This window comes from Pituophis catenifer, unplaced genomic scaffold, assembly GCF_029215685.1.
Source record: "Pituophis catenifer annectens isolate HBS135680 unplaced genomic scaffold, rPitCat1.0.hap2 SCAF_4, whole genome shotgun sequence".
Lineage (NCBI taxonomy): Eukaryota > Metazoa > Chordata > Lepidosauria > Squamata > Colubridae > Pituophis > Pituophis catenifer.
The window spans coordinates 44,423,926-44,496,014 of NW_027256884.1; the positions used below are offsets into that span (position 1 = coordinate 44,423,926).

At 36.7% G+C, this 72,089-nt stretch overlaps 1 protein-coding gene across 6 annotated transcripts; it reads right to left on the reverse strand.

Annotated features, from left to right (window-relative positions):
* Positions 1–30,474: 30,474 nt before the first annotated feature.
* On the reverse strand, positions 30,475–54,677 carry PNPLA4 (patatin like phospholipase domain containing 4). Of its 6 annotated transcripts, none has more exons than XM_070943155.1 (9): positions 54,598–54,677; positions 51,482–51,670; positions 49,990–50,113; positions 41,246–41,430; positions 36,257–36,351; positions 35,938–36,073; positions 35,283–35,348; positions 32,750–32,902; positions 30,475–31,489 (listed from the first exon to the last, which is right to left on the reverse strand). In XM_070943155.1, the coding sequence occupies exons 2-9, from the start codon at positions 51,632–51,634 to the stop codon at positions 31,358–31,360; spliced, it is 1,044 nt and encodes a 347-aa protein (XP_070799256.1). In that variant the 5' UTR covers positions 51,635–51,670; positions 54,598–54,677; the 3' UTR covers positions 30,475–31,357. The 6 variants fall into 6 exon arrangements, with proteins under 6 accessions (XP_070799256.1, XP_070799257.1, XP_070799254.1 ...); XM_070943156.1 differs by having other exon boundaries at positions 54,608–54,665; XM_070943153.1 differs by lacking the exon at positions 54,598–54,677 and adding an exon at positions 53,137–53,477.
* Positions 54,678–72,089: the final 17,412 nt, after the last annotated feature.

Consider the following 72,089-nt stretch of genomic DNA (forward strand, 5'->3'; position numbering starts at 1 on the left):
AACATCTTCCAAAATTTGCTTAATTCTTTCATGTTAAAAAAAGTTTATTTTGTTATTTTTTATAAGTCAAGCATTAGCATTTACATAATTGAAACCATGGAGCTTTGTCAGACAATTTTTTTTATTATTATTATTAAAATATAAACACAGATATAAAGACAATACAATACAATACAATACAAAGACAAACAAAAAACCCACCACCTACAAACCCACCTAACATTTTACATTTACGCTTTTGTCATCAACAGAATATATGTCATTGAGCTTATATAGTTTAATAAAGAGTAATTATTAAATGTCTAATTCCAATGTTATAACTTTTCACTACAAATTTACATTTCTTATGGGTTCATCTCCTTGTTAAAGTCTTTACCCTAATTTCTGTCCTCTACATTTTTGCTGATTTTCCTTTCCAGCCATTGATACCATTGGTGCCATACAAGATAGTATTCGCTTTCTTCCTTTTCCTGGAGTTCCAGCGTCAATCTGTCCATTTCAGCACACTCTGTTATCTTTGCAACGATTTTGTCTTTGGATGGGAGTTGGTCTGATTTCCAGTTTTTCGCAAACAGTAGTCTTGCTGCTGTCAAGATATGTATGATGAGATATTTCGTTTCCTTAAGATGTTGTGCCGTTATCATGCCAAATAGAAAAAATTCTGGACTGTTTTCTATTTGAATGTTCGTTATTTCTTCGATAATATTTTTTATATCTTGACAATAGTGTTGGGCTTTCCTACATTTCCACCAAGTGTGATAATATGTCCCCTTTTTTGATTTACATTTCCAACACAACGCCGAAGTGTTTGGGTGTATTTTGGCAAGTCGGGCTGGTGGTAAGTGCCATCTATAAAACATCTTAATGAGGTTCTCCTTGTAAGATACGGCTCTTGTCATTTTTATGTTCTGCTTCCATAATTTCTCCCAGTCTGCCAATTGAATATTATGTCCTATGTCCCTGGCCCACATTGTCATATTATGTTTAACTGTTTCTTCTATTAATTTGTCTCTCAAAAGGTAGTTATATGTTTTAGTAATCATTTTCTGGTCTGCTCCTAATAAAATTCTGTCCAGTTCATTCAGATCTTTTGCAATTCCATATTTAATTTTATCCGCCTTGTATCTTGAGTATATTTGAGTATAGTGCCACCAATCAATATTTATATCGCCATTTTGGAGTTGATGTCTTGGAGTAAGTTCTCCTTCATGATTCAGTAAATCTTGGTATCTCATAATCTTTCCGATTTCAAGGGTATTTGGAAATATCAATGCCTCCATCGGAGACCACCATTTTGGTATTTTAGTATAATAAGTTTTCTTAATTCCCTGCCAAATCTTGAAGAGTGAGGCCCGAATTATGTGTCTTTGGAAGTCCATGTGTTGTTTGTCTGGTCCATCCCATAGGAACGTGTGCCATCCTCGTATGAGATCAAAGCCTTCTAGATATAACATTCTTTTGTCATCTAATCTCATCCATTCTTTGATCCAGGTCAATCTGGCTGCTTTATAATATAGCTCCCAGTCTGATACTGCGAGGCCTCCTCTGTCTCGTGTGTCTTGTAGCGCTTTAATCTTAATTCTGGCCTTCTTTCCCTGCCATATATAGGTCATTGTAATTTTGTTGAGATTTTTGAAGAAGTCCCTTCCTGGATGTAATGGTACTACCTGGTATAGATATAGTACCCTCGGTAATATATTCATTTTAATTGAACTGATTCTGCCCATCAATGACAATTGTAGCCTGTTCCAGATTTCCAGGTCTTTTTTAATTTCTTTTAGTAATTTTGTGTAATTGTCTTCTTTGATCGTGGTTGCTTTCGCCGTCAGCCAAATACCTAAATATTTTATCTTCTTTACTAATTGGATTCCTAATTCTTCTTCTAATTCCGATCTCTGAGTCTGGGTCATATTTTTTGTCATTATTTTTGTTTTTTGTTTGTTTATTTTGAGGCCCGCGACTTCCCCGTATTGTTCTATCATCGACATCAGTCTGGGTCCAGATCATCTTGGGTTTTCCAAGTTGAAAATTACGTTCTCTGCAAAGGCGAGCAATTTGTACTCCTCTCCCCGGATCTTGAGTCCTTTGATTTCTTCCTCGTTCCTTATTTCGTTTAATAATACCTCCAATGCTATTATAAATATTAGCGGTGACATGGGACATCCTTGTTGTACTCCTTTCTGAATATCAAAAATTTGTGTCATGTCACCGTTTATTGAGATTTTTGCTGTTTGTTGGGAATAAATTTTTTTAATCAGGTTATGAAATTTCTCTCCACAGTTCATTAGTTCAAGTTGTTTTGTGAAAAAAGACCAATTCAAATTGTCGAAGGCCTTCTGGGCATCAAGGGAGATTATGGCCATTTCTCTGTCTATCTTCTGATCATAATATTCCAGAATATCTATAATCATTCTCAAATTATTCTTTATTTGTCTTTTAGGTATGAAACCATTTTGGTCTGGATGTATATAGTTATGTATTATTGCTTTGAGTCTCTGAGCTAGTATTGACATGAATAGCTTATAGTCCACGTTGAGTAATGAAATTGGTCTGTAATTTTTAATTTGCGTCGGATCTGAGTCTTCTTTGTGTATTAATGTAATAATAGTTTCTGTCCAAGATTTTGGAATTTCTGCTATCAGTAGTGCTTCGTTAAAAACTTGTAACAGTATTTGGTCTATCGATTGTTGACAAAGTTTATAGAATTCAGTAGGAATTCCATCCAGTCCTGGAGTCTTATTGTTCTTTTGTTTTTTGCAGGCTTCCATTAGTTCCAGCATTGTTATGGGCCGGTTTAACATCTCTCTGTGATCTTCTGTGAAGTGCATAAGATTGGTTTTTTGGAGGTATTTTTTCATTTGGTCTTCCGGGACCTCTTCCTGGCGATAAAGTTTTTGAAAAAAAAATTTGGCTATGTTTTTCTTCTCCAGATGTGTGTGGTAAAGAGTTCCTGATTCATCTTGGAGTTGGTGTATAATTCTTTTTTCTGTTTGCTTTTTTAGCTTATATGCTAACCAGCGTCCAGTTTTGTTAGCATGTTCAAAATTATTTTGTTTTACCATTCTTATTTTCTGTGCCAATTCAGTTTTTGTGGTTAGATTCAGTTTATGTTTGGCCAAATTTAGCTTTTGTAGCACACTCGTGTTGTTGGGCTGTTGTTGTAATTTAAGTTCCTCTGTCTTAATTTCTTCCAATAATTCATTTCTGATTCTTTGTTTCTCCTTTTTCTTTCTTGCCATATATGCAATAGTTAGGCCTCTAATATAGGCTTTCGTGGTATCCCATAGGTTTTGTAACAATGTTGTGTCTTTTGTATTTATTTGTAGAAATATCTTGATTTCCTTTTCTATCATTTGCTGATATTCTTTTTCCTTTATTATACTTGTGTTCATTTTCCATCTCTTCTGTTTTCGGAAACCTTTCCAGACTATTTTGATAGGATTGTGATCAGCCCATATACTAGACATAATTTCTACTTCGTGTGTTTCTTTACTTAGTTGAGGTGTCATCCAAGCCATATCCAGCCTGGACCACGATTGATGTGGGCCCGAGAAATATGTATATTGTTTTGTTTTGGTATTTAGTTCTCACCAGGTGTCGTGTAGGCTCATTTCTTGTACTAAATCTTTGAATGTTTGTGGCAATGTCTTCCTTTTAATTTATTCTTCCTAGTGCTGTGGTAATCTTCTCGTAAGTTTACTATCGCGTTAAAGTCGCCGACAATGCATACATTTTCGTAGTCCAACTCCTTTAGTTTGTCATGTAATTTTTTGTAAAAATCTAATTGGTTTCCATTTGGAGCGTAAATAGCTACTAACAATATTGTTTTTATTTCCAATTTTAGTTCTACCATTAAGACTCGGCCTTCTTTATCAGTGTAAATCAGTTTAGATCTTATATGATCTCTAATATATGTTACCACTCCCCTTTTTTTGCAATCTCCTAAAGATGTATATATTACTCCTAATTTTTTATTTTCAAGTAGTTTTTTCTGTTGTTTTCTTATGTGTACTTCTTGTAATGTAATTATGTCTGCTTCTAATTTTTGCAACCTTGTAAACATTTGATGTCTTTTGTTTGGTGAGTTTAAACCATTTATATTTATGGAAATGAGCTTTATTTCTTCTTCCATTTCCGCTAGTGTTTATTTGTCTGTTATTTTGAGCTTTGTTGTGTTTCTTGTAACTCTTTGTGAGATCCCCGCTGTTTCCTCCTTCTCCAACCTTCCCTTCTTTTGTTCTTTGTCTTCCTTGTTTGTCATTTGTGTCTCTTGGTTACTTGGGTTATGTTCTTCTCTACTATCTCTGCTTTCCTGTTCTCCTTCATTTCCTAGATATTGGTCCATAAAGTCTTGAGCTTTTTCTATTGTATCTATTCTGATTTTCCTTCCTTCCCATGAAATAAGTAGGCCTTCCGGTATGAGCCATCTAAATTTTATCTTGAGTTTATTCAGTTGTCTACTTAAGAAATTGTAGTCTCTTCTCCTGTCTCTGGCTCTTCTCGGTACTTGTTTCAATGTTAGAACTTCCCTCCCTTTGTACATAACTGTCTCCTCTCTCATTCTTCTATATATTTCTTCTCTCATTGTTTTTTTTGTAAACCTAATATGGACTTCTTTGGGGAGTTTGTTTCTCCTTGCATAATTTGTAAAGGCTCTGTAAATTTCATCAATTCCATTTCTAATTAACATACAAACATGCAAATGATTTTTTAAATGTTATCTAATTCTGGGTTTTATTTAATTGACCAAACTAAGTAACAATTTTAATTAGCAATTTTATGATGTTTGTGTGTCTATATTTTTCTTGACTGTACACCGCCTTGAGTCCTACGGGAGAAAGGCGGTATAGAAATATAATAAATAAATAAATAAATAAATAATTTCATCCTTATCTTTGTGTGTTGCCTTTGCCAGTATTTCGATCATAATCTCGCCCAGGTCTTCATCTCTCTGTTCTTCTATATTTTGGAATCTAAGGAAGAAGGATGCCTTTTCCATTTCAAGAAACGTGAGTGCATCTTCGGTATCCCGGCTCCTCATCGTTTGTTGGTTCTCCATCCTCTCCAGCCTCAAGGCTGTAGCTTCCGTTTTTTCCTCCACTTTATGTATTCTCTGTTCATTTTCTATGATATTTTGCTGGATTTTCACTATCTTCTCATCTATATTTCTGATGTCATCTTTAATTTCTCCTACATCCAGTTGCAATTGTTTTCATGGTTTTTTCTAGTTTCATCGTGATTTAGCGTCATCTTATCTTCCATCCTTTTCATTCCCTCTTGTATCATTGCAAGGGCAGCCTGTATATTCTGCATGCCTATGATAGTATTGGTCTTTTCTTCTCCTGTCTTTTGCTGTACTGGGGAGGCTACTAGTAGTGTTTGAGTTTGGGGTACCTTTTTGGTTGTTTTAATAGTAGTTGATATACTTGAAGTAGCCATGTCTATTGTACATGTTAGTCTTGTCCACAATTTCATATAATTATGTATTGCCTATTTTATGTTAATGGCTTAAATGAAACGTTATTGTTGGAATTAATATTAGTGGAAATACTTCTAATCAGCAATCAGCAATATAATAATATATATAGAAAGAAGAGAAAAGCAGGGGGAGGGAAGGTAGAAATGGGGAAAACAGCAGGGAAAGGGCACGTTTCTAGCAATTCATAAATTACCTTATTCTTAAATTAATTGCAAGTTAAAAGATCTATTTCACTAGCAGTATTTGTAGTAATTCTAAAATCAATTCTATATCAATTTATATTGCTAATTATCTTAATTGTTATAACTGTATTAAATTGTTTAAATTAATTAGCTTTCAATCAATATTTATCACACATGTAGTACTCTATAGTTGTTTGAGTGATCAACTTGTTATTATTATAATCAACTTATTCTTATATAGTCACCAACAGAAAAAAGAAGAAAGAAAAACTACTAAATTATTAAATATTCTTTTCAATTCTATTGCGTTCTAATATATTATGATAAGATTAAGCCAGACCATTAATAGCTATATTGTCCGTTTGTTCACCAGTTGTTTCAGTGGTTCAATAGTTAAATAGTTCGATATTTAATGGTTAGATCGTTATATATCCCAGTTTTTTAGAAGAGTGCCAGTGGAAATGGTGAAAATATTGGTAGCTTCTAAAAGTCCGCTCAAAATACGTTATATCAAAGTTTGTTTCGTCTCTGTCAATGCAATGTCCACACTCTCCTTCAGTCTATTTCACACTCGATTTTCCAATTCAGTCCAATCTGCCTGGCCGAAACCAATAGAGTCCAATGCAATCAGTTTTTAGAAACTGTCCAGAATCCTCCTTCCGATCTCCAGCACACCGCTCTCCTCACACTCCCTTTATTTCCTTCAATCCTCCTTCTGATCTCCGGCACACCGCTCTCCTCAGTCTATTTCACACTCGGTTTTCCAATTTAATCCAATCTGCCCGGCTGAAGCCAATAGAGTCCAATGCAATCAGTTTTTAGAAGTCCGTCCAGAATCCTCCTTCCGATCTCCGACACACTGCTCTCCTCACTCTCTCTTTATTTCCTTCCGATCTCCGGCACACCAGTCTCCTCACTCTCTCTTTATTTCCTTCAATCTCGCAAGATCTGTTCTTATTCTTATTCTCAGTTTAGTCCTCTCGATCCAGTCCACCCCAATAAAATCCGGTTATATCGGAGTTAAATCCTCCGCAATTCTTGTCGCTCTCTCTTTTCTCTCGGCTGTTCAAAGTTTTTGCGCTGTCATCTCTGTTCAAAATGGCTCCAATCCGCGCAATCTTTTCTGCTGCCGCTTGTCTAATGTCTTTTCCCGGTATCTCTGCCACCAGCGTCTGCTTCTTCATCAAATGCTTTTTGGGGTTTTTTAGGTTAAAGTCCTCTGTTGATGTCTTCTTTTCTTTTTTCAATCTTCGCTTCCCACTCACGGAGTTGTCAGCGCCTCCGGCCAGTCTCGAAAGGCTGGTTTTTCCTCACTCTGGATTAAGGGTTTGTCTTGTACCTTCGAGGGAGTTGCGGTCTCCTCCGAGGTCCTAAGACGTTCCCCTTTAAACTATCAATCCCTCCGAGATCGATAGCGCCTATTTTGGCTCCAGATGTGGGATTGTTAGAGACTCAGGAACGGAGAGCCGTCCCTTTTGTCCCTAACGCGCTGAGGTCGCCGCCGGAAGTCCTGTCAGACAATTTTCATTCAGTTATTTCACTAAGTGGCATACTATATTCAAGTTAGGTTATGACTATTATTTGTGCACAAGTTCATACCTGTAATTCTTACTTTTGCATTTCTATACTCAACCCTACACGTTTAAGTTTATAAATATTCCAATCAACTTCAACAGTTATAGCAAACATAGTTTTCTCAGTCTTGTATAATTTATTCCATCTTGTGCCAGCAGACTAGCATCCATGTAATGCAGATCCATTAGATGAATTAGTTAACTCAAGGCTTCCTTATTTCCATAACTATATTGTAAATAGAGCTACATCAGGATTCAAGATAACAATCATTACATGAATAATATGAAGACAAGAGTTTTGATTTCTCACAACAAAATATCAAAATATTCTACTGCAAACAAGTTGTGAGACTATACAACAGACGTGAGCCTAGCTGAAAGATATTCTCTCCTAACAGCATCTATTATCCAGTTGATTGTATGTTGTATGACAGATTCATTAATTCTTGGTGTCTTCCAAACAATAATAAAATCCAGATGCAGGTGTGATAAGTCCCCTACTTATCATATAATATCACAACCAGAAGTTTGCAAATGCAAGCAAATTTGTTAAAGCTTAATATCCATATCAATTATTTCCTACCCATGAATTTATTTACTTATTAAATTTTTATGCCACCCATATCACTGTTAAAGTAACCCTGGGTAGTTTACAATATAATAAAGAGGTTTAAAAAAAGAAGCTTTAAACAATTAAAATCAAGAAAATTAAATAGGAAGATAAAAATCAAAAGGATGGGTGACATGGGCATGGCGATCTTCTCTCTCCCTCATCAGCCACTCTCAACACAGCCCAACCCTTTTGGGAATAGAGAAATGGCATCTAAAGTAGTGAATCAGAAATGGTGTATCAGTGCCATTTGCTTGAAGGTGTGATTTGTACTCTCACTGGAAAATATTTTTGGTTTGTTGGGCTTCTCAGATCCTGGAATGCCTTCAAAGCAGCATTTCCCCATGATTGGCATAGAAACCCAATTGCAAAAAACTACCAAATATATCAACATTAGGGTTTCTGAAGGCAAAAAGACCTATCATCAATACAAGTACAGAAATGTGAAGTCGTGCTAGCAATTTGTTGTGTTGCCTTTCTGTGAAGAAAGGGAAAGGATATGTTTTTAGGCATGAACATAATAGGGTGCAGAATAAAGCACTAATTTACTAGCAAACAATGATTGGGTGACAGTTATCTGTGCTCAAACTATTGTCCAAAAAGAGCAAGTACTAATTAAATGGCACTTCACAAGTTCTGCAAACTAAATTTGCAAATATGCCTGAGGTCATAGTATTCTCATGTACTAAAAATAATTTAGATATATATTTAAACTGGGAGTGTTGGGGTGGCAACTGGGATGAATATCTGGTCATCCTGTCTTTGCTCACATCAAAACTTTTTCAGAAACTAAATTGTAAAACTGAACACCATGAAACACAATTCTTTCCTGGCAATTATGTACCTCTTAACTGTAATTTATATCAGATTTTGTCTCACTTTTCTTTTTAAATCTACTTTTCCATTTGTTGTGCAGTCTTATTCCACATAACAATGTAACGTCCCTTCAAGGGCATTGCTGAATAAAATGCTATCCCTCCAATGTCCACAAAATAATGACTTTACACAGTAAGAGAAAGAGCTGGAAAGGATGCTTGTAGCACTGCTTCACTTAACATGGTTTCCAAAAATAGTGAAGAAATAATATTAAAAAAAGCAGAGTATTTTGCTGTCCTGAAATTGAAATACTACTAAGCCTCCAAAATTGAAATTGATTTTTTTATTGAACCATTAAATGATGGAGTAATTTTATTCCCCATTTTTGTGCTGCCATGATATTTTTTTTAAATATTGTAGTGGTGAAATATAACCAGAAGATATGATGAAGTCCAATAACCAAAAATATAATAGGGGTAACAAAATCAGAAAATATCCAAATAGTGATTAAAGGAGTGGCATTTGAAGAAAACTAAAATTTACCCATAAACTGTTAAATACAGGTATAGAACCTTTAAAGTATTAGTAAATCTAACCTTATAGAACTATATTCTCAATTTTGATACAAAATGCTATTCCAATAGATAATATATTTAGATTCTTAATATTCTATTATTCTAAGGTACTTTAGAGTAATTTTACATAACATTATGATTGCCTTTTTCTTCAAAATCAAATATAACATTGAAAATGAAATTAAGAAATTAAGCAAGAGCATACAACAAGATTTTTGTTTTATAATAAAGGTTTCAATCTTTGAATTAAATTATTTGATATTAAAATCTTCATATTATTACTTTGTGTTTGTGGTGTGTGTGTGTGTATGGATTTATGTGTTTTTAAAACTGTTGATAAGGGGAAAATAATTCAACAATACAATAAATCTCCATCAAAAAATTGAAATACTAAAAAGTATTTTTTTAAAATATGCAAAAAAGAGAGAATAATATTTTCATAAAACAGAAGTCAACAAATAATTAATAAAAAACCCAATGTCATGGTTCTTATGAGTAAGCCATTATAGTTGGTTGTTAGTCATGTACGGACTGCACATTTCATTTATATATACTCTGTATTGCAAAGAAAAGGCACATTATTACTATTATTAGGGTCTCATGATCTGAGAGATTTTAAAAATAGAATTAAATGTCCTAATCAGTTGTCTTTTTCTTATTTTCTTACATATAGGAAGCAAAGTTATTATTTTGACATCCTATGTGTAATTAACTGCCAAATCACAGACATATTTCTGGAATTGAAGGTTTGAAGAATGAAAATTTGTTTCAATAGTTTTCAGTGTAGGAAAAAGTAAGACTATTTTGATCTGCTTCAAATTAGTTTAGTAATGAAGAAAGATAATAAGTTAGCATTGCCACCTTTTTGTCTTTTCTCTAATCATTGCATGACCAGGGTAACCATTCCTTTAACTCAGCAGGATTTCTGCATCTAACTCAGTGGTGGGTTGCTACCGGTTCTCCCCGGTTCGCAAGGACCGGTAGCGGTAATTTGGGCTGGTTTGGAGAACCGTTAGTAATTGCTGGCTGGCCATGCCCCCAAACTGGTACGCTCGCTCGCCCCAGCCGCCTGATGCTCGCTCGCCCTGCCCCCCCTCCACCCAGTCACTCCTCACTTATACTGTGTGGGTCCTCGCTTGCAGCTTGCCTGCCTGAAGAACTGCGCCTGCCAAGTAAGCCAGCAAGTCACGGCCTGCCTAGCTGACTCTGCCTCCCCGCCCCCACCTTCCCAGACTGCCTCCCCTACTCCCTTCCCCACAGCCTGTAGCCCTGCCATGCTTCCCTGCCTTCCACGCGGCCTTCCCAGTGTCCCCGAGACCAGCTTCCCCAGCTGTGGGGAAGAGAGCTAGCAGCTTACTTCCTTCCCCGAAGCCCTTCCATGCTTGCCTGCCTTCTATGCTGCCTTCCCGGCGTCCCCATGGCCAGCTTGCCACCCATCCCCACTCCGCTTCCCTTTTACCTTTAACGCACCCCGCTTCTCTCCTCAAACCTTGGGAGGTGTCCTCCTCCATGCCGCAAAGCCCTTGAAGCAGCTGCAGGAGGGGAAAAAGAAAAAAAACCTTGGCCTCTGAAGCCTCTCAAAGGCTTCGAAAGTGTGTGTGTATTTGTCAGCACTGAAGTGAGCCACGTGAAGGGAGCCCGCTGGGTAACCATGCCGGCTGAGATCGGCCCCTTGCCTTCCACTGCCACTGCCACCTCTGCCTCTTCCTTCTCTCTGCCAACAGAAGTTGGAGAGGAAAAGGCAGTTGCTTCACCGAGCATTTCTCCGCATTTCATCCCAAGTCAGTCGCCCTCACTGGAAACGCGGAAAAATGCTCAGCAAAGCAACTGCCTTTTCCTCTCCAACTTCTGTTGGCAGAGAGAAGGAAGAGGCAGAGGTGGCAGCGGAAACAGAAGGCAAGGGGCCGATTGCGTGGCTCACTTCAGTGCTGCCAAACATACACACACCTTCTAAGCCTTCAAGAGGCTTCAGAGGCCAAGGCTTTTCTTTTCTTTTCCCCCTCCTGCAGCCACATCGAGGGCTTTGTGGCACAGAGGACGCCACCTCCCAAGGTTTGGGGAGGGAAGTGGGACATGTTAAAGAAAGGTAAAAGGGAAGTGGGGTGGGGTGGGATTTGTTCCTCCCCTCACAATTCTCTTCCAAGCGCAGATGGTTCCTCCTTTAATACCTGGTCCTGCACTTGACCTGGCCTGACAGCACCCCCCCCAGCGCCCCCCTGCCTGTCCTTCCTTCTCCTGACAGGCTGTGGAGACCAAAGGTCCAGTGGGGGGGAAGGGACTTTGTTGCTCAGGGCGAGAAGCGACGTGTGAGAGAGAGCCAGCTTTGCTGGCTGAGGAACTCTGGGAGTTGAAGTCCAGAAGACTAAAAGTTGCCAAGGTTGGTGACCCCTGCCCTAGACCACTTTAGGAACAAAGTGGTGGGTTTTGCTGGCATTTCAGGAGGGAGGGAGGGGAGGGAGGGAGGGAGGGGAGGGAGGGAGGGAGAGAGGGAGAGAAATAGAAAAAGAGACAAAGAGAGAAAGAGAGAGAAAGAGAAAAAGAAAGGAAAGAAGGAAGGAAGAGAGAGAGAAAAGAGAGAGAAAGAAAAAAAGACAAAGAAAGAGGAAGGGTGAGAGAGAAAGAGAGAAAGAAAGAAAGAAGAAAGAGGAAGGAAGAGGAAGGAAGGACCACAAACCCTGACACTAGTTGTGGCTTCAGAAGACACTTTGAAACAGGACAGCAATCTAGGGCTGGAAGGGACCTTAGAGGCCATCTAGTCCAACCCCCTGCTCCAGCAGGAAACATTACTGGATTATTTTGGTGCCTCTATCAGAGAGGAAAATTGTCAGAAAGGAGAAGGAGTTTACTAGGACAAGGCTGCCATGCAGAGAAAGGCAGAGATAGTCCTTGATTTATGACCAGAATTGAGCCCAAAATTTTGGTTGCTAAGCAAGAGCGTTGTTAAGTTAGTTTCACCACATTTTACTCAATCCATGATCTCTCCTGGCTCTAACAGTCATGTGCAGGCTAGGGAAGTAAATCTGAAGGCGTGTGTAATGTTCTAATGTACAGAAATTATAGTTAAATGGGTGGCAGAAAGTGGACTCTGGGTGTGTTTTTCCAAATGTAGTAAGTGAGGTTGAATATGTATAGTTTTAGAAGAGGTGTGTGTGTGTGTGTGTGTATGTGTACACACACATACAGTATATATAGTAAATAATGTATCTTTTTGTGTGCCTATACACTATACTATGTATGTACACATATGGCATATGTACATAGGATTAAATAGTATATTTTAGATGTTCAGTAGTAGTAAATAAATAGTCAGGGAAATTGTATCTCATTGAGGCCTTTGAGGTGAGGAGAGGCCAGGCACCCTAACCATAACCCTTGATATGAGTGACGTCAAGCTGGCCACGCCTACCCAGTCACATGACCACCCAGCTACACCCACCCAATCACATGACCACCAAGCCATGCCCAGTCACGTGACCACCAAGCCATGCCACACCGTCATGTGACCACCAAGCCACGCCCACCAAATAAGCCACGCCCACAGAACCGGTAGTAAAAAAATTTAGAACCCACCCCTGGTCTAACTTGCTATTGTGTTTGCATTTCCCAAATTGATTTGTGAAACAGCTATATGCTTTAAGGAAAACTGTACTGTACTGCTAATCAGATAAAATGGAAATATTGGGGGTGGGGAATATTTGCAAAAACAGTAATTTAAATGAAACTAAAATACATACAAAATGGAAATAATAAGGGAAGGTGAATATAGCAATGAGCATATGCAGATTACATTGGAAAATTGAGAAAATGAATAAAGTCGAATGTAACTATTTCATATATTTCTGTATTTCAGATATTTTCACTCTGGGAAAAATGATCTGCAGAAATTAGGAAGGGGGAGAGAACTTTGACCAAAAACACAGTTACAGTATGTTTCTAATGGATGAACAAGAAATTAGAAATTGTCAAACTAATAAAAGCTGATTGCTATCTTTTCTTCCCTAATCTGCAATTCAGATTCTGATATTATCTGTCCTGATCAAACTATGTTAGATAATTTAAGATTATATATGTCACAAGTAAATGCCTTATTCTCCAATATGTAAATAGTATATGAACGGGATATCAGGGGTTAATTTATTCTTCACTTCTTAATGTATTCATATTTCACCACTCCCATATCTAGCTCCACCCATTGTATATATAAGGAGCTGCACGCACTCATTCCTTGCTTCTATCTGTGAATATTCAGTGAATATAGAATGCCTCATGTAAATAAAGAGAGATATATTTGAACTCTTAATTCTTAAATGATTTATTGAGTCTGATCCTGAAAATATTGCAACAAGCTGGTAGCAGAGGATGGTTGAATTGACTCAATAAAAACTTAAATATGTCTAAGAGAGATAGGCCCAACACCAGGGCATACAGCAAAGAAATGGAAATGGATCAAGAAATAATCGATGAATCCGCAAATGCGATTTCGAGAGAATCTGAAGAATACACCACTGAAGACGAAGAAATAATAAATGAAAATGATGACCAAGAGGAAAACAAAATAGAAAACAACGAACTCAGGTCAGAGATATTAAAACTGTTAAAAAGCCAGAAGAACGATGAAAGCCTCATCGCGAACCTCCAAGATATGCTGAAAAACAGCGGAGCAGCGAGAGAGAAGCACATCGCTACTGAAAAGCCAAAAGATTCAAAAATAGTGAGTGATACGATTACAGACAAAAACGCTGTGAAGAAGAAGAACGGTGATCCCGCGCAAAATTTTGAATGGCAGCCATCTTGGTTTCAACAGACCTCCAGGGTGAGCGAAGCAGAGCCAATCAGAAAACTTGATTCAAAATTTCTGGCGCGAAAGACATTACTAGATAACGAAAATGAAAAAGAAAAGTCAAACACCTCAGAAGGATCAGAATCGGAAAGTGAAGGTGATTCAACAGACACACAAATAAAGTCAGCAATGAAAACGCTTTTTGCTGCATTTGGACCGAAACTAAAGATTACCAAAAAATCAACTAGAAAGCAAGCGAACAAGCCAACGCCTCAAAATCTACCCGCTCCCATCCTGACGACGAGAGCACCGATGCCTGAACCCAGAGAGCCCTGCAGATACCGCCCCACACCGCAGATCGATGCAAGCACCAACGCTCTCAAAAGAAGAAAAAGAACAACCGCCATTGTCAGGACTCCCAAGATCGAGCCGGAGACCGATTCATCTGAGGAGGAGCAGAGCGAGCGAGCCGCAACGACGAGAACCTCTCACGACGACTCCAGGAATGAAATGAGCAACGCGCATGCGCAAGACCACGCAGACAGCCCAGGAAGACATGAGTTGCTGAAAGGATCGTGCAGACTCGTTGCGAGCATTCCCACGCCGTTTTGTAATTTCCAGCATTTACGAGACCACGGACTACCCCCGGTTGTAAGTAATGGACCCAATAATGTCGGAAACTTGCCCAGTGACTTCCCAAAGCTGAGAATAGATGGCATTAATTTACAAGAATGGTATCAGCAGCTCCAGGTTGTCTTTATGAAAGAAAACTTACTGTTTTTTATCACTAATCCCCCAAAAAGACCTTGGACTCTAAAGCTAGACTGCTTACACCATAGAGCATTTTTCTTATTAATTTCTAGTGTATCTCCTGCAATGTATCACAGCATTAAGCAAAATCTGACTGTCTCAGAAATTATTCAATGCATGTTCAATTTGTTTCACAGTGATAGTGTAGCTACTACCACAAGAATGTCTAAAGATTTCTTTTCTTCTAGGATAAAACCAGGGGTTTCCATAAGTGAACATTTAATATCTTTAAACAAAATTAGAGCTGAACTGCATTTAAGGGGGGAGGTGATCTCAGACCAAACGATGAAAAGTGTTATCATCAACTCACTTGACCCATCATGGGATAATTATATGTCACATTTAGACACAATCAATCTAGGATACTTATCCATAGAAAGTCTATCCAATAAGTTAATAGCTGAAGACAATTCAAGGAGGAGTCGCTCTAACAATCACATAGAACACAAACCATATAGAAAGGTAGCTTTTCAAGAAAGATATCATGAAACATTTAGATGCCACAACTGTGGATCCAAGGAACACAATAGGAGAGATTGCCCTAAAATTTCAAAAGAAAGACATAGGTCAGAACACAGAAATAAATACAACTATAGACAGTCTTCCATTGATAGACATAGATATAGAAGCCCACCAAATTATAAAGAGCATAGAGGGGGCAGAGATAATTCAAAGGATAGAAAATCTGGTTCACTGAATGGACTAAACAAACAAGACAACACTAACATACAACAAACTGAGAACAATAATTGGCTTATTGATTCTGGAGCAACTAATCATACCACTAATAATAAAAGTATATTATCTTCATTTGTAGAAGATAAATTTGTAATAAAGGTAGCTAACCAAGAAAAAGTCCAAGTAATAGGTAGAGGGAATGTAACCTTACCTGGCCTAGGAAAAATAGAGGGGGTATTACTAATACCTGAAATACCTCATAACATACTAAGTGCCATAAAACTAAGCAGAGATTCTGATATTAATATTGTGTTTTCAAAAGGAAAAGCGACTTTGGAGAAAAATAAAATAGATATAGGTACAGTAATGATTAAAGGAGGCCTACCTTATTTAATAACTAAGGAGAAATGGTTACACAACATTGATTCAAATATGGAAGATTGTATTGAACTAGATAATGGAAACATTAGTAACAGTGACAATGATGAATGTAAAGTAGCTCATAATCACAAGGATACTCATAATGAGAAAAAACCAAAAATAGGTAAGCCAATTCATGATGAGTGTGCTCATGTTTTACATAGGAAGTTAGGACATGCCAGTTTTCCTGTAGTACAAAAGATGACTGAACACGCAGAAGGTGTTAAAATAAAAAATTGTGAAAACTATTTGGAATGCTCAGTATGTAAGTCTACAAAACTAAAAACTAGTCCCAGGCCTAGAAAATCAACAAGGTCAACCAACAAAATTTTTGATTTAGTACACATGGACCTGGTTAGTCCACTAACTCCATCAATCACTTATAAAAAACGTTACTTCTTAACCATAGTGGACGATTATAGTCGTTATGGATTTGTTTACACATTAAAACATAAAGATGAAACTTTTCAGAAATTTAAAGAATTTTACAAACGCGTAGAAACACAACACAATATCAAAATAAAACAAATCATGACAGATAGGGGATGTGAATTCATGTCTAAGGAATTCTCCCAATGGCTGAAGGACAAAGGAATGTTACATTACACATCTAGCCCATTTTCTGCATTCCAGAATGGAGTTGTAGAGAGAAAGAACTCAACATTACAAACCATGATTAGATGCACATTGGAAGATGCTGGCTTAAGCAAACAATTCTGGTCAGAAGCCCTACAATATTCCAATTACACACAAAATAGAACTTGGTCCAGCATTGTAAATAAGACACCATATGAAGTGATGTATAATAGGAAACCAAAATTAGCACACATGCACATATTTGGAGTCACTGCAGACGTACACATACCTAAACAATTAAGAAGAAAAGGAGAAAATGTGTCTAGAAGACTTAGATTTATGGGATATGAGACAGGTACAAAAGGATACAGATTCATTGATAATAATAACAAATTTATAGTTTCCAGAACAGCTGTGTTCCATGAACAGGCCAACTGGTCTAAAATACATCTTAATGAAATATTCCCAAGCAACAACACAGGTACAAAACCCTAAGAGAAAAGAACTATAGAAAAGCAAAATGACAACAAACATAGAAACAAAACCAAAACATGGACAAACAGTCAACACAAAATAAAGACAGATACATTAACAAAAAAGGAAGCAAGATATTTGCATGATAATAATAGTAAACCTGAAAAAACAATTAGAAATACCAGAAATCAAATGCCAAATAAGTACAAGGATTATATAATGCATATGAATGGAGAATCAACGACACCTAATACATATGAGGAAGTGTTAAAACTTCCTCCTAAAGAAAAAGAAAAATGGGAATCAGCAATGACAAAAGAGATGGAAAGTTTACAAGGATTAGATGTATTTACACCTGCAATTGCACCAAAGGACAAAACTATCATTGGCACTAGGTGGATATATAAAATTAAAAATTTAGAGGGAGGCAATACTCTATACAAGGCTAGATTAGTTGCACAAGGTTATGCACAGAAATATCCCGAGGATTATACTGACACATACTCCCCCACAGTAAGAACTGAGAGTGTCAAAACAGCTCTAGTTGTAGCATCAGCACTCAATCTCGATGTATTCCAATATGACATACAGACTGCGTATTTACACGCAAAATTAGATAAGGAAATATATGTAAGAGCACCCCACAGTCAATACACAAACAAGAATGAGACTTGGTTATTAAACAAAAGTTTATACGGGTTAAAACAATCTGGTATGATTGTTTAGTAAAAGTACTTAAAACTATGGATTTCAGTGCTACTACTGCTGATAATTGTTTCTTTGTTAAAAAGGGTGATGATTCCATAGAATTTGTATTGATCTATGTGGATGACATTTTGTACATAGGTAAACATAAAGAAAGAAGAGAAACATTTGTAACAAAGCTAAATGAACATTTTTCACTGAAATCTTTGGGCAAAGTAAATAAGTATCTTGGTGTTCAAATTAGTAAAACTAGAAGAGGATTCAAGCTTTCTCAGAGAGATAAGATCATAGAGCTCTTGAACAAATGTAATCTAAGCGATGCTAAACCCTGTGACACTCCTATGCAGACTGATTTTTTAAGGAATGCAGATGAATCATCCCCTGAGTTCAAAGATAACACATTCTATAGATCAATCATAGGTTCCCTTCTTTACATTTCCAATTGGACCAGACCTGATATCGCTTTACCCCTCAATTTATTGTCCAGACATGTCAGCAAACCAACAATGTACCATTGGGAAGCTGTCAAAAGGATATTAAGATATTTAAAGAATACCTTAGATTTTTGTTTGATATTAGAGCCTAATAATGTCAAGGAGCCAAACCTCACATGTTACGCAGATGCGGATTGGGCTGGAGACACTTCATGCAGAAAAAGTACATCTGGTTATATATTCCTCCTTAACGGTTGTCCAGTTTACTGGTACACTGGCAAACAAGATTTAGCGGCCACTTCAACAACAGAAGCAGAATATGTTTGTCTATCTAAAGCAGCAAATAACCTTGTATGGTTTAATGACTTAATTTCTGACATTTGGAAAAAACCCACCTTGCCTTTTATCATGCATGAAGATAATAAAGCGGCTATCGAAATATCTAGATCTGACGCCATTGGACAAAGGTCCAGACATATAGATATAAAATTTAAACATGTGAGACAGTTATCTCAGGATGGATTTATTAAAGCGGTGCATCAGAACAATTAGCTGACATATTAACAAAACCTTTGCCATCTAAACAACATAAATACCTGACTTCTAAGTTATATGTTTTGTATTGTTCTGAATCTGAATGTAATTGGTGTAGCATATCGAATCGGCATTTAGAGGGGGATTTGTCACAAGTAAATGCCTTATTCTCCAATATGTAAATAGTATATGAACGGGATATCAGGGGTTAATTTATTCTTCACTTCTTAATGTATTCATATTTCACCACTCCCATATCTAGCTCCACCCATTGTATATATAAGGAGCTGCACGCACTCATTCCTTGCTTCTATCTGTGAATATTCAGTGAATATAGAATGCCTCATGTAAATAAAGAGAGATATATTTGAACTCTTAATTCTTAAATGATTTATTGAGTCTGATCCTGAAAATATTGCAACAATATATCTTGGAAATTGATTTCCAATTCTTTTGATTTCTGTGTAGAATATTGGTGGAAAGCACACAGAGGAAAAAGATTTCATTTCTCAAATAGTTTCATATTTTATATTAGTTAGGGTTCCAACAAGCAATATAATTTTTGAAAATCACAAATACAACAATCACATTTCTCCAAGCTTTATTGGTGTATGTAATAGACTATAGTAGAATAAGTGTTTTATGTTAGATGAGTAGATACTCTTCTCAGTGTCACAGACTTTGTAGTTGTTTTTTTAACCACCCTGCAATCCCTTGTTTCGGATGTGGCGGGGGCAACTGATAGGAGCTGAGTATTTATTGGCTGGATGCCCTCCCTGATGCCCATGTGGAGTTGGCAGCAGACAATTACTCATTGCGCTCAGAGAGAGAAATATCTGCTACTACCTAGGATTGAACTCACAGCTTCCTGATTGTGAGGTGAGAGATCCATCTCTAGGCTACCACACTTCTCTCAGTAACATAGACTAAATGGCTCAAAAACATAGTAATTAGATTGGCAGATTTTTCAGAACAAAATGTATTCTTTGCATATGAACAAGACAATCAAGTAAAGCCAAATCATGTCTTTCTAATCCACCTATAATCCAGGTGACCTTTCACAATATTGATATGAATATATATCTAAAACATTGATATACTGTAAGTTTCATAATTTGAAGGAAATGTATGATTTGGAATAGAATAAGAGTGGTGAGAGCAATTTATACCATGAAATCTAACTTTCTGCTCAGTGCAGTAATCTAAATTAAAGCACCCCTGCCTTGTTTGAACACATCCAGAAGTGAACCTATAATATGTTCTGGACAACCCATTGTTTCTCATCCAAATCACTGCATTTACTCTCTATCTGAATCACAGTGGTGCAGTGGTTAGAGTGCAGTACAGCAGGCTACTTCTGCTGACTGCTGGATACCTGCAATTTGGCAGTTAAAATCTCACCAGGCTCAAGGTTGACTCAGCCTTCCATCCTTCTGAGGTGGGTAAAATGAGAACACAAAATTGTTGGGGACAATATGCTGACTCTGTAAACCGCTTAGAGAGGGCTGTAAAGCACTGTAAAGTGGTATGTAACTCTAAGTGCGATTGCTATTGCTATTGCTATCAAAGAAAATATTGAAACTGAGCCACAAGTAATTTCAATAGTCTTTCAAACCTATTTCTGAACCATCAATAGTTCTTAACTCTTTAGTCAGTTCCTAAACTGAGCATCTTTTGGGCTTGGCTTCATTTAACTGACAATGGCTTAAGTATATCTGGCAGGGAAAAAAAATAATTTGCAAATTTTCAAAGCTCTCATTAAACGTCTGAGGTAGCTCGGGAGTTCATGGCTTCCATGACGGCCATGGACCTGACCCAAGTAATTCATGGCCCTACTCACATAGGTGGACACACTCTGGACTTAGTTTTTGTCTCTGGTCAGTGGTTGAGTGGCCTTGATACAGGGGATATAGGCACTGAACCCTTGTCATGGTCTGACCACTTGTTCCTTCAACTTGACTTTCTGACTGCTGCATCCCATTGCAGGGAGGCGGAGCTGACCAGGTGGTTCCGCCCCAGGCGCCTGATGGATCCTGATAGGTTCCAGATGGAGCTTGGGCCATTTCCTGAGACTCTGGCTCATGACTCGGCTGAAGACCTGGTGGCCGCCTGGGATAGTGCGGCCGCCGGGGCTTTGGATCAAGTCATGCCTTTGCGGCCTCTGACCCGGCACCGAACTCACTTAGCTCCTTGGTTCTCCGAGGAGCTGAGGGAGATGAAGCGCTGGAAAAGATGCCTAGAGAGCGGTTGGAGGGCCAGCCGATCCAAATCTGACTTGACACTGGTAAGGTCTCATATCAAGACCTACCTAGTGGCGATAAAAGTGGCGAAATCTAGCTATTTTGCCGCTCTTATCGCATCATCAGATAACCGCCCAGCCGCCCTGTTTAGGGTGACCCGCTCCCTTCTCCATCTGGGATTGCGGGATGATCCCTTGCAGGGCCGAGCTGTGGATTTTGTACAGTATCTGGATGATAAAATAATTCAGACTTGGCCGCTGACTGGGTTAGCTCAGACGAGATGACTGAGGCAGACCTTGAAAGTGTTATCGGGGAGGAGTTCGATCCTGTGGCTCCCGGGGAGGTGGACAGGATCTTGGGATGGCTGAATGCGACCACATGTTTATTGGACCCGTGTCCCTCCTGGTTGGTGCTGACTGCTCCGGGAGGTTATACGAGGCTGGCTCCAGGGGATTATTAACGCTTCTTTGAGTGAGGGTGTCTTGCCAGCCGCCTTAAAAGAGGTGGTTGTGAGGCCCCTCCTCAAGAAGCCCTCCCTGGACCCGGCTGTTTTGGCTAACTATCGTCCAGTTTCCAACCTTTGCTTTATTGCGAAGGTTGTTGAGAGTGTGGTGGCGCGACAGCTTCCCCAGTACCTGGATGAAGCTGTCTATTTAGATCCGCTCCAGTCCGGTTTCAGACCTGTGTACAGCATGGAAACGGCATTGGTCACGTTGGTGGATGATCTCTGGAGGGCTCAGGGTAGGGGTTATTCCTATATCCTGGTCCTGTTAGATCTCTCAGCGGCTTTTGATACCATCGACCATGGGAGTGGGGGGCACCGTCTTGCAGTGGTTCTCCTCCTATCTCTCCAACCAGTCGCAATCTGTGTTGACAGGGGGGCAGCGTTCGACCCCAAGGCGCCTTGTTTGTGCGGTGCCACAAGGGTCGGTCCTCTCACCCCTTCTGTTCAACATTTATGTGAAGCCACTGGGTGAGATCATCCATGGTTTTGGGGTGGAGTTCCATCAGTACGCTGATGATACTCAGCTGTACATCTCCACCCCAGACCATCCCAACGATGCCTTGGAAGTGATGTCCCAGTGCCTGGAGGCCGTGTGGGTCTGGATGGAGAGAAACAGGCTTCGACTCAACCGTTCCAAGACCGAGTGGCTGTGGCTGCCGGCGTCCCGGTATAGCCAGCTGGCGCCATCGCTGGTTATTGGGGGTGAATCACTGGCCCCCACGGAAAGGGCCCGCAACTTGGGCATCCTCCTGGATGCATGGCTGTCTTTAGAAGAGCATATGACGGCCGTGGCCAGGGGGACTTTCTATCAGGTTCGCCTGATACGCCAGTTGTGCCCTTTTCTGGATCGGGACTCCCTATGCACAGTCACTCAAGCACTCGTCACTTCTCATCTGGACTATTGTAACACTCTCTACATGGGGCTCCCCTTGGGGTGCACCCAGAGGCTCCAACTGGTGCAGAATGCGGCCACGCGGGGGATTATGGGAGCGACGGGGCACTCCCATGTGACTCCTCTCCTGCGCGAGCTGCATTGGCTTCCGGTGGACTTCCGGGTGCACTTCAAGGTGTTGGTGATCACCTTTAAAGCGCTCCATGGCTTAGGGCCGGGGTACTTACGGGACCGTCTTCTGCCACCAATTGCCTCCCACCGGCCAGTTCGCTCCCACAGAGAGGGCCTCCTCAGGGTGCCATCGGCCAGACAATGTCGGCTGGCAACCCCCAGGGGGAGAGCCTTCTCTGTGGTGGCACCTACCCTCTGGAACAATCTACCCCCAGAGATACGAGTGATCCCAGACCTCCAGACTTTTCGTCGGGCCCTTAAAACCTACCTCTTTCAGTTAGCCGGGCTGTCCTGACTTTATGATGGGGTTTTTAAAATTTGAAATTGGTTTTAAATTGAAATGTTTTAAATCATGGGCCAAATTATTTAATTATTTTAAATCTATTTTAACTTTTGTATATAAAGTGTTTTACTTAGCTGTTCACCGCCTTGAGTCCGAAAGGAGAAGGGCGGTATAGAAATTTGAAAAATAAATAAATAAATAAATAAATAAAATACTCCGTGGGACTCTTTCATAGATTTCACAAGACAAACATGCTATCACTTTTAAAAGTTACATGGAATTAGCCTTTCCAAAAATTTACAGAGCCCTGTCCATTTAAATGGGTGATTTTTGCTGGTTTCAGGCAAAAATATTGCAAATTGTAGTCATGTGACTTTTCAATGCCATAACAACTTCTAAAACTGACCCACCTGATATGCAGTCACATGACCATGGGGGGAGGAGCAGTGCAACCATTTATGATACCTGGGAGATGTTTTACAGGCCATAAAGTACCTGTTCCCTGGCTGTCATAACTTCAGTCATAAAACAATCAATTGTTAAATGAAGACTTTGTACAGACTAAGAAATAACAGAAGGAAAAACAGCAGAAGAAATTGTACAAAGGAAGTACTGAGATAAATGAATTTCAGGATGTTATAGAAAGTCTTATGCAAGATTCCCCACCCCCGGGCCTTCTACAGTAATCCAGCCATTATTGTACCAATATAATAGTATTAGTAATAACTACCAAAACAGGCTTTATATTACCTTTGAAAATTGACCTTAGTCAAATCCTAAATCAAGCTGGCCTTGAAAATGCCAGAAAGGTAAGGCAGTAGCTTTTCAAAAGTCTTTAAAAATCATATATGGGTATCTCTGAACCTTTGAGATAAGGAAAAATTGTTGATGGGATTTCTTCTCTATGTGACGTTCATACCAAGTTTGTTGATTTTGTTATAGTGTGATTTGTATGAATCCATTCATTTATGGCTTAATGTTATGTTGGCTGAAAAATTCTGGGAGTTCGTCCTCACATCTGAAAACTGCTAAATTAAAAAAAAACACACACTTAAAATGAAACTACCCAGAGAAGTGAAAAGGAGAGGAATACCAGGAAAGTTAAGGTCTCTCTTTTTTTCAGGCAGAATGATGGAATTCTAGGACAAACACACAAGTGTTAAAGTATGATGGGGGCAGCTGAATTAAAAAGAAAGTTTTCAAAGTCTACACTAGGCTCTGGTCCCACCATACTGGCCATCAGCAGAATACCATTGAAGTGGAGTTCTCCGTCTGGAAAATTCCCACAACAAAGTGCCAGTTTTCTGCAGCACTGGACTTCTCAGTAGTTTGGAAAAAAAGAAAAGAAAGAAGTTTAATCTTACAATGAAATTGTGGGAATTCTAACCTAGAAAACTATTATGTAATGCTAATGAATAACACAAGATAGTTAACTTCTTCAAAAGCTAATTTGCAACAAAGGCATCTCTGTTCATAGCAGAGAAAGCTTAATTATTTGAAAATATCAGCACAATATTTAAGAAACAGCAGAGCACATAAAACTGTTTCTGATGTTATCTGCTTATACATTTATTTTCTTTTACTTATTTGTGAAAAGGTTGGCATACTAATATTGCACAGTATGTATTTTGTTTCATGTAGAATTCCAATTAAATTTATGATTTTGAAGTTGTCTTTATAAAAAATATATAACAGTCTAAAAAAAAAGAAACTGTTGAAATTAAATACAGCTACTGGTGCCTGATACAAATTTCTTATCTGAAAAATGCAGTGGCCATATTATTAACAGTGTGTCAGCCACAATTAGTTCTAAGAAGGAACTTGTAATTATAGAGAGAAAGGCTAAATATGAATTTTGCATTCTAAGCATAAGGCCAAAATACGAGTGCTCCTCAACCATTTCTCAAGAGATAAGTACAGTATCAAATGCAATACCACACACTTCAGTCCTGAATCTTTATTCTTCAAAATTGCATTAATGACTTAAATGAGTTGTTGACTCTTAGTGACCACATACGTTAGATAGACCTTCTCCAGGATGATTTATTCCAGTCAGATACTCCAGCCTTCCAATAAAGCACCTATTGCTGTTGTAATTGAATCCAACCACCTTGTTGCTGGTCATCTCCTTCTAGTTCCTTCCATGTTTCCCAGTATTGTGAACTTCCAAAGGGAATGGAAAATTCAATTATTAGGCTTAAATATGTCTATATAATAATTTATTGCTTTTAGTGAAAGCTTTTCACGTGTACTCAAAACTGCCTTCCATAAGATTTTTTTCTACTTGCACTAACCTATTTTATCATTGCTGTTGTTGTTTCTCTGGGTACTGTAATCTCCCCCCCCCCCTTATTTTAGAAATCTGGTAAAATAGAGGAAAAGTAGAATAATAGTCCATTTTCACTTCAAGTATGGAAATTGTGGGATTAAGGAAGCATTGTCCTTGGAAACTAATGGTTGCTTTGATAGATTCCTTCCTTCTTGACTGAGTGCATTTCCCATTACAAAATTGTATTCAATCCTGCAATTTTGACTTCTCTCCCTTAAAAAAAGATGATTTTGCCTTCAAATTTATCAACCCTTATGTACATTTTCAAGAATATGTAAAAGACTATGTTTGTTATGGTGGCCTCTGTGCTTTGGATTCTTCCACACCATTTCTAACCAAATAATAAATTCCTCTGGAATTATTTCCTTATAATGATTTAGCTCTTGTAAGGCTGAAGTAATGAAAGTGTCATTTAATCAAAGGATTCAGCTTGGAAGTTTGATGATTTTTCTTTTAAAAAGATATTTCAGTTGTGATGAATACAATACATTAAAATTTTATAGTGCAAAGTACAGGCACTGTAAATGCAATGAAAAATCACACTGCTGAAAAGAATCTGATGTTTATTGTTTCTTTTAAAAGGGAAGATGGTTGCTTTCAATTTTACTTGGTTTCCTAAGATCACCTTCAGATGATTTAAAGACACAGATAGTCTTTAACCATGATACCAAATTGATTCTCATTAAAAATATATATGAAAAGTTTACAACTCACGTAAAGTTAAGGCAATTATAAAAAAAAATCATATAAATATTCTAATTTCCATCAATATGTGGACTTTGCCCCTAGGATTGGGAACATCCTGGACTTAAATTACTCTAACATCAAGAAAGCATTTAAGGCTGCCCCAACCCTCATTTTGGCTCCTCAGATTATCTCTCTGTGATATTTATGCCAGCATATAAACCTTTGTTAATTAGAGGGAAACCAATTAGAAAACAAGTGAGAGTATTGCCGGCAGGAGTTATGGAAGCTCTACAAGATTGCTTTGAGTGTACTAATTGGAACATATTTAAAGAGGCTGCAACAAATGGACAACATACTGTTGTGAACGAATAAGCTTCTACTGTGTCTGCTTATATGGAAAAGTGTATGGAGTATGTCAGTGTTCTTAAGTCTTTTGTCATACAAGCAAATGAGAAACCTTGGATGTCACAGGAGGTCTGTGCGATGTTGAAGATGAGAAACGCCACTTTCAAATCAGGTGATGTGGCAGCACTTAGAATAGCAAGAGCTGATTTGAAATGTGCTATAAAAACAGCAAAGTGGGCATATAGTCAGGAAGTATAGAACTTTTTTCAAGATCCTATGGAAACAAGACGTATGTGGCAAGGTATTCGGGTCATTACTGACTATAAGGCACTGGGACACTGGGATGAAAATATCAAAGCATTGTTAGAGAACCCACACACCCACTTCAAGGTCTGTTTCTGTTGCTCCCCTCTGGGAGGAGGTTTCAAAGTATTTCTAGCAGGACTACCAGATTCTGTAACAGTTTTATTCCCTACGCCATCCGTCTGGTAAACTTGCAGGATTCATTTTACATGTATACATCTGAATTAGACTGTGTTGTTTCTTTGTGTCATATAATATATATGGGTATATGCACAATTCTGTATTTATTTATTTATTTAGTCATGTTTATGTAGTGTATATTGGAGGTGATGACCCTTTGAGAACTATGTGCAACGAATTTTCATTTTAATGTATGACGATTAGTGTACATTCAAACAAAGTTATTCTAAGTCTTCAAGTCTAAAAAAAGTCTTAAAAATATTACCTAATGAACAATTCTTAGGAAATGGAGACTGTTCTTTTCAATAGTGAATTATAAGAATTTTCTTTTTACTATCTTGGAACTAGTGATGTAATATTAAGAGCTTTTCTTCTAGCTTGAGTTCTCACCTTGTCAGTAATAGAGGTCACTGAGGATATATGCCTTCAGTAACTATCTACCTATTGACTGTTAGAACAGATTTGGAGGTCAAACAGCTTAATGGCTGAATTGGCTCTTATTAGATCCATGCTTATAAGGGACAGTACTTGATACTTGATGCTGCCACCAATGATTCTTTTAAAAGGAAACAAATGAGGAAGAGGAGATGTCACTTTCAACACTTTCCATAACCCAAGCAAATTTAGAAACTATTTTGTTGGTCTTTAAATCTTAATATTAAAGAAACTTACATTGTTTTGTAAAAAGGTGAAATGGGGCTCTCAGCAGGGGTTAATGATTCCTGGGTCCTGAAAAGCTGCCTCTACATCCCTTTTGAAAATATCCCTCCCATCCACATCTAAAGCAATGTCAGCACCTTGATCCAGATGTCACCTCTTTCTCACACTAAGAACATTTCGGCTGTTCATCTGGCAGCTGAAAGCTTGGGTGTCACTTGTCATTTCACATAATTGCAAACATTTTCAGGTCTTCCCTCCTTTCAGCTCTCCTTTTCCTCTCTTTCCCTGCTTCCTTTCTCTGGAGTCCTCTGTCCCAGCAAAGCAATCTTTCAGCCCTAGCCTCACCTGCAGTTTTCAGACCGGAAAGGTCTGGGAGAACTCTGGCTTTTTACAGAATATGGATTCCTCCTTAGAGAGTAAGGCTCTGCTCAGTGATTCCAGGTATGTTGCCCAAATTCAAATCTCTCACGCACCATTCTTCTTTCACACCCCTTCCCTTCTGCTTACAGGTCTCAAACTCCAGCTAAACTCCCTTGCTTTCCAGGATATGTAGGTCATAGTCCTGTGGGACTGGTCAGTCTGGTTGCAGCTAAGAAAGGCATGGAGGTGAGATCCAGCTGTGGCGAGATTTTCCTATTCACCCACACACACTTTCCATACTTACCACACCCAGGCTCCGAAAGGCAGTAAATTTAGTGATACTCAACTTCTTTTCAAGCAGCTGTTGAATGCAAGCCTCACAACTTCCTTTGCCACCTTATTCCTGATCGGGCACAATCTTAAGAACCCACCGACAAAAAGGTCTGCTGCCAGCTAGGTGAAGGCTTACCCGAGCCAATCTGATGGTTAGGTGAGCTGGGATTCCCGTTATGATTGCCAAAATTGTAGGAAGAATTGGCTCAAGTTCCCATCTGGGAAAAATGACAGTAATGCCAAATGAAGAGAGAAACCAGCTGCTTGAAAAGAAGGTTCTCTTTGTTGGTGTCAGAAGCGACTTCAGCAATGGTTCTGGGACAGCTGAGTCGGTTTGGTGCATTGATGGGCTTTTATAAATTTCTGGTGTTTCGCAATTAGGATTTGTGTGTCTTTTATTATTTAATTAATGTTGTTTTGTTGCAGGGGTGAAATGTAAAATCTGTTACTACCGGTTCTGTGGGTGTGGCTTGGTGGAGGGGGGGGTAATGTGCCTGGATGGGCGTGGCCAACTTTTTTTTTTTTAGTTTTCAAAGCATTTTTTCTAATGCTTTGAAAAGCCTCTCTCCCGATCAGGAACTCAGCTGGGATCATCAGAGACTTTTCAAAGCATTTTTTTTACCACCTCTTCGGGCAAGAGGTTGCAGAAAAAAATGCTTTGAAAAGCCTCTGATGATTCCAGCTGAGCCGCGCGATCATCAGAGGCTTTTTTTTTCCATCAGAAGAGGTTGTAGAAAAAATGCTTTTAAAAGTTAAAAAAAAAAGCCTCTGATGATCATGCGGCTCAGCTGGGCATGGTGGGGAGGGGTGGGGGTGGTGCAGGGATTTTTGCTACCAGTTCTCTGACCCACCCGCCGCCATCTCTACTGGATCGGGCGATTCAGTCCGAACCGGGAGCATTTCACCTGTTTTGTTGCCTTCTCAAAGTTGTGACTGGCTGTCAGGGTGGCCTAATCCTATCAGTTTGATTTAATCAGTTTCGGCTTGCTTCTGTTGTATTGCTTATTCAGAGATTCTGCTACTGTGCTTTTCTAGTGAATGGGGGAGGTCTGGCTTTATGAATGAAACATTGTTTCCAGTCATGAAACTTAGTCTCATTCAGGCTGTTTGCTTGAGGATGTTTCTGAAGGCAGCAGCAGAGACTGCTCTCCCACTTCTGTGAATTCCTTTTCTTCAGACTATTTCTGGGATTGGGGAAGGATGGATGAGGGAGAAGGGGGGTATTTTACCATAGTTTCATTGAATAAATTTTGCTAATGACTTCTCCTTTAATCATCATTGCAGCTTAAAAGTGTTTTTGTGAATTGTACTAAACTTGCTTTGCTCAAAATGATTCTACTTTAAATATCCTTGTTGAGTTTTTATATGTATTGGGTAGTAGAAATGGGGGGCACTGGTTAATTACAACCATTCTATTTTCTTTCAATGCATAGAAAAGCACTGACAAACACAGAGAAGCTCAAAAAGCTCATCAAGATGATTATAGCAGGATTACACTTCAAGTGGATTAAAAAATGCAAATGTTCTATAATAAAAAGGGTAGGTGTCAAATTTCCAAATTAGTGTGCATTATACATGTGTTACACTAACAAGCCCCAGTTCAATTCATTTGTTAATTGCTGCAATATAAAATGTTAACCTATGCATATGGAGAAACAGCTGATGAAGGTAAAACTTGCTTTTCAACAGTGGCATTCATAAGCATAATTTCTATATAGGTAGTCCTCAATTTACAGCATTTGGGACTGGAACTTCTGTCACTAAGTGAGACACACCTAATTTTGCAACGTTTTTTGTTAACCAAATCACTGCAGTTATTAGTTGAATTATAGGGTCATTAAACAAATCCAGCTTTGTGTGAGGGCGATATGGCTGCAACATGTCACCCCATTGATTGCCAGGTTGATTTGGTTGATCTAGTTGGCTAGGCGTGGATCATTTTCACTGCTCCATGTGTATCCCTCCCAAAGCTGCACACTTAGTGGAAGAGAATGACCATCCCAAACAAAAGGAGTGTACCAATCTTCATCCAAGGGTATACAATACTGCGCTCCCCTGCTAGAACCTCCAAACAAACTGCATCCAGCTTTCCCCATTGAGTTTGCCTGTTGGAAATCAGCTGGAAAGGTCACAAATGGTGATCATATGACCCGATGTCACTGCAATTGTCATAAACACATGCCTGAATTATGATCATGTGACCACAGAGAAACTGAAATTTTTTGTAAGTCTGAAAACTGGTTGTAAGTCATATTTTTCAATGGCATCATAAATTTGAACAGTGAATGGACTTAAGTGAAGAACTAACTGTAATGGAAATAAAGAGTGAAAAATTGGCTTTTACAACACCATCTTTTGGTTTATACACAAACTACATTCATTAACATCATGCAAATCATAGAAAAGAACAAGTTTACAATGAATTAAAAAGAACATTGCAATATTTTTGCAATAAGAATTTATTCAAACAGTTAATTTAAAATTGATACTGCAATATTTACTATAAGTAGAATCAATACTATTTTTAGATTATGCTAACAGGAGATCTGCCACTAGAAAATCATACCCAATGGATTCCAACGGCATAGAAAGCATTTTAGGTGAAACTGCAATTTGGGCAATGTTCATTAAATCAGCAAATTACTTCCTTTGAGACTGTTTTAAATAGAACTATAAGATGTAACTTGCTTTATTCATATTTAACAATTGCTCTCATCTATTTTCTAGGTGACTATGGCATAAACAAAAATGCAGTATGTTTAATTGACATTTTTCTTTTCTTTCTACAATGAATTTTATATGACAGGATAAATAAACCCACTGAAAGTCAACATTTTAAAATATACATAGGCTATCTGAAAAACTAAGCCTACTAATGGTAAAATATATCTGTAGATAAATGAGTTGTTAAGTTGTTTTGTTTCCCATGGCTTCATTGTAATTACTTCATGCTTGAGAATTCACTGGATTAAAAAAAACAAAATGAGTAAACTAATTAATGAACACATTAATATTTTTATGAAATAACACAAGTATTCAATTTTCTGCAAACTGCACATATTTATGACTTTATATGAATAAATTTAATGAGTCAAAAATTCATATTTTTAGCATTTTTACATCTGCATGAAAAATGAAAAAAGAAAGTAAAGCAATGGAAGTTTTGATTTCTCTTCATCTTTTCTAAGAAGCAGCTTATCTTCTATACCAAATACAACTCCACTGCATTTGAAACCCTCTACAAATTCAGGCCAGCACAATAGCATATAAAACACTTGTCTGGCATCGACAGATGAAATCCCAGTGACATTTTTTTAAGATAAACATAAATGGTGACATCAGCCCTTTGGGTTCTGTATGGCATGTTCAAAGATTTGCGTTGACAAGCCATCAATTTTTTATTTATTTTCATCATACATAATCTACTCAAACCAATTTTCCTTCAATAAAAACTGAATGGTATCATCATATCCATCTTGATATAGCAATTCCATTTTCTCCTGGCTTGGTGGAAATAGAGCTTGATGAAGTCTTATAAAGTTGCCAATGGATAACTGCATCCAAGAAGGAAAAAGAAGCAAGATATTTCTGCTTAATTAATTACATTTTGATAGAGATTATATTCTTGCATTTGCTAAGCCATAAAGTGCTTGATTTTGTTAATGGCCTCTACGGTATATAAATCATGGCTTATGACTTGCAATATTTGAGGCCAATCAAATGAGGTGTATTTAATAAACCATAGGGAAGCAATCATGGTTTAGTTTATTATGAGGACCTACGGACTGCAAGGTTTCACAAAATTTACCCAACATACAGCACTTAAATATTACATTACATTACATTACATTTACATCTACATCTAATTAATAACATTAATTAGAACATTAATTAAATTAAAATCTGAAGCAAACTGGTTTTCCTAATCTAATTATTTTCACCATCCTAGAAAAGTGAAACAGAAAAGAGACAGTTCTAAAATATTTTTAAAAAGCTAATCAAATGTTTTTCCCCTTTTGTAACATTTGAAACATGTTTTAAAATATTCACTGGTATGTTAAGTATATAGTTTTCATACCTACTTTTATTTGATGTACTGCCAAGGGAAAATTGCACTACAATTATCCAGTAATTTACTACTAAATTTTAGTGATTTGATTTTGAAGCATCAAGATCAAATTATGAACCTGGCCCTGATGTTCCCACCACAGAGGTGTCCAGTAATAGTTTGTCTAATGCAGGGGTGTCAAACTGGTGACCCGCAGGCCGGATGCATCACACATAGGGCACGCCCACCCCAGCTCCACGAAGGGAAAAAAACATCACGAAACAGCACATGATGGCAACGTGACACCGTGAGTTTGACACCCGTGGTCTAATGTCTTACACTCTAAATCATTTTAAATTAGGTAAAACCAAATCACTAACATTTAATTACTTTGTTTGATAAAAACATCTATCTTCTTAAAATTAGTTGTTCCTTACAAGAATACCGCAAGACAATGGACTATAGAAGTATAGAACTGTGGGAGACAAACAAATTAGAATCTGACTCAAACCACAGTAAGCAACTTTATAAAGTTTGCATACTTCCTTTTATAAATACTTTTGGAAACTGCTGATTATGTACTTTTCAGCTATTAGAAATTTTTGGATAATAACTTTCAAAGAAATTGGTTAGTTTGACATACAGTTCTACTGTATATGCCCAAAAATAAAGACACAACACATCTAGCACATTTAGCACATCTTCCTAAATAACAAAGAGTAATTCTAAAACTGTGGAATAAATAATTTTTCCTTGCATAACTCACCATGATGTCTTGCTTTGCAACTTTAGCATAAATATCCACTAGTCCTTTGTTTTCTGGGCAAATATCTAGCCGGCCACAAAAAGGAGAAACAGTCACAGTTCGGCCTTTTGGCAAGATAGGGAGGCCATTGGTTAAGCCACCATCGATCCATTTCTAGTGGAAACAGTTATGCTCTGTCAATAATTAACTGTTTTATTATTTGTCTATGTACATATCTGGATACCATTAACTGTGACAAAACCTTGATTCTCTTAGGGAGAGAATCACAACTATTAATCTGTATTATGCATTTTTAATTCTCTAATTTGTATCATCTATATGTCATCTAGAAAGCCTTATGGCTTCAATATCTAACCTCATTTCTAGTTTTCCTTGATTCTTATCTATCCTATTACTTTTAGTCCTTTCTTGATGAAAACTTCTAAACTTGAACACTCTGTTGAAAAATTTATTATCCTTTCAAAGATTTTGTTCAGATAATGATACTGGATTTTTTCGTCGATAGGCAAGATGGTTGCAATTGTTCTTTTAAAGGGGAAAGAAAGGGAACAGAAAGATACCATATTTATGCAGGTACATAATGCTCTAAATCAGGGGTATCCAATCTTGGCAACTTTAAGACTTGAGGACTTCAACTTCCAGAATGTCAGTGCTGATAGTATTCACGTGGTACTGTGGCATCCAAGCTTCTTGTTATTATTGGTACTATTTTTGCTATCTTTTGCCACAGTTGTTCTACTTCTATATTAAGGTCTTTATATTTTGTGATTTTTCTCTCGTTCTTTCTCTTTTATTCTGCTATCACCAGGTAAAGGTAGTCTTCAACTTACAACAGTTCATTTAGTGACCATTCAAAGTTACAATAGCACTGAAAAAAGTGACTTATGGTCATTTTTCACAATTACAACCATTGTAGCATCCCCATGGTCACATGATTAAAATTTAGACACTTGATTGACTCATATGGTTGCAGTCAATGGGGAATGTGGATTCACTTAACAACATGTTACTAACTTAACAATGCAGTGATTTACTTAATTGTGATAAGAGAGATCATAAAATGGGGCAAAATTAACTTAACAGTTGTCTCACTTAGAAAAAGAAATGTTGGGATCAATTATGGTCATAAGTTGAGAACTACATGTATGTCAACGTTATTATTGAAACAGTAATAAAACCCTCCCAACAAAACATTAGAGGGACATATTTTCACAACAAACCCTCACTCTTTTTCTTCTCCTACACCACAGAATCATCAATTACATTTTTAAAAACATTCAAACCCTATTTCATCCTCAGGTTTTGTCTCCAGCAATTCACATAAATACTATTACAAAGAAAATGCTGTAGCATAATGTATAGTTAAAATCTACTTAAAAGAAATCATGGAGCATGATGAAAATGTTTAGGATATATACTAAGTATTTAAACCTGTGTAACTATGGAAGTATTTGTTTTAGAGTGCTATACATTGCTTCATGGATTTATAATCAGGATAAATGATCAGGATAAATTTATAATCAGGATAAATGAATAAGTCTGTCTTCCTTATCCCTTATAAGTCAGTATAAACTCCCACAACATGAAGCTCATTAAAAAAAGCAGTTTAAAAATTCCACTACTATCTAGAGACCAGAAAAATATTTTAGTGCACAGCATTAAACAATTCTATTCAAATAAAGAGAATCTCAGCTATTTGCAGTATGAGAGAGAATGCACAAGAAAAAAAACTGATGGCATACAACTGTTGGAATATTTGTAACCCAACACAGCAAACAATGTAATTACTAGATTTTCAAGGCCTGCACAATAAAAGGAATTTTAACACCTCCGTAGCTCAAAATTTAGCAAGTTGTGTCTATGGCAGCATTCTCTTATGCAAAAATTTATCTAGTTCTCTCAGCCTTGTGATATATTCCAGACAAGAAACATACCCAGACATACTAGGTCTAACTTTATTGTAAAGTTACATTAACACATTGTTGCAAGTCTGAAAATACATCTGTTCCTCCTTGCCTTTATAGCTCAAGAAAAGTAGGGAAGGCCCCTTCTGAGACATTTGTCATGCCTTCATTTCTTCTTTGGGCTAAGCTGCCTCTTATCTGACTGTTATCTAGCCTGCAGCTCTTCCTCTTGTCTCCCAAGGTCATTCTCACATACTCATTACAAGTACAGAAGTTACTTCCTAGGTTGTTACTAACGAAGAAAACTGTCCACATTGTAGTGATATTTTCGCTGCTTTAATAATAACCAAAAGTGTCAATCGCATGAGACATCTACATTATTTCATTAATTTTAACATCAGGAACATTCCATGCCATTTCAGAAGCCCATGATGAGTGATATTTTTGCCAGAGCAAGTCTTGAAGCATAACATCACATAATTGGTTTTCAAGGCCATAATGTTTCAAAGATGACATGTTAATACAAGTTCTTAAAAATATCAGATAGTGATGATCAGCCTAATTGATATGATTTTTTGCAGCATGCAAAAAAACACAGTATCCAGAATAAGAACTCTAATTATACAGACCTGTCCTTTATAATCCACTGCATTTATTCCTGCATAAAGAGGAATAAAACTGCTGGCTAACAAAGCCTAGAAAACATAGGAAAAAAATATGAATAATTCTTATCTTATTTTCTTAACTGGGGAGAAATACTAATAATAATTCTATTTTAGCTCCCCTTTCAGACAATATGATTTATAATTTTAATTATCAAAAAATGTATATGTGGCAAGATGGGAGTGAAGAGAAAAGAGTAGATCCATTTTAGAGTTAAAATCCAGGTATTCCCATTTGTCTACAATGTAAGATCTTTTTAAAAATCCTTTCTGTCGGTCCTGTACCAAGCCACCTATATTATCTTAGCATGAGACTTTAAAGAGAAACATCTATGAGTGTGACTCACTTAACAACTTCTTTGCTTAGCAATAGAAACTCTGGTCTCAATTGTTGTTATAACTTGAGGACTACCCATGAAGACCAGTTGTGAAGATTTCCAAGACAATTAGGTCATGAATTCCTGGCTATAAATATGTCAACAGTCTTCATTTTAAAGCAAGGGAGCTGTTCAAGTGAGGAACATGAAGACCTTGCAGGCCAAAACTAATAAAAACTAAACTCTTAAGACCCTGGAGAGAACTGGGTGATTGCACTTATAAGAGTAATATGCAACTTTCCTACCTTAACAAGATCTTCCCTGGAGGCAAAATGTGAAAGCAAATAATTTTTTCCATTCTTAGTACTAGTGACTGATATAAAGAGGCGATTTTCTGCTATCTCGTGGGCATTAGGGGGGAGGATTGAATCAATGTAGCCCCTATGGAAAACAGAATAAATATTAGTCCACTTTAATAATTAAACAACTTCTAAATAATTTAGAAAAACATGAATGCTGCATTTCTCCATAGTAACTATCACAAACACAGTATCTCTGATGTACCATTTACTGGAGAATTTACAAGGAAACCAAATTTGGCAGTATAAATATTTACAATCTTACCTAAGTTTTGTCATGAGATCATAACCAGGTGTTAGCGCTCCAAAATAGAGTTTTCTAGTATCTTCAGCAAGTTGGTAGGTAATATTTGTACATTTCTGAAAAAAGATTCATACACCAAATGTAAACACAGCTCCTCAACACATTAATCTAATTATGTGAAACATTTAACTGACTTTTTAACATATGTATGCACACGGATGGATAGATGGATAGACGGACAGATAACAGGAATGTCGTTTGGGGAAGGTTTCTTTTTTATACACTCCAAATCTTTAAAATGCTACATATTAATAAGCAGGCTTCCTAATTAGAATACATTTAAGAAAACTTAACTGTGAGCTCATATGATTGGACCTTTGTAAAAGAAAAATCATACAACTAAGAAAAGATGTAGCCTCAAATAGAGAAGGGTCCAAAATCATGTTACTACAGTACTCTACTCTTTCACTGGTTAAATAATTATTCTTAAAACTTTTTTTAGTGAAGTTCCTATGATTAAAAAAAGGTGTCTATCCTACATATACCTTATATGCAATGGTGGACTGCAAATTTTTTAACAACCGGTTCTCTGCCCTAATGACTGGCTGGGTGGGTGTGGCTTAGTGGGCATGGCTGGTGGGCATGACCAACTTGATATCACTTACGTCAAGGGGCACTTCATCTCGCCTGCCCTCTCATGACCGTGAGGATACTGCAACGGTCGTAAGTGTGAAAAACAGTCATAAGTCACTTTTTTCAGTGCCTTTGTAACTTTGAATGGTCAGTAAATGAACTGTTGTAAATCAAAGATTACCTGTACAAAAATACAAAAAGCTTCTTTGCTTGCAAAAAGCTGCCCTAAATACCAGTCATTAGATTAGAAATGGGGAAATACATACTGAAGATAAAATGAGTCACAGCAGTGATGGAAACCTAAACCATTCTGTCTGAATACCTTCCTTTTCCTCAGCAATACCTGAAACCCTGAGTTACAAATCAGGCAGGATGCCAGAGCACATTGAGGAATTAAAATAGTTAAAATACAAGGATAACTGTCAGCAGCCAAGTTATTCTTGTTCATAAAGTGAAACCCTTTAGCAGAGATGTCATTTAAGCTCTCTAGAAAGTGTGTGGGTATATTTGGGCTACAAAATACCACGCTAAAGAGACAAATTAATAACATAAGTGAGGGCTAATCCCATTCTGCCTTTGTTCAGACCTTGCTGCAGGGAATTTTTGCCTATGAATATAGCTATCTATCTCTTTATCTCTTAAGTGTGACATCTTCTGTGGACTATTAAAGAAGGTAGGGACTGCTTTCTCCCTCTAAGAAAACATGTTTCTCCATTTCTCATTCAGGCAGATATATTCTTCCTTTTTAATAGTTCTCAAAATATTTCATTCTTCTAGGAGGGGTGGATGCTAACTTTCTACAATTGGTGCCATGTTACTATGCCATATTATTATGAGAGAAAACTAAAACAAATTGGAAGGAGGATCCACTTATCAGTGAGCAATCATGTGCCTTGCCCACTCTAAAGCAATGCAAGAGACTCCTGTCCCAAAGTTGCTTTTTCAAGAAGCAACTGGATTTTCTGGAAACCAAGAAAATCCACTTCTCTCTTGAAAAAAGCACCTTTGGGACAACCATGACCTGGATGACTGAAGAATCTCCATAGATGAGACTCCTGTGCTCAATGAACTGACAAAGCACCCAGGAGAAGCAATCATTAGATCCATTTGTACCACTTAAAGATACCAGCTGGTCTCACTCACCTCACAAGATATCCTAAGGTAATCATCCAGATTTAAGGAAAGATCACATGCTCTCAGAAAGGCAGTAAAAAAATCAGACAGAATACCAAGCTTGCATCCTGCCCCTCAGCCATTTCTTCTGTGACTATGCCAACCCTTCTGTAAATAGCTGTTCAAGGCCCAGGAATAAAAGTACCACAAAAAACTCCGGGAGAGACAAGACTCCGGAGTAGTTCAGTCTACAGACAGAAAGTTTGGATAGTTTCTGAAAACACTTAAAGCAGCAGGGGTGGCAATAGAGATAAAGATTAGGCTAGAAATATACGCACACTAGAATCTTTCCTTCCTGCGTTCATTGCAGGATTAAACCTATAAAGTGGGAAAAGATTTCTTCCAACAAACGGTTCTCCAAACTACTCAGAAAATTAACGTCTAGTTCAGGAGAACTGTTGCGAACCGTAACAGCCCACCTCTGCTTATATGTATATGCATCATGAGCTTTTGTCTGTTAGAAACCCCATGTATCAAAGTATCAGAACACATGTGTGAATAGTGTTACCAATATTGATAAATGAAGTAACATTCATTATGTTCCTACCCTCAGGAGACATCATAATTTTAATGAAAGTTATCATATTATTGAAGCTAAAGTAAATGAAAATCAACATGGAAGCAAAGAAAGACTTCTGAAATCATGCTAAGAATTGTGGTAAAGAAAAAGAAAAGCTACAGATCCTTGAAAAAAAAAGACAGGCTTTTATTACTTTTATAATGTACAGTTTATAAGGTGTAATATTGCCAGTAAATTATCCATTTATAGAATTATAAACTTATATATTTTGATGCCTACTTGACCACTTCATAGACTGATTGTAAATACAAGCAGAATATTTTTGGTAATTAGTTATTTGTCTCATAATATTTCAAATGATGATAAGGATACATCAAAAGCTGCTAATTTATTTCCATTTAACTAAGATCTACTACTATTTTACTGAAATATTTAATGATGCCTAAATTTTTGTCCAGCTAGAGTGTAGTTTCTGAACTATAAAGGATTAGGATGAACAAAAGAGATCCTGGAATTTATGGAAGGAATCATAGTTTTAAATCAAAGAAAACTGCAGGTGACAATGTTTAGTTATTTTAATACCACAGACTTTCAGTATGTAATTTATTAAGATAAATCCTCATTAAAATGCAAAACTAGCTTTAACAGCTGTAGGTAGCATATGGGCAATCCCAATGGTGCTGGAATTAAAGTTGGTTAAACAACAGTGATTTCCACCATTGACTTCCCAAACCCTTAAAAGGATGTGACCAAGATAGTTACAGCAGCCTTAGTTGAAATATGGCCCAGAGATAAAAGCATGGTCATCTGATTTACAAGTTCACAGTAAATAATAAACTCAGTGCATAAATCCTGATCAGATGCAGTTGAGCTAGTATAAAACCAGGCAATAGACTAAGTTAAGTGAAATACAAAATAAATAAAATTGTATTGTAACCTATAGAACAAAGTGAAGATACTATGCAGATACTTCCCAAGTTATACAACCTATTTTTTTGTAAATAATTCCATTCCTAACTTCACTTGCACATAAACACACACCACTCTTAGGATCAAGCCTTGTCCTCTCAAAAGCTACCTCCACTTTTTGTCACTTCCCTGCCCTGCTTGCTATAGTTGTTCATGTACTCTTTTACCACCTATTCAACCTGTTGGTTCCTCCCCTCCTGTGCCTTCTTTTGATAATATTTTCTTTCAAAATTATATTTTTGGTAATGTTTTACTTCAGATACACTGTCATTTACAGAGCAGTCATAAAACTATTTTCAGTTCTGATGAGATGAACAATTATCTGTAACTCAACCTATTCTATTCAATTATATTCATATTCTGATTAATATAATGGACAACATTAGACTTTGGGATACACAAACAGTTCTTAAAACCTAGGATTTGCAATAGCAATTGCAAGTGCCACATAGGTTGGAAATTATCATCAAACAGTATAGAATTGTTGTCAACTGCACAGACTCACTTTCCTGTGGCTGGCATTATAAATTTAATATTTAATATTAAATTTATAAGGCCTCATTGCTGCCCTTATAATAAATTAATAACACATTATAGCACATATAAAAAAGGTTTTTCATCCACATTTAATAGGTGGTGAAGGAAGAGCAGCACATGCTATTGTTACACCTATTTCAATTGTATCAGTTCTATTAGCAGACATCTCTTACTCAGAAATATCTCAGTGACCATTAACATTTCTGTATATATGATAGTTGCATAAGACAATTACCTAATTTACTCCACAGGTAGACCTGGAACTTACCAGGACTGCGGTGAGTCAATGGTTAACTATTGTCAGTGTATATACTGGAATCTGCCCTTCATAGTGTGTAAATTGTGACATGTAAAACTGGTCAGTTATGTTTGATACAAATTTACACATTCTACAGCAGTTGTTCATCAAATCAACATGGTCATTAAACAAATTATTAAGCAAACACTGCAGTCATTAAGCAAACCAATGCTTCCCTATGGGCATGGTTTTGCTAAAAATGGAAGTGCCAATTTTTGGCAAAACTGCTGTAAAACATCATCACATGATGGCAGGAATGCTGCAAATGGCCATAAATGCAGCCCTATTGCCGAGTGCATAATGTTCGATCATATGACCACAGGGGGAGAGCACAACAATGGGAACTTCAAATCTGGGACGTAAGTGGTGCCAAGTAGATACATCATAACTTCGAACAGCCACTAAGTGACTGGTTTTAATGAAGGACTACTTGTAGTTTGCTTAATAGTGGTACCTGGGGAAAAAAAATCTAATTTTTGTTTTGCAGAACAAGTTAATACTGCAAATTTACAAGGCACAATAACTGGTTTAGCCAGATGTGCAATGTCAAAATTAACCAGTTCATATTATAACTTATGTTGTTAACATTATATCTTAGGTATTATATCGGAACATAATGTTTAAATCTGTAGAAATAACAACCCTGTTTCTAATCTTCATCATTGTAATCTTTATTTTTTCAAATTTGTAGCCAAAAACAAGATAAAATACATCTGCAAATGCAAATTAAAATGAGTGAAATCAATTTGTTGTTGCAGTTTTCTCCTCTATAAAGTGTATAAAACACATTGGTCTTATTTTCAAAAGCTTAGCCGAGATCATCCAAAGCAGGTAGACTTAAGTTGTGTTTTCAAGATTACAAGTTCTTCTTCACAATTACCTCAATACTTTCTGGCACTGTTAAAAGAACAGTGGCAGTCAAAGCTCCTGAAGATGCTCCCGCAAAGGCCTTCACAACCTTCAATAACTTCTTACCATGTCTGCAAAAAGCAGATGCTGCCCCCAAGTGGTAGATCCCCAGAAAGCCAGAGGCTGCAAAGGATAAGTTGAGATGTTTCATCTTTGCTGTGGAAAGGAAATTTCAAAAGGAAACAGTTATTTAAGATTTCCCAAGCATTTTCTCCAAAATATGACATATATTAGACTAAATTAAAACCGAACAGATATAGTGCATTCAGAAAGTATTCAGACCTTCACTTTTGTCAATTTTGTTATGCTGCAGCCTGATTCTACAGTTATTGAAATTCATTTTTTTTCTCATTAATCTACACTCAGTACCTCATAATGACAAAGTGAAAACATAATTTTAGAAATCTCTATAAATTTATTAAAAAGAAAAAAACTGAAATATCACATTGGCATAAGTATTCAGACACTTCACTCAGTACTTTGTTGAAGCAGCTTTGGGAGTAATTACATCCTTCAGCCTTTTTGTGTATGATGCAATAAACAATCCCCCTGGACTGGAGGATTTTCTGCCATTCTTCCTTGCAAAATCTGTCAAGCTCAGTCAGGTTGGATGGCAACCATTGGAGGACAGCCATTTTCAGGTTCCTCCAGAGATGTTCAATCGAGTTCTGGTCAGGGCACTGGCTGAGCCACTCTAGGACATTCATAGAGTTGTCCCTAAGCCACTCCTGTGTTGTCCTGGTTGATCGTTATCATGTTGAACCTTCGGTCAAGTGAACCTTCGGCCCAGTCTGAGGCCCTGAGCACTGTGGAACATGCTGTCAACTGTCCAGTTGGCAAATTCAGAAAAAGAAACTCCTGGAACATTATTTTATCAAGAGTATAAACTTTATTGAATAAATTCACATTGGCACAGAAGCAAAATCAGCTCTGGGCTTCCCATGCAAAAGCATGCATAGTTCATTCCCCCTTTCCCCTCAGGCCACACACAGTCCATTACGTCCACCAATCATTTCTGTTAATTTTGTTATGAGAACCAGCCAGCCACACTGTGACTTCTGCTCTGGGTGTCCTTGAAGTAAGGAGCAATGTCTCAAGGGAACCAATGATGCTTGGATGCTGTTCCCCACCCTTGCATTCCAATCCACCACCACCCTTTAGTCAAGCTGAGAGCAAAGCGGAATATAGGTGAAAGTTCAAGTCAGTCTTGACACAGGTTTTCAATGAGGAGATGGCTGTATTTTGCTCCAGTCAGCTTTCTCTCAACCATGACCAGTCTCTGCTGCTGAAAAACACTCCCACAGCATGATCCAGCCACCATCATGCTTCACTGTTGTGATATTGGGTAGGTGATTAGTGGTGCCTGGTTTCCTCCAAACATAACATTTAGAATTAAGGTCAAACAGTTCAATCTTGGTTTCATCTGACCAGAGAATCTTGTTCCTCACAGTTTAAGAGTCTTCAGGTGCTTTTTTGCAAACTCCAAGCAGGCTTTCATGTGTTTTCACTGAGAGGCTTCTGACTAGCCACTCTATCGTAAAGCCCAGATCAGTGGAGAGCTGCAGTGATGGTTGTCCTTTTGGAACTCTGTCCCATCTCCACTCAGGATCTCTGCAGTTCAGTCAGAGTGACCATCAGGTTCTTGGTCACCTCTCTTACTAAGGCCCTTCAATTGTTCAGTTTGACCAGGTGACCAGCTCTTGGAAGAGTCCTGGTTGTGCCAAACTTCTTCCATTTGAGAATTATGAAGGCCACTGTGCTCTTAGGAACTTTCACTACAGCAGAAATGTTATTGTAGCCTTCCCCCGATTATTGTCTTGCAATAATCCTGTCACTGAACTCTGTAGGCAGTTTCTTTGATTTCATGGCTTTTGCTCTGCTACCGTATGTATTGTCAGCTGTGAGGCCTTCTATAGAGGTTTGTGTCTTTTCAAATCATTTCCAATCAATTTAATTTACCACAGGTGGACTCTAATCAAGGTGTAGAAACATATCAGCAACAATCAAGAGAAATGGGAGGTACCTGAGCTAAATTTCAAGTGTTGTTGCAAAGGTTCTGAATACTTATGCCAATGTGATTTTTCTCTTTAATAAATTTACAGATATTTCTAAAAATGTGTGTTCAATTTGTCATTATGGGGTACTGAGTGTAGATTAATGAGAAAAAAATGAATTTCAACAACTATAGAATCAGGCTGCAGCATAACAAAACAGACAAAAGTGAAGGGGGTCTGAATACTTTCTGAATGCACTGTAGTTTGTCGTTTATCATATGGGATAATCTTCTCTATCACAATATGTTGGTTTGTGTGCTATTATTAGGTTAAGAGGTATATTTTCTGTCTCCAATTAACAGCTGGTACTTAGTAGCAAAAATAACCTGGTAATTTGAAGGAGATGGAAGAACACATTATAGTAATATTTTAAATAAACCAGTGGTAACTATTTCAGGTCATATAGGTCAAGGGAGAGGAAACAGCTTAATCATAAATTTTGATTAACATAGCCTGCTAACATGGCTGTAGACTATCCTTGAAAATCACCAAAATAAGTAACTCTGGACTTTCCTAATTCCTTGCAATATAATTAACTAATTTTAAATACTGCAAAATGGACATTTATTGTAATGCATCTTTTTTTCAGGATTCAACTAATTAAGTGGAAGATTTACAGTGTAAGGTATCTCAGCACACATTTATTTACAGTAGTAAATATTACCACAGCAAGAGAATGAGATACCAGGGGATGCTAGTTTGCACATTCAGCCATATGATTAGCCTATTTGGATGGAGAAAAATAGCCCCACAAATACAACATCAGAGAGTTTGTGGCAAAAGACTCTAAAGAAAACATTAAAATATATTAAATAACCAGCTTACAACACAATGAGTACAGCTAAAGTTCAGAATAAAAGAAAATGATGCTTCTGGTGCAATGTTTGATATTTCCATTTCAGGATAAATTGTAGATGCTTTGCATAAACTCTATATTAGCATGGATTTGCCACTGAGAATTTTATTGATGGTGCCTGGTGTATTTTTTTTAATGAAAAGACAAAACTAACATTTATGCTCCGATTCATAAGAATTAATATAATCAGCAAAGAAACTGAAACGGAAATGAACGAGGTAAATGAATGCAGGAAGAAACCATGAGATTTATGCTTAGATTTTTGCTATTATTGGCTTTAAAAAAAAGATTTCTCATATAATCTGCTTAATATTTCTAAGAAAAGTATTTGAGCTCTTTAGGATTTTTTGTTTTTTCCAAATATTTGCATTGAAAGATATCACACTTTATGTGGCTATAAGGTACAACAGAAAGGGAACATGAATGAAATAACATCAATGTTTAATGACTTTTATTTATTTCATAAACAAAGTCATTCAAAATGTAATGCGCCAGGATGAAAAAAGGAACTTCAAAGTTCATTCAATTCAGTTAAGAAGATTTCTACTGGCAGGAAAAAATACTTCATTAAATCATCAGTTCTGCCATATTGTATGTTTTAAAAAGACAGTGAACAAAGATGGATTAAAATTGACCTTTTAGATGAATACTTTATTTTGAGGATATAAGTCCATATGAAGAAAGGGATGGCAATCATTCAGTGCAAAAAATCGTATAGGGACTTGTCATAGACAAGTCACTATACGCAGCATTCTATCTGCTTGAATTAGTGAACATATAGCAAAATTCAGTAGTACATAAGAGCAACTGTTTATTGCGGATGCAATAGTACAAATCATTGTGAAATTCTACATAAAATAACAAAATTTATAAAATGCATTATCAAGAAAGAAACAGTAGTAGACGCCGAATTTTCTGTAGGGTGCCAAAAGAAAGAAACAGTAGTAATAGATTAATGACATGTAATTCTATTTTTAATTGGGTAAAGAGAATAAGGTTGGTGAGATATTAATAGATTTTTTTCAAAGATAATTCTTCAGTTCTTCAATACTAGCCTTCAATACTAGCCTAGTCCATATACATGGACATCATTGGATACACAACACTGGAAATGAATCAACTACATAAGAGGAAACAGAAGGTGAAGAAATACAATTCAGTCAGCCAGGTCTATTTCAGTTGAAGGTTATGAAACAATTGTGTGTGTGTTAGTGTGAGAGTGTCTGAAGTATATCAAACTATATCAAATAAGTATGATAAACTTGGCAAATATGCATTAAAGAGAGTAGATATATTAGATTTTACTATAGAAGTCTAGTCTAAATATACGATTGAGGTACAGAACAAATTCTGTATGCTTAGAATAACTGAGTTCGAAGGGACCTTAGAAGTCTTCTAGATATCTTAGGCGGGAAACCCTATACCACTTCAGACAAATGGTTATCCAATCTCTTCTTAAAAACTTCCAGTGTTGGAGCATTTACAACTTCTGGAGGCAAGTTGTTCCACTGATTAATTGTTCTAACTGTCAGGAAATTTCTCCTTAGTTCTAAGTTGCTTCTCTCCTTGATTAGTTTCCACCCATTACTTCTTGTCCTACCCTCAGGTGCTTTGGAGAATAGCTTGACTCTCTCTTCTTTGTGGCAGCCCCTGAGATATTGGAACACTGCTATCATGTAACCCCTAGTCCTTCTTTTCATCAGACTAGACAGGTCCAGTTCCAGCAACTGCTCTTAATTCACATGAATCTGAGGAGCTATGGAAAGAAATAGAAGATAACAAAAACTGTAGCAGAAAACAGATATTCCCAAATTTCAAAAATGGAAGAGAAAAAAGCCATGAAATATACATATTCTTTATAGCGAGCCACGTTCCAACTTGCTTTTGGAGGGCTGTGATTATAAAAATAGCATCTTTACATTATACCTTGAATAATAAGTATCAATAAAATACACAAAAGGTGGCTAATGAAGACAACAGAAAAAGCTTTATTACTACAACATGGGTTTTTATTGTGTAGTCTACACTAGAAAATGGAATATATTGTGGCTAGTTTGTGTGCCAGAATACCTGCTACTATAAGGACTGTTCAGAAGAATAAAAACTCCTATTATAAGAAATATAATTATTCTTATAATTATAAGAAATATAATTATTAAAAACTCCTATTATAAGAAGTGTGTGCACTTCCAAACTGGTAAGGAAGATAAGTAGATTTCACCCCTGGGTAGTACCTAAGAAAAAAGGAGGACACTAGATGTAAGATTGCAAGGAAAACATTATATAGGATATAGATCAAAATGGTTAAAGCTATGAGCCTCCTAAGTAGCAATGTTCAGCTACAAAAACTGACATTAAGAAAAAATAAAAGATTGATGCCTTTGAATTATGGACTATGGAAAACATTAATTGTACATGGACTAATATCACCATTGAATATTTTCTTCTTTCTATAGTAGGAAATGAGACCAGAAAGACAGTGCAATAAGTATCTCTTTTCAGCCCCATGTTTTCAAGGTAGTCTAATTCTTTTTAATTCCTGAAGCAAAAAATCCTCTATGTGCTTCACCTGTCCATGTCAATAAATATACAATTACAATAATTTAGCTAAAATCTGCCCTCTTTCTTGATAGCCAATACCTGAAGCTATTAGCTATCAGATTTGTCTAGTATAAGAGCCACCAATGTAGTCAAAAGTATTATTCACGCTTTCCCAAATAATCCCAATTTTTGTTTTTCTTATCCATGTTCACTAATGCCATACACAATGTCACAAAAAGACATAATGCAGACTTTTCTCCAAATAGATTGAGTGATGGAGTATGAGATTAAAGACACATGATAATCATTACAGCATCCATTGGGCCCAATAGAGAAAAAGCCCAAATTCACAGAAATACCACCATCTCTTAATCGAACTCCTCTTCTTGTTGCACACACTGCAACAAACTAAAATCAGCTACCATTTGCACCCAGCCTTGGCAGCATTTTAATATATCTATCCCATTTCATTTATTTACGAAAATATGTTAAGTTATACATCAAATGCAATATTTTCTTTATCAAATTGATATGGCACAAATTTAAAAAGTACACTCTATCTACTATGTAGCAAAGAATAATGGAAGCCATTTACTTGTGTTAGTTTCAAGTCACTTCAAGGAATTTGGGATTCTTACAAAAAAAAAAAAGTGGAAGGATACCAATGCTTTTGTCTGCATTTATATCTCTAGCATGGTTCCCTCTAAGCCAAAACCATATAAATCATTCAGAGACTTAATGAGATGTGGTCAACCAAACCAACAGTATGGCTCTGTGATGAAAAAATGCCAGTATAATCTTAGACTTAGATCATGGAAATAACAAACTATTGTCAGGTAAATAAAATATGCACAGGTAGACTCTCAAATCCTGAATACTTGAGAGGGGATGTACTCACTACTTTCAAAAGATCTACCAATAGCATAATAGCAATAGCACTTAGACTTATATACTGCTTCACAGTGCTTTACAGCCCTCTCTAAGACATTTACAGAGTCAGCATATTTTCCCCAACAATCCCAGTCCTCATTTACCGACCTTGGAAGGATGGAAGGCTGAGTCAACCTTGAGCCAGTGAGACCTGAACTGCCAAACTGCTGGCAGCCAGTGATCAGCAGAAGTAGCCTGCAGTACTGCATTCTAACCACTGTGCTACCGTAGTTCATAATCATATCTAGATTCCATGTCAACACCGAGAAACAAATGGAGCTAGAAAAAGGCTGGGCCGCAATGATACGTCCCATTATATTTTTTTTTCCTTTTTTAAATACATGATAAAGCTATTCTGTGCTTATTTCATGTCATCTAAAGAAGATGTTGTTCTAAATATTATATTTTAAAGAAGCAGAAGTCAAATTTATTTATTTTTATTTATTTATTTACTTATTATATTTCTATATCGCCTTTCTCCCGTAGGACTCAAGGCGGTGTACAGTCAAGAAAAATATAGATACACAAACATCATAAAATTGCTAATTAAAATTATTATATAACATAGTTTGGCCCAATTAAATAGAATCTAAAATTAGATAACATTTTAAAAACATTCACATATTCATATGTTTAGCCCCGCCTGTTGGAACATCAGGGTTTTGAGGGCACGGCAGAAAGCACGGAGATCAGGGATATTTCGTATCTGAAGGGGCAGTTCATTCCAAAGGGTTGGAGCCCTCACAGAGAAGGCCCTCCCCCTGGGACTCGTCAGTCGGCATAATTTGACTGACGGTACCCTAAGTAGTCCCTCCCTGTGAGAACGAACTGGTCGGTGGGAGGCTATTGGTGGCAAAAGATGGTCTCGTAGATACCCAGGTCCTGAGCCATGGAGCGCTTTAAAGGTGATAACTAACACCTTGAATCGCACCCAGAAGACCACCGGGAGCCAGTGCAGCTTGCGTAGGAGAGGTGTTACATGGGCGCAACGAGCTGTGCCCATAATCACCCGCGCGGCTACATTCTGGACCAGTTGGAGCCTCCAGGTGCTTTTCAAGGGGAGCCCCATGTAGAGAGCATTACAGTAGTCCATACGGGAGGTGACTAGGGCATGAGTGACTGTGCGCAAGGCGTCCCAATCCAGAAAGGGACGCAACTGGCAGATCAGGCGAACCTGATAAAAGGCACCCCTGGCCACGGCCGTCAAATGATCTTCTAAAGATAGCCGTGAATCCAGGAGGACACCCAAGTTGCGGACCCTCTCTGTGGGGAGCAAGATCTCATCCCCAATTATCAGTGATGGTACCAGCTGACTATACCGGGACACCGGAAGCCACAGCCACTCGGTCTTGGAGGGGTTGAGTCTGAGCTTGTTTCTCCCCATCCAGATCCGCATGGCCTCCAGGCAACGGGACATCACAGCAAGGGCATCATTGGGGTGCTTTGGGATGGAGATGTATAGCTGTGTGTCATCAGCATACTGATGAACACTCACCCCGAAACCACGGATGATCTCGCCTAGCGGTTTACATAAATGTTGAACAGAAGGGGTGAGAGGACTGACCCTTGCGGCACCCCACAAATAAGGTGCATCGAAGTCGACCTCTGACCCCCTGCCAACACAAACTGCGAACGGTCAGAGAGGAAGGAGATCCACCAAAGCATGGTGCCCCCTATTCCTAACCCCTCCAGCCGGTGCAGTAAGATACCATGGTCGATGGTATCAAAAGCCGCTGAGAGATCTAATAGGACCAGGATAGAGGAGCAACCTCTGTCCCGAGCCCTCCAGAGATCATCAACCAACGCGACCAATGCCGTTTCCGTGCTGTATCGTGACCTGAAAATGAAGATTGGGTAGGCCTCTTCTATAAGGGGTGCAACCAATTTTCATTGGAAGCCAAGATTAGAACCAACAAATGTACTTGCAAATGTGTGTGTGTGTGTGTGTGTGTAATCCCAGAAGCATTTTAACAGTAAAACCTGTTCAAAAGAAGAACAAAGACTTAAGCTTTATTTTTACCTTCCACTACAGCTGTTTATTTTTACCTTCCACTACAGCTGTTTATTTTTACCTTCCACTACAGCTGTTTACTAGGAATACTCTACGCATTTAATAAATAATACTCTTTAATGAATCATACCCTGTAAACATTTTTCTTTCAAAAGTTGATTTTCCAGTCCAATGAAGCATTAAACCATAACCAATTTCAGCATTCTTAAGAGATCGCCTAAAACCCCAATTTCAAGGCAGCCTGATCAGAAAATTCAAATGAGATAAACATTGTGTATAAGATGCTACTTTAAAAAAATTATAAGAAAAAGGGTGCTTAATACCTTCCATCTCAAGATGTCTTCCACCATCTAGTGACTTGGATGATTTCTTATTTACTTTATTTCCTTCTGTTACATTGGGATTATTTTTCATATCCGTTATGAACCATGTATTATGAGAGGATGCCTATGCACATCATAAGAAAGTTAATACCAAAAAATAAATTTAAAAAGCGATCACATATTTTTACCAATAGAAAATAATCACTAATTTCCAAAAGTAAGAGTATAGATTTGGTTTATCCCTATATATGGAACCATTTCCCACCTATCAATTGCAATCTAAATTATATTTTTCCTGAATGATCAGGTGATTACCCACTGCTATTGTTAGAAACAAGAATTGAAAAGTCTTGGAAAGTTTACACTATTTTATAAAGATAGTAGAGCTTGTCATCAAAATTAATTTCCCATTCACAGCAATGCTCATCTGGAGTAGACATATTTGCCTAGCCTCAGCCCAAACATAGAATAAATCCTATCTGTGATCTAACAAGGAAAGAAGGGCCTTTGTTACATACCCAGAGCCTTCATACATGTAAATTACAGTATTTCATATCATAATTGCCATTAAATTGTGAAGTAGTAACCCTACAGGTAGAGCATAAGTAATTGTAGTATAATGCTTTTTACTTCCATCTCGAGAACCCAATTCAGGTGTCCACAGAATCAACAGTATTAAAAGGCACAGAGAGGTCAAAGAGTACACCTGAAATATATATTCATATTTTATTCTAAACTTCTGCATTCAGGAAATGTTTTTAAGGAATTGTAGTAGAATTGTTTGGAAATGACAAAGTAATTAACTTATGGACTTTTTTGTTATTGCTTCCCCATGTACCCAAAAAAACAAAAACAAAGATAGACAATGATCCAGAGAATATATGTTTTATATATGTCCATATTAAAAGATTAAGGCTGCATAAACAGAGACCAATCCCATGAAATCCCATCAAACAGCACAAACTATTCTGACAATCTTGAAATATTTTCACTTTAAGAATTTTTTTTCATTTCCATGTACCTGTGAGGTGCTTCCCCAAATAAAACATGGGTTTCAAAGAATATTCTTATAATTCATTTTCTAGAAAAGTAGGTTTTCTCATTAATTTATATAAATTATCACACATGATTATTTATATAAATTAATAAAAATATATGGTAATTTCCCCTTCCTACAGGACTCCTTGCATACTATGTATTCAAAAATTAAATGCATGCATTTATTAGGCCACATTAAAAGTTTTTCAAAAAGCCTTCAAAACATACCATGTTTCCCCGAAAATAAGACCCTGTCTTATATTTTTTTGAACCCTGAAATAAGTGCTTGGCCTTATTGCCATGCGCTCAAAAGCCCAATTGGGCTTATTATCAGGGGATGTCTTATTTTGGGGGAAACAGAGTAATAAATTTAACACGACATTTAGAATTTGTAGAATATAATTAAAGTTTCCTATTTTTTCACATGAAGATAAAGGTAAGAAATAATACTTACACTGTATGTGGGTAAAAGATGAAAAGCTTGTAAAACATAACACTGATCAGATTTGTCAAAACTTTTGGGTCTACATAGAGAATTGTGCAGTCCATCTTGCTTCAATTGCAGCCTCTGTCTTAGGGATCTATATATCCTCTTGGTAGCCCACATGCCTTTAAATGAGTCCAGTTTATAGAGTTTATCTTGCTGCCCATCAGGAAAAAAGATTGAGGCACTTAAAAGGATTGTTAGTAATGTTATTCAGGAAGAATACAAACATAACATTCTTGATGTTTTCTGATAACAACAAACAATTGAAATTTATCTGGTCAGGTTAAGAAAATATCTGCAAGCAAACAACCAAACTCAGAGAACACCAAGGACTTCATCAAATAAAACAATGGTTATCAAGATAGTATAACAAACTAATTGTGTAATTAATTACAGTAAATTAGATACAACAAAAATGAACTAATTGTGTAGGAAAATATGAAATGCAGAATATATACATTAAGGGTTCCAAGATCAGAAGTTCCAAGCCTCTTAGTATCATTGAAGAATGACCCCATTTTAAAAATAACCTTATTATGTTTAAGATTCAACCCCATGCCTTAAACACAAGTTGCATATCCATGAAAACAAGATTTTAAAATTTTATAAAAATCAAGCTCAGAATATCATAATAAGCTTAATGCAATAGATATCCTAAGTCATGCCAATATTAGGATTTTAAATAAAAATAGGCTTTGTAGGAATTTTATCATTTCTCATAACATAAGAGGATTTTGTTATGCATACATATATGCATACAAATTGCAGGATCTACCATTTATATTATTAATTTCATTACTAAGTTTTTCTTCCAGAACAACAATTTTATTAACTGATTTTGGCAGAACAGAAATGCTTTTTTAAAAAAAAGTTTCCTTAGTGAACTGTGAGGACAGCAAAGGGTTGTTGCAATTCATTATTCAGAAACCAAATCAGAGGGAAAATCCAAGTACTATCTCATAAACTTCATGGCTAGGAATCATGAACATTAAGAAAAACATAAAGCACATTTCAAACCTTATCTTCTCTGAAGTAAACCTCACAGAGTTTAACACATTTTACTCTTAAAAAGAAGCATGAAAAGAAGCATTAAGGAATTTAATCTAGTAAGGATATTTCCATATCCTTAACAATTCACCTCAGTTCTATGAAGTACAGGTCATATGCTCCACTTTAAAAATCAGAATTATTGCCAGTACAACAGATCTAACAAGGTTGGTAATGCCTATTTTTACTTTCGATACCCAGTGCATATATGTTTAATAATGTTATATTAAACTTTCATAACTTCAGGCTGCCTTTTCTCCCAGTCAACTCCTTTATCTGTTTATCAAGCAAAACATTAAAATGAGATAAACCATTATTAATCAGATTCCTGCTTATAGCAGTTTAAAAAAAAAACACAAGTTTTTTCAAAACAGCATAAGAAGTGATATTTGCTGTTGTACCAAAATGCAACATTAGGAAAACATGCCTATTATTTATTTATTCTTGATTTCTATTAGATTAGTCTTCTAATTTTCCAAGTTTTATTTAAAATTTGTATATTGCTGTTTTGCTATATAGCTATGAATAAAACAAAACTATTTGCAAAAAACTGACACAGTTTTGATTCAACTAACCTGGCTTGGGGAAGTGGCAATATAACCACATTTCACTTCTAGACAGGAGCCAGTTTGCAAGTGTGTGGATTTCTTATTTTTGATTACAGTATAATCCGATACATATTTTAAAGACATAGCACATGAAACCTCTGTTGCTCGATGAGGAAGTATTGGAGCCTCCAGTTTGCCACTGTTCGAAATTTCAGTTGGTATAATCAGATAAAGCACCAATTTTTCTTCCCTGTAATCAACATGTCTGTTTTGGCTTTCCCTTACTTATTCAACAGAAAAAATAGAGCAGTAAAGAATTTGAGGCCAAGATGCCTCAATCTGGAACAGAGGAGTAGCCATTAGTGTCACTCACAATTGGTTATTAAGGCATTACTAACAAGGACAAAGACTGAACCAACAGTCCAGAGATTTAAGGCATTATAATTTATCACTTTTTCAGCTAAACAGCCCAGCGCTTTTGTGCAAGAATAATAAATCTAATGAGCTTGGTCAAGTAACTGAATTTAAATCATCACTACCATATTGATCGGGCCTGCTATAAAACTGGCAAACCGCAGGCTGAACAACCCTCTTATTTGGCAGTAATCTTCAATGGGGCTTCCCAGTTTCCCAGCTGGACTCAAAAGGTGAATTTTACTCTGCTCAAATACTGCAGAATCAATGCTGAAAGGTCATGTCTCTAAATTTTAAGATTCCTTTTACGTTGCTACAGCTTTTCATACACTTTAAACCAAAGCTTCCAGCCTATTAAAGCCATTATAAGGGAGGAGCAGTGGGAAAAGATTCAGCTGTATCTCAGCAACTTTTCCCCTTTATAAACTATTAATTCACCTTTGTTCATTTTATAAGAGTACTAATCCTCTTTTGACAAGTCCACTCCACCAAATGAATTGCATTCAATGGAATTATTTTAGGATAACGGTGCTGGCCTTTAAGGTGACATAAAACTCAACTGTTTCCTGCTGCACAAACATAAATAATTGGGCTCTCTCTTTGGAGAACTAGCATAATCTAGCAATTTAAAAGCCAGGACTCACTGGGGAAGGGTCCTCCTTGCATACTACAGACAGCTAGCACGGAATGACCAACACCAGAGGGCCCTGAACGTCTGAACAAGAGACAGAAAAGGGTGGCAATATTCAGAAGCCGAAATGCTCGTCTCTGCAAACACAGCCTGATGATAAATGGCGACGTTAATCTCCAAGCGAGTCCCGAGCAACAGGTCAAATCTCCAAACGAGTCCCGACCGACTGACCAAAGGGGTTATAATATATATATTATAAAATATATATAAAATATCTATTTTAGCATCTTATTTTATCCCGAGAAACTCATTCGGAGCTGAAAGGATTAAATGGATCAATTTCGAAGAAACGTAACCAAGCTAAGAAAAAGGCTTGAATCCGCATTTTTCAATTTCAGCACTTGGCGGAGTGCAAGGCAAAGAACAGATCTTCCATAATATACCTCCGCTTACTCCTCTCTTCCGCCTCTTCGCCTCTTTTCTTCCTCCAAAGAAAGCCGCGGCTTGCTTTTCATGCCCTCAGTTTACCTTAATGCGGACGGCTGATTCCACACAGCTACCGCGTCTTTCTTAAAGAGACAGACCCCGCACGAAAGGAAAAGTTTGTTTCTATTCCCCTCTCGCTGGGCTTTCGCAAGTGGGTTTCTTACATTAATTATTACTATATTAAATTAATTCTTTTTATCAGTTCGCGAGAGATTCTCACTTTTTCTCAAGTGTAAATCAGCCGTGTGAGCTGCTGCGGTTGGGTGGAAAGGGAAAATTTGAAGCAGGAGGAAGATGCAGCAGGCTATCAATAAAAGAGGTATTAGGCTTGCTTGCGGACAACGTCTACTCGCCAACAAAATAAAGACCCGTATGATAATACAGGTTGCTAAATCCAACCCAGATCTGGTAGTCTGAACATTTAATATTTGTTGATGACATTGTTAACATGTAAGGAGTAAGAAGCTGTAATAACTGGTTTGTTTACATTAGTATTTATATTAAAAAATGTATAAATGAAAATCTACATGTCCCCATAGAGAGTCCCAGAAGATATATTTATAACCGTCTTTGCCTGCCTACTAAAAAGCAAATGTACAATAGGATAATCGGAGTGGCATAAACATGTAATAAATTTCATCATCTGGTGGTGGATCATAACTGCAAGTGACCTCCATCTATGTTCACTTGTTCAAAATGTTTGACTCCTCTTAATCTATAAGATCCTGACAGTGGCTGAAGCTTAACCAGAGTTCTACAATTCTTATAGAAAAGCTTAATAAATTTTCAAGGTATTTGCCTTTATTTTTCAAATGGAGAAAACAGTAGCATTCTGGAAATAAAACAACAAAAAAGACACTGGCGCTTTTCAGTCTTTTGTTAAAACCACAAGATAGCTTTAGATTCCCAAGAGAATCAGAGGTGAAGATAAAGTCAGCTTAGCTATTAATTCTTACAGCACAAAAAAGAAAGTTTGTACTGACACAGCAAGCCTTGAAAATGAGACTTGTGGAAATATTTAAATTAACTCAATTATTGTGTATTGTAAACACATGAGAATGCTTTAAATATACACTGAGTAGATACAGTAAATAATGTGGATATAGTGTGGAAAGAAAATAAGATTGCTAATGTATATTGTAAACACTAAGTGATTTTTTTCCTCTGCCATTTCTTTGTGTTTATGTGTGTATAAGCCATTATGCTTTCTCATTCCAAGCAGTGATTAATACATCTTTGAAGCATGGAACTACCCCAAATTCAATTTGGATCCTCACTTGTCCACACTCATATTTTTACAATCACTTTCCCAATATATTTTCACAGGCTGAAATTGTCTTACAAATGACTTGCCCTGAATCCAGGTAATAATTTGTTTTATTTCACCAAACTAATTAAAAAAGTAGAGGTGTGGTGTGGTTGAGTGGAGGAGCATATCTAACTAGAATGAATGAATAATATAACAAAGGAGAAAGGAGAAAAGGAAGAAAAAGGACATGAAATTTAACTCACAAGCAAAATGGCATTCAAAAATTAAATGGATTTTTTTCTAGATCTTTTTCTTTGCCCTTTTTGTCATTAAAACAAGTTAAAGAAAAGCAGAGAATGCCTTCTGCAAATTTCAAATGATTGAAATGACTTCTGCTGCCTGTTGGCTGCCTTCAATTTAGCAGTTCAAATCTCATCAGGCTCAAGGTTGACTCAGCCTTCCATCCTTCCAAGGTGGATAAAATGAGGACCCAGATTGTTGGGGGCAATATGCTGACTCTGTAAACTGCTTCTAGAGGGCTGTAAAAACACTGTGAGGAGGTATATAAGTCTAATTGCTATTGCTATTAACTCAAGATGTATGCATACCTTGTGTGTGTGTGTGTGTGTGTGTGTTTGTGTGTGTATGAGAGAGAGAGAGACAGAGACAGAGACAGAGACAGAGAGAGACAGAGGTACAGAGAGACAACATGTAATGCCAATACAATTAAAATTACTATTGGAATACAGCTCTCTCACGCACTCTCACTCTCTCTCTCACACACACACACACAAATGTAAACCATTGCATCTTTTTCAAAAATCTGAATAATAAAAAATTATCAAAAGGAGTCCAGGAATGGAAGTTTCATCTGGACATAACAGATTTTCATTCAAAGCTTCTGTTAGTGTAATCCATTTCCTATTAGCACCAGTAAAAGATTTTAAAACCAATTAAACACTTTAACAAAGCTAATGACACCACCATTAATAATTATAAATTATTTAGGAATTAAACAAAACATAGTCCTCCAGGCCAATTCAATCAGCCAATTAACTATTGGATTTAAGAAACCATATTAAAAACTTTCTCAGCAGTCGATGCTTCCCTTACCCCATGAAAAAAACTTTTGGATTTTGCTGATGATGAGTTAAAGCAATTAGATCAATTAGATAACCACCTTGACAATGTCATACAACCCAAGCACAGATAATAATTTCTGTAGTCCAAGATAGCTGTGAAATCTTAGCATCTATATTTATAAAACAAAGAGATCCGTATTCGTAACAATAAGATCCTGAACTTTTTCTCATGAAAATAAAGCCATTGCAGGAAAAGAGCCATGTTAGTCTATGGTGATAGAAAATCAGACTGGGAGCATATTTCCTGATTTCCAAATTTCATCAAAAGGCGTGTGCTATATACATTAATAACATTTGTTTAAAAAGATGCTGTCTGATCTGATTTTTTGTGAAAATGACAGAAATCTATTCAAAAAATCTTCATTAAACACTTCTGTTAAAGTAGAATGTAGAAATGCAACACCTTTTTTTTTCTCTTTTAGGTGGAAAGACACCAGACAAAGGAAACCTTCCTAGTTCATAGATTGAAAGGACATTCCCAAGTTTTGGAATAAATGTGTAAAATTTGGTTTGCAATTTAATCTTGAAACAATTTTGTTTACACTTTCTGCTAAAAAATGAGCAAATCTAATCTGTTGTTGAGATATACTGTTGAGAAATATACTATGTGTACTTTTTAAGAAGAAAAAAACCCCCTCAGAACTAGATTATTAGAGTATACTTCTACATATCATGCAGTGTTTTATTATTTAATTAGTTTAAGTCTACATTTGAAATTGAATGTGTGGATGACCTTGGGGGATGGGAGAAAGATATGGTGCCTATGAAAAAAAAAATCAGACAAGATAGGGAGGGGCCCCCAAGGAGCTAACATTCAGAGACAGAAACTTAGGAAGCATCCACCCTAAGTTAAAAGTGGTGGCAGGAAGTTTGTACTTGCAAGATTGATATCAGCCCTCTTAGGTAAACCAGACAGGAAATACAACTAGATGAACTAATTCTACTTTACTATAAGGTTATTGTCAATCTTGGAGCCATCTTTGGAGCATCTTTAGGGTTGCCACAGCGAAGCTCGCTGGAGCTTTGGGAAAGGAGGGGGGAGTAGAGATAGCTGAGGGGGATATGTAGCCAAAATAACATTCTTTCTTCTGGGAACCAAGGACACTCTCACCAGCACCTGGAGGGACTTGAAAGGGAGGTATGAGGAGAGAGACCTGATTGGGGCATGTGATGATTGTGTGTAATGTGGGGAAGAACTTTGGATTTTGAACTGACTGGGGAAAACCCGGGGAACTTCAGATTTGGGTTTTCATCAGCTGTGCCAATTGTTGTTGTTAGTTGCGAAGTAGTGTCCGACCCATTGCGACCCCATGGACAACTTTCCTCGAGGCCTTCCTGTACTCTACCATCTCCCGGAGACCATTTAAGCTCACGCCAACTGCTTCAGTCATCTGTGTCATATTGACATGCTTAATAAATCTATACTTTGAGGAACCCTGCCTTGGAGTCATGATTTCCTATGGGCTGTTACTTGGAACCCTGACAGTTATATTAACAGAAACTTGCAAGTCAGTCCCTCCAAGGTAATATGACTAGATGAACTAATTCTGCTTTTATCGTAAGGTTACATTAACAGAATATTCAAGAGTTCAATAAAATCTGCAAACAACAAACAATTATTTCACAGTCTCCTCTGTAAATTTAAATTTAATTGTTATTTGTTTTATAGTAGTTCAATTGCCTGCTACTTCTTTTATAATGCAAATACTAATTAATGTGGATTTCCTGTATCCCACATTAAAGATAGCAATGAAACCAACATGAAAAAAATTCTACTATCCTGTATACCATCTGTTTCAAAAAAAAACTAAGATTCAACAAGAATACATTTATATTCCATTTGAAACTTGTTTGCAACTTATAGATATATGAAGCAGTTAGCTTTACCTAAAACTATCACAAATGAAAACAAGCAAAACTTGTGACAGGCAAAATAGCAGACATGTTTTTATTTAATCCAGAATGCTGATAAGGCAGCACTAAGAATCTCGTAAAGACTTCCTTCACAGCCTAACAGCAATTGATTTAAAGCCATATTTTCTAAATATAGTGCCTTCCTATTATGTTAGACTAATATTTACATCCTCATCTAACAACACCAGTGAGGATTATTGTCTAATTAATGCGTCTTCAGATGCATCTAGAATGCATCTGAAGACGGCTAATATAGAAATTTTGTTTCGTGACGTAAAGCTGGTACTCAAGAATATCAAAAACAGTTGTGAGAGAAAAAAATTAAGTGAGACTTTATCAGTGAAGGTCATCAGCACCTTAATTGAACCTAGCAGGATATTTAAATGTTAAATGTTGTGCTGTGCCCCGTGATTGAGCCTTTTTTTTTTACTTTTTTAAAGCATTTTTTTTACTACCTATTTGCCCGAACCAGTAGTAAAAAAATGCTTAAAAAGTAAAAAAAAAAAAAAAAGTTCGGACAATCAGCTGAGCATTTCACCCCTGGGGTGGACCCAGTAATTGCCCTTGGGTCAACAATGCACAAATTTCTTTTACAGGCCTTTGTTTTCCCACTTGAAATAACTGTAACATAATGAAAGTGTAATGCTGAGGTCCTACAAAACATAAATAGTGACAAGTGTTATATTAAGTTATTGTTTATATTATAAATAAAAGCAGTTATAGGATATTATAAATAAATAATTTCACTCCATGAAATAACATGATTATGCTGAAGCAAAAACTCAAACGATTTAGAAACTGAGTCAAAACTCCATATGCATAGTCCTCACTTAACAATGGTAAAGTGATCAGCAATTCTGTTGCTAAGCAATATTGTATGGTGTGACGACACATGACTGCATTAACATGATGGCAGTTGTGGGAGACCTAGTTGCTCTCATTAGGTAAGTCCTGCACAATTGCAGTGTCTTGCAATTATGTGATCACCTTTTGTGACTTTCTCTGCTGGCTTCCTCATTGACTTCACTTGTCAGAAGCCAGCAAGGAAGGTTTCAAATGGTGGCGATGTGAGTATGGAATGCTGCAATGGTATAATTGTGAGTGTTTGCCAAATGCCCAAATCATGATCACAGGACCAGAACCGTGCTACAACGGCTACAACCATGAGGACCTGATGTAATCACCCTCATTCAATGCCACTATAACTTCAACCAGTCACCAAATGAGTAGTTATTCAATTAAGACTACCTGAAACTCATTTCATGATGAAATAAACTATTTTAAGGCACATGACAATCTTGATAAGTTATTGGATATTAAGGATGTTCCAAAATCTGTTGCAAAAAGAGGTCGGCTCGATATCTAATATGACAAAGTTACCCTTGTAATAAAAATTAAAGTAAAAAAAAAAGTAGACAAAAAAGGAATATAATTTTTCCTCCATCAGTAGGTGGAGTCTCCCCTCAGTCAAGTAGCTGGACACTGAGTTTCCCAGATTACTATTTTACATAAGATTTCAAATAATAATTTTAAAATTAGTATGGTAAAATTAAAATAGTAACATCCCCATAGGACTCCAATAGGTCATCCTGGTTGTTACCATTTATTTACAAATTTGAAATCAAGACTCAATGACCTAGAAATTTTTTAAAAATCTAATTTTAACACTCCCAAGGGCATCAAGAGGAACACAGTTTAAATTCTATAGCTGGTGCCGCCAAGCACATTGCTATTTAACTGACAAATTAAAACTGTGGGTAAATCTCTCTTTTCCCAAATACTGATTAGATCTACAATAAGTTTAGGTGCTAGTTTGATATGCTGCCAACTGCAGACAACAAGGAATGAAAAAGATAGCATCTGCTACTTAAAAATCTATTGGACAGAATCCATTGGGCTAAGGAGGAATAGAATCAAATATGTCCCCCTTCTCATGAAGAAAGGAAAGGAATTATCAGTATTATGGGAGAGTTGTTGATATTTAGTTTTCAGAGTGGCATGACCTAATGTTGAACACACGTGCATCCCACTCAGAAGATTGAGAGTTCAATCCTAGATAGAGGCAGATTTTTTTCCTATAGTAGGACGCAAAGAAAAAATGTCTGCTGTGAACTCTGCATAGGCGTCAGGAAGGGCATCTGGCCAGTAAACTCTTGGATTCACCCAGTTGCCCTGACATTAACCTGAATTAAGGGCAGTGGTGGGATTCTGCCTGTCAGATGTAAATGCCTTATTCTCTAATGTGTAAATAATGTATATATGGAACATCAGGGGTTAACTTATTACTTGAGCTTTAATGTATTCATATTTTACCACTCCCATTCCTGGCTCCGCCCCTTGTATATAAAAGGAGCCATCCTCCCCATTTTCCTTGCTTCTATCTTGAATATTCAGCGAATATAGAATGCCTATTATGATTAAAGAGAATTATATTTAAACCTATAACTTCTATTATCTTTATTGAGTCTGATCCTGAAAATATTGCAACAAGCTGGTAGCAGAGGATGGTTAATTGACTCAATAAGTAATTAAAAATGTCCAAGAAAGATAGGCCCAACACCAGGGCCTACAGCAAAGAAATAGAAACTGATCAAGAGATGATCAACGAATCCACTAATGCGATTTCGAGAGAATCCGAAGAATACACCACTGAAGAAGAAGAACTGATGAGTGAAAATAACGACCAGGAAGAAATCGAGATAGAAAATAACGAACTCAGGTCAGAAATATTAAAAATACTAAAAAGCCAAAAGAATGATGAAAGCCTCATCGCGGACCTCCAGGAGATGCTGAGGAACAGCGGAGCAGCGAGAGAGAAAAACGTCATTAAAGAAAAACCCAAAGATCAAAAAACTGTGAGTGAAATGACTACTGAGAAAATAGTTGTAAAAAAGAAAAGATGTGACCCCGCGCGAAATTTTGAACGGCAGCCATCTTGGTTTCAACGAACTTCAAAAGAGAGTGAAGCAGAGCCAATCAAAACGCTCAGTTCAAAATTTCTGGCGCGAAAAACACTATCAGACGAAGAAAGTGAAAAAGAAGTCTCAAACTCTTCAGATGAACCAAAATCAGAAAGTGAAGACGATTTAACAAAGTCTCAAGTAAAGTCAGCAATGAAAACGCTTTTTGCTGCTTTTGGGCCAAGATTGAAAATCTCCAAGACATCGACGAAGAAGCAAGAAATCAAACCGACAACTCAAGACCTGCACGCTCCCATCCTGACTTCGAAAACGACGACACCCGAGCCCAGAGAGCCATGCCGATTCCGCCCTACACCGCAGACAGAATCGAGTGCCAGCACACACAAGAGAAAGAGAAGAACCGCCGCCATCACCAAAGCCCCAAAAACCGAGCCAGAGACCGACTCATCTGAAGAGGAGCGGATCGAGAGAGCTGAAATGGAGAGAACCTTCCACAACGGCGCCAAAGAAGAAATGAGCAACGCGCATGTGCAAAACTACGTAGACGGCCCCGAAAGACTTGAACTGACCAGAGAACCGCGCAGACTCGTTACAAGCATCCCAATGCCGTTCTGTAATTTCCTGCACTTGAGAGACCACGGACTGCCTCAGGTTGTAAGTAATGGACAAAATAATGTGGGGAACTTACCCAGTGACTTCCCAAAACTTAGAGTTGATGGCATTAATTTACAAGAGTGGTACCAACAGCTTCAGGTTATTTTTATGAAAGAAAATTTACTATTCTTTATAACTAGTCCTCCAAGAAGACCTTGGACTTTAAAAATAGACTGTTTACATCATAGAGCATTTTTCATAATAATTTCTAGCGTGTCTCCTGCAATGTATCATAGCATCAAACCAAACCTAACTGTATCAGAAATAATTCAATGCATGTTTAATCTATTTCACAGCGATAGCGTAGCCACAACCACAAGAATGTCTAAGGATTTCTTTTCTTCTAGAGTGAAACCAGGGGTTTCTATAAGTGAACATTTGATAAATCTAAACAAAATAAGAGCTGAGCTGCAATTGAGGGGGGAAGTGATTTCAGATCAAACTATGAAAAGTGTTATTATCAATTCACTTGATCCATCATGGGATAGCTTTATGTCACACTTAGATACCATTAATTTGGGATATTTATCAATAGAAAGTCTATCTAACAAATTGATAGCAGAAGACAATTCAAGAAAAAATCGTTCCAGTAACCAAACAGAACACAAATCTTTTAGGAAAGTAGTCTTTCAAGATAAATATAATGAAGCCTTTAGATGCCACAATTGTGGATCCAGGGAACACAGTAGAAGAGACTGTCCCAAAGTCCCAAGGGAGAGACATAGGCCAGAATATAGGAGCAAATACAATTACAGACAATCTTCCACAGATAGACACAAATATAGAAGTCCACCAAACTACAGAGAAAGTAGAGGGGGTAGAGAAAATTCAAAAGAGAGAAAATCTGGGTCACTAAATGGGCTAAATAAACAAGACAGCACCAAAACACAACAAGATGAGAACAATAATTGGCTTATTGATTCTGGTGCAACAAATCACACCACTAATAACAAAAGTATATTATCTTCATTTACAGAAGATAAGTTTGTGATAAAGGTAGCTAATCAAGAAAAGGTTCAAGTATTAGGCAGAGGAAATGTGACCTTGCCTGGTTTAGGGAAAATAGAGGGGGTATTATTAATCCCAGAAATACCTCACAACATACTAAGTGCTATAAAACTAAGCAGAGAATCTGACATCAATATAGTTTTCTCAAAGGGGAAAGCAACTATAGAAAAGAACAAAACAAATGTAGGCACTGTGATGATAAAAGGGGGTCTACCCTATCTGATAACCAAAGAAAGATGGTTACATAACATTGATTCAAATATGGAAGATTGTATTGAAGCAGATGATGAAAATGTCAGTAACAGTGACAATGATGAATGTAAATTAACTCATGATAACAAAAATACACACAATGAGAAGAAACCAAAAATAGGTAAACCAATTCATGATGAGTGTGCTCATATATTACATAGGAAGTTAGGACATGCTAGCTTTCCTGTAGTACAAAAAATGACTGAACACGCAGAAGGTGTAAAAATAAAAAATTGTGAAAATTATTTAGAATGCTCAGTATGTAAATCCACCAAACTAAAAACCAGTCCTAGACCAAAAAAATCTAACAGATCAACTAACAATATTTTTGATTTGGTACATATGGACTTAGTTGGTCCATTAACTCCATCAATTACCTATAGAAAACGTTACTTCCTAACAATAGTGGATGATTACAGTCGCTATGGTTTTGTTTACACATTAAAGCACAAGGATGAAACTTTTCAGAAATTTAAGGAATTCTACAAACGCATAGAAACACAACATAATATCAGAATAAAACAAATTATGACAGATAGGGGATGTGAATTCATGTCTAAAGAATTCTCCCAATGGTTAAAGGATAGAGGGATGCTACATTTCACGTCCAATCCATTTTCTGCCTTTCAAAATGGGATTGCAGAGAGAAAGAACTCCACACTACAAACCATGATTAGATGCACATTAGAGGATGCTGGTTTAGGCAAACAATTTTGGTCAGAAGCCTTACATTATTCAAATTACACTCAAAATAGAACATGGTCCAGTATTGTGAATAAGACACCATATGAGGTGATGTACAATAGAAAACCTAAATTAGCACACATGCACATATTTGGAGTTACTGCAGACGTGCACATACCTAAACAATTGAGGAGAAAGGGAGAAAACGTATCCAGGAGATTAAGATTCATGGGATACGAAACTGGAACCAAAGGGTACAGATTCATCGATAATAATAACAAATTTATAGTATCCAGAACAGCTGTGTTTCATGAGCAGGCCAATTGGTCTAAGTTGCACCTTAATGAAATTTTTCCTAATAAAAGCAAAGATAATATATCTTGCGAGGAAGGAACAACAGAAAATCAAAATATTAACAAAAGTAAGAACAAAACCAAAACTTGGACAAATAGTCAGCATAAAATAAAGACAGACACATTAACAAAAAAGGAAGCCAGATATTTGCATGACAACCATAGCAAACCTGAAAGAAATATTAGAAATAATAGAAACCAAATACCAAATAAATACAAAGATTATATTATGCATATGGATGGAGAACAAATAACACCTAATACATATGAGGAAGTATTGAAACTTCCCCGTGAAGAAAGAGAAAAATGGGAACTAGCTATGGAAAAAGAAATGAAAAGTTTACAAGGATTAAATGTATTCACACCTGCGATCGCACCTAAGGATAAAACAATTATAGGTACCAGGTGGATTTATAAAATTAAGAATTTAGAAGGAGGTAATACCTTATACAAGGCCAGACTAGTTGCACAAGGTTATGCACAAAAATATCCAGAAGACTATACTGACACATATTCACCCACAGTGAGAACAGAGAGTGTCAAAACAGCTCTTGTAGTAGCATCTGCACTCAATCTAGACGTGTTTCAATATGACATACAGACTGCATACTTACATGCAAAATTAGATAAGGAAATATATGTAAGAGCACCACACAGTCAATACACTAATAAGAACGAAATTTGGTTACTAAATAAGAGTCTGTACGGATTGAAGCAATCTGGCAAAAGATGGTACGATTGTTTGGTAAAAGTACTAAAGACCATGGATTTCAACGCCACCACTGCTGATAACTGTTTCTTTGTAAAAAAGAGTAATGATCATATTGAATTTGTATTAATTTATGTGGATGATATTTTATATATTGGAAAGCATAAAGAGAGCAGGGAAATCTTTGTAAATAAGTTAAACGAACACTTCTCATTGAAATCACTAGGTAAAGTGAATAAATACCTTGGTGTACAAATTAACAAAACAAAAAGGGGATTCAAACTTACTCAAAAAGATAAAATCATTGAACTCCTAAACAAATGTAACTTAAATAATGCCAAAACATGTGACACACCTATGCAAACTGATTTTCTTAGAAACAATGATGAATCTTCCCCTGAGTTTAAAGACAACACATTTTACAGATCAGTTATAGGTTCACTCCTTTATATATCTAATTGGACTAGGCCAGATATTGCATTACCTCTCAATTTATTGTCAAGATATGTTAGCAAACCAACCTTGTATCATTGGGAAGCTGTCAAAAGAATTTTAAGATATCTGAAAAGTACATTAGATTTTTGTTTAATATTGGAACCCAATAATGACAAAGAACCAAAAATTACTTGTTATGCTGATGCAGATTGGGCTGGTGATACATCATGCAGAAAGAGTACCTCTGGTTATGTTTTTCTATTGAACGATTGTCCAGTTTACTGGTATACTGGTAAACAAGAACTGGTAGCCACCTCTACCACAGAAGCAGAATATGTTTGCTTGTCTAAAGCTGCAAATAACCTTGTATGGTTCAATGATTTGATCACAGATGTTTGGAAGAAACCTACTTTACCATTTATTATGCATGAAGATAATAAAGCGGCCATTGAAATTTCTAGATCCGATGCAATTGGACAAAGGTCCAGGCATATTGATATAAAATTTAAGCACGTGAGACAACTATCTCAAGACGGATTCATCAAAGCAATACATTGTGATACTTCTGAACAATTAGCTGACATATTAACAAAACCCTTACCTTCTAAACAACACAAATATTTAACTTCTAAATTATATGTATTATATTGTCCTGAATCTGAATGTAACTGGTGTTGTATAACGAACCGGCATTTAGAGGGGGATTTGTCAGATGTAAATGCCTTATTCTCTAATGTGTAAATAATGTATATATGGAACATCAGGGGTTAACTTATTACTTGAGCTTTAATGTATTCATATTTTACCACTCCCATTCCTGGCTCCGCCCCTTGTATATAAAAGGAGCCATCCTCCCCATTTTCCTTGCTTCTATCTTGAATATTCAGCGAATATAGAATGCCTATTATGATTAAAGAGAATTATATTTAAACCTATAACTTCTATTATCTTTATTGAGTCTGATCCTGAAAATATTGCAACACTGCCGGTTCTAGGTGGTTCCGCCGAACCGTTTGTTAAATTGCTGGCTCGCCACACCCCTTGCCCCGCCCCTCCGTACCACTATTTATTGCCAATATATAGTGGTGGGCGAGGGGCGGGCGAGCCAGCAATTTAACAAACGGTTTGGTGGTTTTTTTGTAATTTTATTGGCCCCCGGAGCTTCAGCATAGGCTAATTAGCCCGTTAATTAGATCGGCCTCCCGACTCTCAGCTGATTTGCTCTCAGTTGTTTTGCTCAGGGCTCTGCTGCTTGCTTGCAAAGAGTGCTGGAGCAGATTTTTTTCCCCTTAGCTATGCTGAAAAACGAAACTGAAAGTAAAGCAGGCTGTTGGCTTTGCTGTTGCTGCAACATTGGAAAATTAGGCAGGCAGATTTCTTTTCTTTTTCCTCACCAAAAATGGTAGGTGCAAACAATGGGAAATTTAGGGAAAAGGAGGAGAGTTCAAGATTTTAAAACACAAAAGAAAAAAGCTCTATTTAACTAGGGAATTGTAATAATTGAGATACTATTAATTGTATATTGTGTGGAAAGCAGAAATGGTTAAGTTGTGGTTTGGAGGAATATATGGGGGAAATTATTTGGTTTATTATTATTGGTAAATATAATTAATTGATTTGTAAGAAATTGGATTGCATGGAAATAATTGGAATATTCATATTCATATTGATTAATATACAAAAAGATAGTTATATAACTAATTGATTTATATTAAAATGTTGAATTTATATTAAACAACTGTAATATTACATAATTAACCAATGTGAGGATGGATATACAAATAGATGACAATGGGAAGTGGTATAATATAGAATAGAAGGGAAAAATTGAATTTGATTAAGATTAGAGATGAGGATGAAGGGTAATATTGGTTTTTTTAAAAAAATAGATAAGGAATAAATATGGCAAAAAGGAAATATAGAAATTGTAAATTTAATTGAAATGACTAAACACTGTTTAAATTTGTGAACTGGCCAAATACTCTGTTCAAAGAAAATAAATTGTATGTTTGTATGTGTGTTTCTAATTATTGCTATTTATTCATATTTGTTCTCTTTTATTCTTTAAAGTTTAACAATTCATTCTTTAACTTAATATCTTTATATTTGTTTGGGTTGCCTTTCTTCCATTTCATCTTTTTTACTGTACAGCAATCTTTCTCCTCAAACCTACCACTCTCTCTTTTCTTTCCTTCTTACTTTCTTTCCCCCCGCTTCTTCTCCTCCCTACTTCCTCTTCCTTTCTCCTTCTCCTCCTCTCTTCCTCCCTCTCTTACCCTCACTCCTACTCTAATTTCCTTTCCCTTCCTTCCTCCCTTCTCTTCCTTCCCTCTCTCTCCTTCTTTCTTCCATCTCTCTTCTCCTTCCTTCATCCCTCTCTATTGCTGTATCCTTTTGTGCATATGGATTACTCAGAGGGCTGAAAAAGTTATTTTTGACTGGTCCTCGCACTTTTGACCACTCCTCGAACTTACGACTGTCCTCACATTTTACGTTTTGCACCCTATCTTGTCACCGTGGTGAAGACAAGTAGTGGTGAAATGACTGACACGGTTGTTAAGAATGCCACAATGAGCATAAATGTGAGGATGGTCATAAGTGCAAGGACCAGTCAGAAATGACTTTTTTCAGCCCTCTGAGTAGTCCGTATGCACATAGCCACGCCCACCCGGTCACATGACCAGCTAGCCACACCCATCCGGTCACATGACCACCAAGCCACACCTCCAACTAAGCCACGCCCACAGAACCAGTTGTTAAAAAAATTGAATCCCACCACTGATAAAGTGATTACAGGGTCATAAAAAGGGAGTTGTTATTTAGCTTTTAATTAAAATTGTCAATCTCATACTCACTAGGGATGATCAGAGGTGAAAACCCACCTAACTGGACGTCAGTCGATTAGGAAAACTAAAATATAGTTTTAATCAAGGACACATTTAGCTGAACCTAATAAAAATGTGAAAATAAAGCAACGTGTTTTCTCTCTTTGGTTTTCTAGGCTCAGCAATTACTATACATATCATCCGAAAAGATATTCATGAGTAACCTTTGCAAATGTAGGCTATAGCAAGATTTCTTGTAAGAACTCACTTATGGATAGTTATAATCTAGATATAACTAGAATAAATCTAGTTTATTCATTAGTGAAAACTAGCTGAAATGGTTGATTGCATTTCCCATTCTCACTTTATGTAAAACCAGGGAAATTTTATTATTAAAAAACCCTATATTAATATAATTAAGAATATACCCAATTAATGGTTATCAAAAATACTAAAATAAATAGTTCATGATTAAAACCCAATCATAACATTGATTCTGATTTTCCAAACATAGTTTTATCAAAAGTCTCCTGATTTTAAATATGAACCAATACACACTGTATCATTTGATTAACACTTAATGACTTTCTGTAACCCTTTGTACTATTTATTCATGAATTCCATTGTTTATGGTATTTTTCATTTTGTATACCCCTACTAAGCTTTGTTAAGCTTTATAATATCTTGCAGTGAAAAATATAAGACAATTGAAATTCAGAGTGTTATAATTGCTCTGCCACCTTTTCCCCCTCAGACTTGAGAATAAAATTAAACATATTAGACTGACCAAAGACAGATAGACAGACAAATATTCATATTCTGTAACAAAAATCCTAGTTTCTAGCTGCAGAGGGCAGTGCACCACAATAAAAGAGAATGTTGAAGAATACCAAGTCATTAAGTTTCCCCAGTTTATGTGATATAAACTTATAACAGAAAGGCATTTGTGATTTGTTTTTCCTCTATTCCGTGTTTTATAGTCCAGTAAAGCTCACTTTAATAAAAAAGAAAAGAGAAAAGAAAAGAAAAGCCATTAAAAAAAGCCTTTTCCTCTTTGCTTCTATCATGCTACGTGCTATAGTTTTTAAAAAGCCTTTTGTTGAACAGGAGAAAAATCACCTTAGCTGTTAAAAGAAAGAACAGCAATTGCCTTTAAAAGAAAGAGGTTGTAATTATGCTTCATTTCAAATTCATTTTATATTGATATTCAGTCATTTTTGCTATAACTTTTATATATATTTTATATATATTTATATACTATATTTGTTTGTCATAGTATATTTACTGATCTGAATCAACATACAGCTATCTTATAAAAAAATATGTGTCATGAATTTGTTTTTCTCCATTTAGAAATAGGACAGATTTGACCAGATTTGGTGTTGCAAATAATTATAATTGTCCACCATATTGGGGAAGGGGGGTTGGAAGGTGAGCAGGCAAATCACAATAGCAGAATTTGTATTAATAGAGTTTAAGATCATATTTAAAAACTTGATTTCAGAAATGTTCTACTTTTCTAAAAGTTTATTTAAGTGTAAGGATCTTCTAAAATATTTTTACTCTTAATACTCTTATGGTATCTTTAAAAGAGGAATTAAGTTCAGACTTCCACTGGTTCTTATCATTAACTACTGAGAAAAATGTCTGGAAGATTTACTAACAACACTTACTATGGAATATTTCAGTAGTCATCCAATGAACTATATACCTGAAATGTACATTGCTGCCATCTATGATTAATGCAAGAGAGAAGCTCCTATTAGTATGGACTGTCTCAGACACTTAATGGATCTACAGGGTTTCATTTGATGATATTTTTTCAGCAACATGTAGGCAGATCAAAGATTTATTTGGGAAAAGATATCACTAGTATGCTGATGTACTGTATGTAGTTTTTTTTAATCTTTACTCAGGCTGGCCCAGAAATGCTGTATAAGTCCTGACCGTATGTATATATTATATGAGGGGCTGAAGATGAAATACATTTGAATTGAATTCCAGCAAAATGGACTTTCTATTTAGCTCTGTTTAGTTCTAGGATAGCTCTGGATGGGATCTTCCTTCCCTAAAGACGTAGTTCTATGACCTCGGTATTCTTAAAGGTTTACAGCTTCTGCTAAAACAGCAAGTGGAATCTATACTTGGAGCGAGTAGATGGTGATTTGTACAGTATAATTGAGGCCCATTTATGGTCTTTCCTAGATCAACAAACCCTGGCATGCCTCTTTATCACAGGTCTTTATTTTTAATTATTTTTGCAATTTATCCACAAAGCCAATTCTAATGATCTCTAGATGATTTATAGATGCAATGTCTTCTATATTTATCTTTGAGGATGAATCAAACACTGCAGCTGTTACAAATATATTATTGTGGAGCTATTATGTAAGAGCTGCTACTAAAAATTAACACTAATTTGGAGTTCTTGCATTAGTTACCAATAGGTTTCTGAGTCCTATTCAAAGGGCTGTTAAACTATAAAGCTGTTTATGACTTGGCTGTGAATGTGACTTACTATAGGGACAATCTTCTGCAAACAAAAGCTTTTTAACTTGTATGATAGACTAGGAAGAAAGTGTTTAGAAACCCTACCCAATATGAAATTGAGGAAGTAATTAATCTGAAGGCAAATTTTTGCACTGAGATCCCTTGCCTCAGACTTGTACCTGGCACCCTTCTATTGTCCTTTTGGAGAGCTATTAAAACTACATGAGTAGTTCTACATGAGCACCTGGATTTTTAAAGTGTTATGAGCTTTTATAATGACCTTAGACTGCCATTCGGATGTAGGTTTTATTGTTTTTGTTGAGAAGAGGAATTACATTTGATACTCCTGTTATAGAAAATAAGGAAGGCAGCCCTGATGGAAAGATACAGGAATCATTATCTAGAAAAATTGGACTGATACATTTTTAAAGTCCAAAACAACAAGACAGCATTCATAAATGCTAGGGAAAAAGTGTCCCTATTCATTGAAGTATAGGAAGAAGAAGGAACACAACCAGGCAAAGAAAAATTTTGTTATAGCCAATTTCAATTTAAAAAAGTACTTTTAACTATCTGATAGACTTAATTCCCTAGTATGATCTACCCAGTGGAGTGACATCTATTTTGTTTTTTGGGTTTATTTTATAAATAGATAGGAAACACAAGAGCTGAACAGTAATGAAACATAATTCAGTAAATAACCGTCATCATCTCTAATACAAAAAAAAAAATCTTCTAAGAAATCCCTTAAGAAGCTGCTACTTTATAAAAGCTGAAACACCTTTGGTCCCAAGGATTAGATTTTGGAAGGCT

Coding starts and splice junctions, on each gene's coding strand:
- PNPLA4 (XM_070943153.1), bottom strand. CDS start 53,253: ATGTCTTTAAAATATGTATCGGATTATACTGTAATCAAAAATAAGAAA. Junction 50,114..51,481: donor ATCTTTTACCCACATACAGT/GTAAGTATTATT, acceptor TGATGTGCATAG/GCATCCTCTCATAATACATG. Junction 36,074..36,256: donor GATCTCATGACAAAACTTAG/GTAAGATTGTAA, acceptor TGTTTTCCATAG/GGGCTACATTGATTCAATCC.